Here is a 72,089-nt window from a genome sequence, read left to right as displayed (position 1 = left end):
AACTGGAGTTACAGACAGTTGTAAGCTGTCATGTGGCTATTAGAAACTGAACCAGGGTCCTCTTTCAAAAACAGTAAATGCTCTCCACCCCCAAGCCATCTCTCCAGCCCCAACATGTACTTCCTTTAAAGTTTTATTTTCTTCCATTGAGGGGCATCTAGGTTATTTCCAGGTTCTGGCTATTACAAATGCTGCTATGAACAAAGTTGAACAAATGCTTTTGTAGTATGATTGGGCATCTCTTGGATATATTCCCAAGAGTGGTATTGCTGGATCCCCAGGTAGATTGATTTCCAATTTCTTGAGAAACCGCCACACTGATTTCCAAAGTGGTTGCACAAGTTTGCATTCCCACCAGCAATGGATGAGTGTTCCCCTTACTCCACATCCTCTCCAGCATAGGCTATCATTGGTGTTTTTGATCTTAGCCATTCTGACAGGTGTAAGATGGTATCTCAAAGTTGTTTTGATTTGCATTTCCCTGATTGCTAAGGAGGTTGAACATGACCTTAAGTATCTTTTGGCCATTTGAACTTCGTCTGATGGGAATTCTCTTTTCTGTTCAGTACCCCATTTTTAATTGGGTTAATTAGCATTTTAAAGTCTAGTTTCTTGAGTTCTTTATATATTTTGGAGATCAGACCTTTGTCTGATGCGAGGTTGGTGAAGATATTCTCCCATTCAGTAGGATGCCTTTTTGTTTTAATGACCTTGTCCTTTGCTTTACAGAAGCTTCTCAGTTTCAGGAGGTCCCATTTATTCAATGTTGCTCTTGTTGTCTGTGCTACTGGGGTAAAGAATGGATAAAGAAAGTGTGGAATATATACACATAAGAGTACTACTCAGCGGTAAAAAATAATGACATCTTAAATTTTGCATGCAAATGGATGGAAATAGAAAACAGTATCCTGAGTGAGATAACCCAGACCCAAAAAAGATGAATATGGTATGTACTCACTCATTAGTGTACTCTAGCCATAAACCAAGGACATTAAGCCTATAGTTAGCAAGCCTAGAGAAGCCAAATAACAAGGTGAACCCAAAGAAAAACATATATAGATCCTCCTGGAAATTGGAAGCAAACAAGATATCCGGGCAAAAGTTGAGAGCATGGGGGTGGGGGTACGGATGGGGGTAGGGATGAGGGAAGGGGAGAGGGGGAGAGAGAAGGGAGAAAGGAAAAACTGGAGAGAGCTTGGGGGAGTGGGAGGGTGGAGATGGAGGAAGGGCAGATATAGGAGCAGGGAAGAAGATATCTACATTAAGGGAGCCATTTTAGGGTTGGCAAGAGACTTGGCTCTAGAGGGGTTCCCAGGTGTCCACGGGGATGTCCCCAGCTAGGTCCTTGGGCAGCAGAGGAGAGGGTGCCTGAACTGGCCTTGCCCCACTATCACACTGATGATTATCTCGAATATCACCATAGAATCTTCATCTGGTGACAGATGGAGATAGAGACAGAGACCCTTATCAGAGCAATGGACTGAGCTCCCAAGGTCCAGTTGAAGAGCAGAAGGAGGGAGAAGATGAGCAAGGAAGTCAGGACTGCGAGGGGTTGGTCCACCCACTGAGGCAGTGTGCCTGTTATAATGGGAGCTCACCAAATTCAGCTGGACCAGGACTGAACAAGCATGTGATCAAACCGGACTCTATTAATGTGGCTGACAATGGGAGCTGACTGAGAAGCCATTGATAAAGGCACTGGGACTTGTTTCTACTGCATGTACTGGCTTTTTGGGATCCTAGTCTATTTGGATGCAAAGCTTCCTAGGCCTGGATGTAGGGGGCAGGGCCTTGGACTTCCCACAGGGCAGGGTTCCCTGCCCTCTCTTAAGGAGGGAGGGGGAGAGAGGAGGATGAGTGGGGGTACTGGAGGGGAATGGGAGGAGGGGAGGAAGTGTAAATTTTTTAATGCAAAGAAAGAAAGAAAGAAAGAAAGAAAAGAAAGAAAGAAAAGAAAGAAAGAAAAGAAAGAAAGAAAGAAAGAAAGAAAGAAAGAAAGAAAGAAGAAGAAAGAAGAAAGAAAGAAAGTTTTATTTTCTGAAAAATATATTCTATTTTTTTCTCAGGGAGATCCACGCAGCTTCCCCTGAGCCCTTCTTGTTACTTAGCCTGTGGATTGTAGCATGGTTATTCTTTACTTTACAGCTAATATCTACTTATGAGTGAGTGCATATCATGTTTGTCTCTTTGAGTCTGGGTTAATTTAGGATGATTTTTTTTTCTAGTTCCATTCATTTTCCTGCAAATTTCATGATGTCACTGTTTTTAATGGCTGAGTAATGTTCCACTGTGTAGATGGACCACATTTTCTTTATTCATTCTTTGGTTGAGGGACATCTAGGTTGTTTCCAGTTTCTGGCTATTATGAATAAAGCTTCTATGAAAATAGTTGAGCAAGTGTCCTAGTGGTAGGATGAAACGCCCTTTGGGTATATGCCCAGGAGTGATATAGTTGGGTCTTGAGGTAGATCAATTCCCAATTTTCTGAGGAACTGCCTTATTGATTTCCAAAGTGTCTGTACAAGTTAGCACTCCCATCAGCAGTGGAGGAGTGTTACCCTTGCTCCACATTCTTACCAGCATGAGCTGTCACCTGTGCTTTTGATCTTAGCCCTTCTGATGTGTAAGATGTAATCTCTGTCATTTGGATTTGCAATACCCTGATGGCTAAGGATGCTGAACATTTCTTTTAAGTGTTTCTCAGCCATTTGAAATTCCTGGGGATGGGTAGGGATGGGAGCCAGAGGGATCAAGTGTGTGTGTGGGAGAGGGTAGAGGATGGAGGTAGAGAGTACTTGGGAGAGACTAATGGACTTGGGGGGCACTTGAGGGGCGATGGAGAAACCTAGTGTAGTGTAAACTCCCCGAAATCTATGAAGGTGACCCTAGCAAAGTCTCCTAATAACAGAGGATACAGAGCTGGCTATCTTCTGTAACCAGGCAAAGCTTCCAACTGAGGGACTGGAACATCAACCCATCCACAAAAATGTTTGATCTACTATTTGTCCTGCCTGCAGGAAGTATTGGGTAACTGTGGTGCAGAACTTGGAGTCACCAACAAATAACTGGTCCAACTTGAGGACCAAACCACAAGAGAGAGCCCATGCCTGACATTGCTTGGGTGACCAGGAATCAGAGGCTGGACAGCCTAGAGACCTAGAACAGAACCAAACACCACAACTGGAAAAAAAAATCAATGAAATAATTCCTAATGATATTCTGCTATACTCATAGGCCAGTGCCTAGCCCAATTGTCATCAGAGAGCTATCATCTGACAATTGATTGGGAGCGGATACAGAGATCCACAGTCAACACTAGGTGAAGCCAGGGGATTCCCACAGAAGAGGGGTAGGGGAAAGATTTCAGGAGCTAGAGGGGTCAAGGACACCACAAGAAAACCCACAGAATCAACTAACCAGGGCTCATAGGGTCTCGCAGAAACAGAAGCAGCAATCATGGGGTTTGTATGAGCATGAGCTAAGTCCTCTGAATATATGTTATGGTTGTGTAGCTTGGTATTCTTGTATAACCCCTAACAGTAGGAACAGGGGCTGTTTCTGACTCTTTTGCTTACACTTGGGACCCTTTTCCTCATTCAGCCTTGATATGATAGTGTAAGACTTTGTGCCTAGTCTTCTCATATATTGTTATGCTGGGTTAGGTTGATATCCCTGGGGGTCCTGCTTGCTTTTTTTTTTTTTTAAAGGGAAACAAAAGAGGAGTGGATCATGGGGGAGGGGAAGATGGGGGAAGGGACTGGGAGGAGTGGAGGGAGGGGAATCAAGGTCAGGATGTAATTTATGAGAGAAGAATAAAAAATGTATTATCTACCCAGGGATCCTGTCTTCTGACACATTTCGTTTCATTTGAAATGAACCCCAAAGGGCTAGGGCTAGCTGCCCCAGGCATCGCCATTCCTGTAGTAATGTAAAACATCTGGATAGCCCACAGGCCAGGCTGGCAGTTTTGCCTGACCTCCCAGAAACCAGTGTCATAGACTGACGCTGGAACTTGAAATGCTGAGCAGCAAGGCCAGCTGGAACATGAAACTGACTCAGGGCTGAGTAGGACAGGAAGAAAATGAAAACGCCGTGGGAGCGGGTAATAATCAGGCTAGGTTTTCTTGCTGTACTCGCCACACACGCGCTATGTGTATAACACATGTAATCAGCCTACATTTTCTTATCTGCACTCACCATGCATGCAGATCAGGTAACGCTTTTCCATTCAACCCATAAACAGCCTCAGAATTCTCGACATGGCCCTCCATGGAGCATCTTGTCAGGCCCGTTGAGCTTACTTGACATCTTCCAGGTTGTGCGTCCCTATCCGTCGCCCTCTTGTTGGAACTAACGTTTTAAAAGGAACCGTTAAAGGTTAGGTGGGGTTCATTGCGGGTGTGGGAATTTGTGAGACTTTGTGATAAAGGTACTGTACCTACCTACAGCCTCTTCTGTGCCACCTCCACTCAGGAGAGCCTGTAGTTGAGCAAGAGAGGGGAGAAAGCTTCTTGCTGTGGCGCAGACCTTGGGGATCTAAGGGGCTGGCTTGAGGAGAAAAACACCAGGTCCTCCCTGGACCCTTTGGCCTAAGAGGAAGCATTTATGCTAGTTCAGGGGGCAGAAGGGTGAGGTGGGGTGGTGGGGGGAGCCGGCAGTAAACACTAAGACTCTCAAGTCATTGTGGTTGGGGAAGTGAAGAAGAAAAAGAAGTGTTATTGCCTTAAAGACTTACAGGAAACCAGGCTGGGGAAGAGGCAGATGGAAACTTACTAATGCTGGGGTTTGGGGGAGATGTGATAACAACTTTACTCAGAGAGATCTTTCCACCTGCAGATGCCCACAAGGAGTCAGATGCAAAACATGAGCTCGGTGAGGTACTGGAGGCCGGCTACCTGTTCAAAGTGAAGACATGGCCGCTCTAAGGTAGGGTCGGTCAAGGGGAAGGCTTTAAAATTCTAGGGATGAGGGAGTCTACAGCCGGGGTGCCTGGAAGAGTCCAGAGCAGAGAAAGAAATTAGGAGACCAAATTTGGCCATGAGATAGATGAGAAAGAGTGGAGGAGAGTGAGGGAGGCAGAGGAAGAGGGGGAGACAAAAGAGAGGACCAGGGGCGAGGGGCAGGGGCGAGGGGTGGGGGGGAGGGGTGAGGGGCAGGGGCGAGGGGCAGGGGCGAGGGGTGGGGGGCAGGGGCGATGGGGTGGGGGAAAGGGCGAGGGGCAGGGGCGAGGGGCGGGGTGGGGAGGGGCGGTGAGGAAGGTTGGCAAGAGAGTGCATGCAAAACTGCCAGGGATGTGTCTGTAGGAATAAGAAGCTGGGAAGTTTAGGGGAGACAGCTAGGGAGAAGCGCTGAGAGGGTGCTGCTGAGTGTGCTTGGAGGCCAGCATGCTACTAGGCACCACAATTAACCTTTTGTCCTGAATTTCGTTTGGACACGACCCTGGAGAGATGAGAGGCTTTTATATAGATTGATATAGAAGAAGGCCAGCAAAGGAAACCTGGGTTTAGAAGGGAAAGCATACTTAACTGCAGAGCAGCTCTGGAGACCTCCTGGGTGGAAGCTTCAATGGGGACGGTGGACAACAGATGTTCTGGGTTACTGTCAAGAGAGGGATGTCTAGTGGGGGGCCTGCGGCAAGTGCCACCCATTATGGCAATTAAACTTTATAACAAGCCCATGTGACCACACCTCGGGTATATTTGCATTACTGATTTGGTGTTTGCTGACTGGAGAGAAGGGAAGATTGGAGGGGTGAGGAGTCACCATTGATGGCTCTCAGCAGATGCCAATCTTCTGATTCATGACTGCTCCTGGACACTGTTGAGGATTCTGAAGCTGATGGAACTCAACCAAAGAAGACTACTCAGGTCATTAGATGGGGGTTTTGGGGGGAACTTTCCATGCTTGAGTTCTCTGTTGTTGGCAATGATTTTCAGAATCCAGGAGAGTGTTGGGAGAGGATGAGTTTCTTCCCTTCCTGATTTAGAGAAATAAGACAGGAGGTAAACTTACTGAATTCTGAGGACTCTGACCTTATCGATGGATTAATCCTGTAATGGATTAATAAGATCCATAATATAATAGATTGCTGAGGGGTGGTGAGAGACAGGCACTGGAGCCAATCGGAGTGGGGAAGATCACTGATGATTATCATGGGTATCATGGTCTGGCCTTTTCTTGTATTCCCCTCTGTCTTCTGTTCTTGTCTGTTGTGAGATAAGTAACCTTCTCATCCACACACACTCCTGCTTCTTTGATATTCTTCCTCGCCATAAATCCAGCTGTATAAAGCCAAGCGGCTGTGGATGAGACCCAATAAAACCATGAGTTAAAATAAATCTTATTCCCTTTATTCGTGGTTGCTCTTACCACGAATTTGGTCACACTAATGGAAAAGTAATTAATAAAATCTCAAGAGAAGATTAGTAAATGGAATTAAAAAATGTATGGAACAGATAGATAACCATGACTGTATTTAGAATCCACCGTGGAAACACACCTCTACAGGAAGGTTTCCAGAAAGATTTAGCTAAAAAGGAAAGACTTGCTCAGAATGCAAGCGGTACAGTGGTCATGGGTTGGGGTCCTGGACTAACTCAAAAGGAAGAAGCAAGTTGGGCACCAGCCTTTGGTGCTCATTGTTTCCTGACAGTGGATGGAATGTGGCCAGTTGCCTCACGCTCCCGCCGTCATGCCCTCCTCACCATGATGGACTATACTCCTTCTCGACTACGAGGCCTTGTAAACCTTCCTCCCATGCATGGCTTTTGTCAGGTATGCTGTCATAGCAACACAGAAAGTAACTGGAGTGTGGCTCGTCCTAGAATCAAGTCTCGTTCAGCACTAGAAAATTAGTTGGTGAAATCGCCGTACCCCATATAACAAGCTCAGTAGATATAAAATATTCTTTGACACAATTTAATATTTCTCGTGTTAAAAGCTTGAGATATGCCAGGAATAGAAAAGAATGTTTGTAGCTTTATAAGGGAATTAAGAAAGCTCATTTTAAATGCCGCATGGACATGGGTGAAAGACTGAACCTGTTCGGCTAAGACGAGGACAAAGTCAGCAGTGTTGCTTTGGCTTCTTTTAGCCAACATCTTATTCAGAGTGTTGTCAAGAAATGAAATAAGGAGCAGATGCAGAGACCCACGGACAAACATTAGGTGGAGCTCAGGAAATCCAGCAGAAGAGAGCAAGGAAGGATTGTAGGAGCCAGGGAGGTCAAAGGCACCTCAAGAAAATTTACAGAATCAACTAACCAGGGCTCATGGGGCCTGAACTGACAATCAGGGAGCCTGTATGAGTCTGAGCTAGGTCCCCTGCATATATGATGTGGTTGTGTAACTTGGTGTTCTTATGGGGGCTATCTCTGACTCCTTTGCCTGCCTTTGGGACCGTTTCCTTCTTACTGGGTGGCCTTGTCCAGCCTTAATATGAGGGAGAGTGCTTAGTCTTATTACAACTTGCTATGTCATGTTTGGTTGCTATCCCTGGGAGGCCTGCCCATTTCTGAAGGGAAATGGAGGAGGGGTGGATCTGGGGGAAGAGGGGAGGGTTGGTGGGGGTGGCTAGGAGGAGTGGAGGGAGGGGAAACTGCAGTTGGGATGTAATGTATAAGATGCAACTAAAAGACTTAAAAAAATGAAATAAAAGACAAACTGAGGGGGAAAGAGAGACACGTGTCTCCTTTCACAGACAAGGCCACTGTTTACACACAACCCCGAGAATTCACTAAAAACAAAGAAGACAACCAAACAAAATGAAACCTAAAGCTACCAGAACTATTTACTGTCAACAAGACTAAAGTTGGTATAATGTTTTACTTCCGTGCTGCCAATCATCAGTTTAAGATTGAAGTGAAAAGTGCAGAATGACTCAGACTAGCAGCCAAAGCCAAGACCAAGGAAACATCCAAGCTCTGCATACACACACACACACACACACACACGCGCGCGCGCAAATGCTGGCTAAAGTCATCATAGGCGGCATAAGCAAACAGGACATGCTTAGGAGTGGGGAGGTTTCATGTTTGTGACAATGTTCTGCCCGGATTAACCTACAGACTCAGTAGAATTCAGTTCAAAACCCAGCAAGATGCTTTGTTACAGAAATAATAGCCTGGTTCTGAGATTCAGGTAGAAAGGCAGGGAACGTAGAAGGCCAGTTTTGAGAGAGAAGAGCAATGCCGGTAGACTCTGCAAAGGTCTCTGCCTCCAGGGTGCTGAGCCAGAAGATAGGCACTAAGCCAGACAAAGCGACTTTGTCTCCCAGACAGGCAGTGAGCCCAGGATCCGCAATGAGCCACTCTGGAAAGCTACTTGAGCCTCGTCATGAACACGCACATTCCTCTGTCTCATGACAACTGAGGGACTTCCAAAGCCCTTCACTCTGGCTTTTGTTTCTTAGCACAGGTTGGGTCATTGAGTGTAACCTGACTCCAGAAGGGACGAGGACTTACCTTGAACCATTCATACCTTTTTTCTACTTAAGATATGGTATTCTGAATGCATGTTGTTCTAGAACCGAACAGGATTTGGACAGTATGGATTGGCTAAGGCCCTTCAGGGACCCGCTTTACAGGCTCACAGTAGTTGATCTTGGGACACTCCATAGAGCTGTATTAACTGTTATGCCCAAATCCGCGAAGTCCCCACAAAAGCCAAAAAGGAAACTGAGTCCCATATGTAAATGCAAAGAGCCTTTATTTTAATCAAGTTTGCAAACTCGGTCTCTCTGCATGTGCAATGTATTGGAATAACCGGAGAGTCCCGAGTTCAATTAGAATTGGGTTTTTATAGTAATAAAGGTGGGGGTGAGGAGTCTCTGAGGTTTAGGACCCCTGATTGACATTTGTCTAGTGGTGTCCTGGTGAGGTGCTGGCTGGTGATCCTATCTACAGTGGTTGGAATGCTAGGTATTTCCTTTGAATGGTCTGCTCTTGGGCGGTGGTTAGGTAATCTCAGCTTGTGGTTCTTTCCTGCTACCAGGCACTGCTTCAGAGTAAGCTACTGAGACTCGGGCCTCTTATTAAATTTATCGAGGGCCAAGTTCTACTCTGGCAGGTGATAATGGTTGAAAATAAAGAATCCTGTCCATACTTAGCTTATCATGGCTGCCCCCCACCGTAACTAGGACAATATAAGAGAAAAGGCACAGAGACTCTGAGAAGGTTTGAATTTCTTGTGGTATAAATGGCATGAAAATAGCCTGTGCACACAGTAGTCACAGTCCAAGAGATACAAATTTTAGTTCAGTGAAAACTCTGTACATGAATGTTAACAGGACTCAAGGGCAGTTGCCTCGAAACAACGGACAATTCCAAATTCCTCCAAAGGGGGGAACACCTGGGCCACACCCCAAGGAAGAAATAATAAGTGGTAAGAATATATACAAGTAATAAACAGTAGGGATCTCAGTCAGCAGTTGCTAAGAAAAAGAACATAAACTAAAATAGAAAATAGAAAAATCAGTGAGGGGTTGCCAGGAGCTGGGGGTAAAGACAAGGGCTTGCCACATAGTGATGAGGGACGGACTGTGCCATGTCTTTAACTGTGGTGGTGGCTGCATTCTTGTCAAAAAGTCATGAAACTATAATGAAATGTCAAATTTTTGCTTCCTATAAATTGCGCCCCAATTTTTTGACTTTAAAAAATAAACCTGGACACAGTGTCACTTTCTATACCTGCTCCCTGTGAGCCTATTTGGAAAATACCGAGGACAAGGACTCAAGAAGCACAGATTCCTTAGAATGACACCCACACGACTATGTATGCTCTTCAACTCATGACATCATCTGCCATCTTTTCTTCCTGTCTGGCGAACGAGAGCTTAAACTAAGGTTCATAACAGATCCATCGAATAGCTTTGCTACTATTTTCTTAATTATCATGACATCATCTTGGAAGACAGAGAAAATGTCTATCTGTGATAAAATTTAAACTTTATCTGCACATCTCTAAAATATTCTCTTGTTCAATTATATGATGAAGAGTGTGAGCCAAGCATGGTTGATGACTGTGGTTACTTTTAACCTCAGCACTGAGGCACTGGAGGCAGGAGGATCAGGACAGCCTTTGGCACAAAGCAAGTGTGACCAGCCCGGGCTACATGAGATTCCATCTCAAAGAACGAAACGGGGCTAGGCAAATTGCTCAGTGGGAAAAGGTTCTTGCTGCCAAGCCTGACAATCTGAGTTTGATCCCTGGGACCCACATGGTGGAAGGAGAGAACCGACTCCCCTAAGTTGTCTTCTCCCCTCCACGTACACAGAATTGCACTCAGAATAAATGCACAGTTAAAGATTAAAAACCACAAGGATTGCCAGGCGGTGGTGGCGCACGCCTATAACCCCAGCACTTGGGAGGCAGAGGCAGGCGTATCTCTGTGAGTTTGAGGCCAGCCTGGTCTACAACAGATAGTTCCAGGACAGGCTCCCAAAAGCTACAGAGAAACCCTGTCTCGAAAAACCAAAACCAAAACCAAGAAAAAAAAAATCAACAAAACCCACAAGGAATGAAGTACCAGTTTCCTTGAACAGTGTCTCCAATTGTTTATCCTTAATTGGTTAACAATGTTGTATACCCAGAAATTGTCCAAAGTTCAAAATGCTTGTGGTTTCTATCCTTCCAGCAGATATGCTTGTCAAATACTGATTAAGGCAGCAATCAGAGAGCTGGAGAGATGGCACAGTGGCTAACTGTAATTATTCAGCCATAGATTAGGCTGCACTTCCCAGTTCTAATGGCAGGCACATGAGAACAGGCCCTTGGGCACAAAGGACTCTGTGTGACCAACATGCATGCGTGTGTGGTTATATCCATGTAAGACTCAGCTAAACTCTTGCGCACATGCATGAGTTGCCTGTCCGTCATCTGGGCCCGCGTGACCCATGTGCGCGCATGCGTGGTTACATCCACGTATGACTCGGCTAAACCCTTGCACACATGCGTGAGTCGCCCGTCATCTGTGTGATGTAGTCACACCAACCCCCTGTGTGCATGTGCTAGGCAGCTTTTAAAAGCAGGATGCACCATCTTGTACTCTCTCTCTCTGCACATCGATCACCATCCTGTACGCACTCCCCTCTAATAAACTCCTAAGCAGGTTTGTTGGTGTTCCATGTCTCCTTCTTACTCGCGGCAGGTAATTTCACTAACAGCACTGGCTGCTCCTCCAGAAGATTTGGGTTTAACTCTTAGCACCAAGATGGTGGCAGCTCCCAACCACCAGTAACTCTCGTTCCAGGGGATCCAATGTCCTCTCTTGGCTTCCAAAGACACCAAGCACACAAGTGGTGCATAGACATAGAAATAAATAAATGAATGAAATTTAAAAGTGAAAAACTCGGAAAAATTTGAAGATCTGACAGCCTGAGAGAGAGACGTGTACTTTCACAATGACTTCTGCAGCTTCTCTGAAGCCCACACAGGTGACATCAAGTATCAGGAGGACGGGACATGAAGAGCCAGGACCGACTGTTAGAGTCAGCGTAGGTGGGAGACAGGGTAGTAGATTAGAAGGCTTTATAACTGGAGTCACTTAGACACAGTGTGTAGGTGGCAAACATCCAGAGATGAAGGGGAGGTCAAAATCCAGGAACTCAGACAGAGAGTTGGGCCGTGGAGGATAGAAGTTCCTCACCGGAAAGGGCCCCTTCTATAACACAGGTCCTGAACTAGGTCAGACTACCATTTATTGAACCTGTACTATGTACTTTGGCCTTGGCTTGTACAAAAACATTTATGAATGTGACAAACCTGCAGACCCACACTATGACTTCTATTTTACAAGCAAGAAGACTATTCTTTCTTTATTCTTGTATTTGTCCAACACAGTTTTATTGAGCATTTATTACATGCCTGGTATTGCTCTCCTTTGCAAGTGCTTTGATGACCATATGGTCCAGTGATGTATTTAAATATCAAAAATTATTTACATAATGCTAGACTGTGTCTGACAGAGAGTGTTGGGACAGCGTTTTTTCTTTTTAGGAACCTGAAGAAATCTTTCTGAACTTTTCTAATTATTGTTACTGAAAAAAAAAACCCGCAAGAGTAACACAGTACATATAAAATGGAGCTTTATAATATGGTCATTTAAATAACTGGATACATTTCTTTGTACAATTATTTGAACTTTAATTCTGATATAGTATACTTCCAAATAACAGTTCAGTTGGAGTCATCTCTTAATTAAAACATGTTACAAAGGAACTGTTCATAATTCTCTGAACTCTACAGTTGAATGTCTCTCCTTTTGAGTATGGCATCTAACCAGTGTAATGTGATGGGGCAGAAGTGTGTGGGTTGGTCCTAGGAAGAGCCGCAGTGTCCCCTGGCTTTGATCCTGGATTGTTCACTTTGGAGGAAGCCCACTATGCTGTTGTAAAGGTGTTCACACAGCTTGGAGAGGGTCCGAATCATCCTGAACCTCTTGCTAACATACAGTTCCTGCTTTAGAGATACATATACAAGAATAGATGAACATGAGAACTGTGATGATGTAATGGAAATTGAGATAGATTCTCTGGGGGAAAAATCCCCAGCCTGAATCAGAGAGTAGAGGATTCTGGGAAATTTCTTAGAAATGACAGCCAAGGGCTGGGGAGATGGTCCAATGGGTAAAGCACATGCCGTGTAAGCATGAAGACTGAAATTTGATCCCCACAACCCCTGAAAAACCACGTAGGCATGGCAGCTGCCTGTGATCCTGGCACTCAGGGAAGGCAGCGGCCAGGGAACATCAGGGCAGGCTGGGTAGCTAGATTAATCATGCCGGTGAGCCCCCTGAGAGATTCTGCCTTAATAAATAAAGTGGAGAACAACCAAGGAAGATACTTAATGTAAACCTCAGGCCTCCATACCTATGTATACACACACATTCAAACACACATATACATGCGCACACATATTACCTACACATGCACCCCCCCCTAAAGAAATGATGATGGGGGTAGGGAATGGAGTGGGTGGGGGAGTGTAACTTGGTGATAGAATATTTTCCCAGCAAGGCTCTAAGTTCAGTCTACAGAACTGCACATATAAATAAACAAACAAACAAATCCTGAGTGAATCCAAGCGGGTAGGCAGCATCCCTATTATGAAGCTATTCCCCTTCATACCAGTTATCATCTGCCTTTGTGATCTTGGAGCAGGGACTGTGAGGACTTTATCTGTTTTGTTTTGTTTTTGTTTGTTTGTTTTCATTAGACTCTATCCCTAAGAGCATTGTAGTGAGACTTCAGGCTGAAGGAGAGGAATGAACTTCTCTTGTCAATCTCCTTACTATTCTTGCTGGTGAAAGCTAATATTCTAATGCCACTGAAGATCTTAGGGTCAAAGCCCGGGAAGGTCCAGCAACTTAAGCCTGGCCACCCATCCCAAACAGACCAATCACAGAGACAGGTAACAGTGAAATGCAGAGAAAAGACACGTGCTCAAGAATCATAATTTAATTATCTAATCACAAAAGAAAAAGAGGCATTTCAACAGAGAAAGTAGGAATACCATAGGAGTGATTAGTGGGAGCCATAACCTGTCAGCAAGTTTGACATTGTGTAAGAGATGGACGAAGTTCCGCAAAGACACCAACTACCAGAACCGATTCACAACAGGAGAAAACCTGAATAAAGCTGCACTAGGCTAGGAGCTTAAATAGCAATCAAAAACCTCCCAGCAGGGGCTGGAGAGATAGATGGTTCAGGGGTTAATAACATTGACTGCTCCTCCAGAGACCCTGGTTCGAGTCCCAGTACCCACATAGTGACTCATATCCATTTGTAACTCTGGTTCCAGGGACCTGATCTCCTCTTCTGGCCTCTGTGGTCACTGTACACGTGTGGAACATAAACATATACACAGACAAAACCCTCATATACATAAAAAACAGATTTAAAAAAATCAACAAATAAAAGGCTAGAACTCTATGGTTTCATTGCTGAAATCTGCCAAACATTAGACAAGAAATAATGCCAAACATTTGGTAAAGAGGTACGACTAACTGTTGACACCATCACAATGGCCTCTGTAAGAAAGACGAATGTAACTGTTGCAGTCAGGGAAGAAGGAGAATTCATGCAATCACCATTAAGAAAGAAGTAGGACAGTTCCACAAAAAATGAAAAGCAATTAGCTGATGGCCCAGCAATTCTGTTGCTTGCTAGATATTTGGCGACAGACAGTACACCAGGAGTGTACAGTGTTCATTGTAGCACTGTTCAAGAGAGCGAAGATGTAGAATTCATATAAGAGCCCGCCAATGCACTAACGAGTTGGCACAAACATGTGGTAGCGCATGTTTACCCTTCAAAAGGAAGCAAGTCATATCGTTTTTAATAATTTGAATGAACCTGGCCAGCCATGTGCTGAGTGGAATGGCCAAGCCCGGAAAGACAGACTACCTGCTCTTAGATGTATGTGGATTCTAAAAGCATCAGATTCACGGATGTAAAGAAGAGGATGGTGATTGCCAAGTGTTGATGTTGGTCAGAAGACACAGGATTTCAACAAGACAGGGCGAATGAGTTCTAGAGACCTACTGTATAACAGGGGACTATAGTTAATAATGATATATTGTATATTTGAGCATTACTAGCACAATAGATCTGTATGTTTTCCCTAGTATTAGGGATTGAAGCCAGGGCCCTGCGCATGCTAGCCAAGTACTGTACTATGAATACTGTGTAGCCTGAACCCATGAAAATAAATCTTAAATGCTCTTATCACATTGATGAAATGAACTACGAGAATATTTTAATTTTTGCTTAATGCTCATTTATTTATTATTAATCATGTATATATGTATCATGATATCATCTTGTACAATGTCAAATGTGCTGTAAATGTAAAATGTCTTTGTCAACTGTACTGTAGTGAAGCTGGTGAAAAGAGCCCTGAGCCCACCATCATAGAGTTATGCTCCACTTAAACATGGGGTGTTGTTCTGAGAAGTAGGAAGCTGGGTGATTCTGTCCCTGTGTGAGTATCATAGCATGTGCTTATACAGACTAAGCCAGATATGGCATTGCCAGATGACATTATCTTACAATACCATCACTAGAAGCTGGCCGTTGTTGACTGGAATGTGGTGTGTGGCTGTAGTTCTCATATTTCATACAGCGTGTGACAGTGGGTGAGTACATGGTGAGCAGCTTGTCCTCGTGGGGGCGGGGGAGGACTGGCAGGATTGATGGCTTTTCTTCATTTTCCCAAAGTATCTTCTGAACCTCTACATATTTCCTGTGTGCTGTAATCATAGCCATGATGTATATACAGGTATGTGGTCACATGCCTGGAAGAATTGGCATAAATGTGAATAAACAAATACTATATGCATTTGTATCTGTACATATAAGTTAAATATATGTATTATGTGTATATCTAAATATAACTATATATCTTTATACAAGGAGATATAGGCGTGGATTATTGATGCAGAATATTCCTTTACACTGTGTGAAGATGTGTCACTGTGATTGGTCTAATAAAGAGCTAAATGGCCAGTAGCTAGGCAGAAAGAGGTTATGTGGAACTTCTGGGGACAGAGAAGGCTAAGAGAGGAAAAGAACTGGGGTCACCAGACAGATACAGAGGTAGTAAGACATGGAGGAGGAGAGGTAAAAATCCATGAGTCACATGGCAACACATAGATGAATAGAAATGGGTTAGTTTAAATTATAAGAACTAGTGGGACAAGCCTAAGATATAGGGTGAGCTTTTATAATTCATTATAAGTCTCTGTATTATTTTTTGTGAGCTGGCAACTCAGAAAAATTTGTCTACATATGGTACCCAAGTTGGGGCTCAAATATCTAAACATAGGGCCTGAGAAAGGTAAGAAATGTTCTGAGCAAGGAGCTGGATACAGCTTCCTAGTCCTACAGTCTCTCAGGTAGCCTGGTGCTCAGCAGCATACAGAGACATGGCAACTGGTGCTGCCTATGGGTTGGAGCCAGTCGCCAGTGCCTTGTGCCAGCACCATGTACTAAGCTGAGTCACACCGCAGCTGACATGCAGTTTAAGATTTGTCTCACATGGTCAGAGATGCTGCAGGTGTTCACTAAAGACAGATCCAGATGTAACCTCCAAACAGGTTATAGTGTGTTTCAAAAAAAATGTGTGTAGGATTTTTAAAAGAAGAAAATGGGTATAGACAAATCATAAAAAGTAGTTTATAAAGTCTTTAAAGAGAGGATAAAATAATATAAAAATGATAAGTCACATAAAGATGAAAAATACACAGGGTCTCCGGATACAATATGGTGTCTTGTTGACTTTGAATATTTGTATTGCTGATGATTGAATGGCAGCTGCTAAGAGATATGGGGATTATAAGAGGAACAGCCTACATACTTTAAGAATGCCTTACATTAAAATGGAAATCAGAAGATATATTGCCTTGGGGAAGAGGCAAAATATTTTTTTTTTTGCTTTTGTTTCTACAGAAAAAAAAAGGCTGTGGGTTCCTTCAAGGTAGATAGAAATCAAGTTTGATTGGGGAGACCTTGAAAATTCTGGCTATAGACATAAAGAAATAAACCTAGAAAAAAAACTCAAGACAGGTGATATATATTTTACCTGCTTAAATGTAAAACAAAAGATCATTTTTGACAGGCTTGTGTACAATTCACAGTACATACTTGTGTTAATGCAGATGTGTATGTTACCTTTGAAAGTTTTGTGTTTTCAGAGCAAGGGGACCAGACACCAGTGAAAATGAGTGGCCCAGGTGATCGAGTCTCCCAGAGTGCCTCTTTTGCAGTTTCCTCAGAGTTATACATCCAAAACAGATTCTGGCTGAGATAGCCCAACTTCACAGACTATTCTAGCCAGAACTTCAGAAAAATCTCGTGCTTTCCCATTGCACAGAGCCTGGACAACAAATGTTACAGCTAGCTCTCCCAGGACTTGACCATTATCCTAATTTTCTCAGGGCCCCAAGATGCCACCACCAGCAGACAACAAGAAGCAGTCTAGAGAACACAGCACTCATTTCCCCTAGAGATGGGGTGGGTGGTTTTTGTTCATTTGATGGGTTATGGATATTTGTCATAAATTAGGGGCTTGGTCACAAGTTGTTATTGGTCATGGCCATGGAAAAGGCTAAACAAAGGAGATTAGGTTCAGGGATCTCTTTCTGAAAAGGGGGGATATAGTATAAAAATGATTAGATAAAAGGGTGTGTTTTTGAGTCTACTTTTGAACAACCTCTAGTATCAAATATTTACATTGGTGTGAGATTTTGTATATTGACACTAATTTATTTTTGTTATACCATACATATGTTTCTACTCTTGTTTAAGATATTGTACCAATTTAATGTAAATTTTTCAGTTTTTGAAAATTATTATTACAAACTATTTGGGATAATAAAGAAATGCAGATTAACATTTAGATACCTACAACAATCAAATGTGTAGTCAAGTTAAGTATGTTTTTAAGGTCAAATAGAGATATATTTTAGATAGACAGGTGGTCTTTAAACACTTCAAAGACTTATAGAATATGGAATTTAAAATGATTTAATAACAAAGCTTTTCATGACAGGGAGACATGTCTGCTCCTGACAGTACCAATTTATTTAAAAGAGGATGACAGGCATTAAAGGACTTTCATATAGAGTTTGCTTTCATTTGTCGAGGTTAGACACTGGGCAAAGAAATTGCCCTTGCCTCAACTACTGACAAAATGCTCTCCAAATTGGACAAACAGGACACAAAATAAGACAACTGCCAAACTTTGACAAGACAAGGTAGGGAGTCCTTTAAAAATCCCTGCCTCACTGAAAAGTCTGTCAGATATTTTAGGCCTCTAGGCCAAAGATGGACACTCTAATATTACAGATGAGCCTTGGGTGAGTGTCCAGGTAGCCAACTGTTTCTGTCATTTCTATAGTTTTGGAAGTTATTTCTTCTGCATTTCTATAGTTTCAAAAGTTGTTTCCTCTGCACTTCCTGTTTATTCAGATAATATTATATTTTTCTCAGGTCTCTGATGGGGTTGAAGACAAGATAGTTATAGTTATAATTTTCTTTGTTACCAAATTCAGAAAAGAAACTTATAAAGGAGATGTAAAATATATAAGGTTGAGAGACATAAAAGCTTAAATTAGTTAAGAGAATATTTTAAGGTCTAAAAATATTTTTGATTGTTAATACAAGCTATGATAAAAATGGTTTAGGTATAAAACTTTAGACTCACTAAGATAGGATAGATAATACAGTAGTTTCCCCAAATTTGCCAAGTGCATATGGTATTTGACTTTGTACATGTAATTCTTACTTGAAAATTGTTCTTATTGCATATAATTTTGCTTTGTTGAAGTTAAAAAACCTTCCCTTTTTATTTGGACAATGTTTCTACTGTGTATAGTTTTACTGTGTTAGAGTTAAAAATTTCCCTTTCTATTTAGACAAAAAGGGAAAAATGTTATGGATTCTTCCTTTACACTGTGTGAAGATGTGTTACTATGACTGGTTTAATAGAGAGCTAACTGGCCAATAACTAGGCTGGAAGAGGTTAGGTGGGACTTCTGGGGGACAGAAAAGACTCAGAGAGGAAAAAAACGTGGTGCCACAGAGGGAACAAGACATGTGGGAAAGGTAAAAGCCATGAGTCAAATGGCAATGTGTACATGAATAGAAATGGGTTGATTTAAATTATAAGAGCTAATGGGACAAGCTTAAGCTATAGGCTGAGCTTTGATAGTTAATAATAAATTTCTGTGTCATTTTTAATGAGTTGATGGCCCAAAGAAAAATCCACCTACAAATTACCAATCTGAAGAGCAAAGTATGCATCCATATTCAGTCCCGTGCCCTGTGGTGCTAGAATGTCCCCTGACAGGTAGCTCTCTGTAGCTGCTTAGCATCTTTGGTGGCATGCCACTTAAGCCCCTCACCTCTTTTGCCCCATGCAGGTTACAGTAGGATTGAGATCTGTAGCTGCTCTAGTTATGGTCCCAGGTTTTATTGAAATCTTTGGAATGTTTGATATTAACAGTAGTTTAGAATTAAGGAGAGAAATTTACAGACTCCTGAAATACTGCCAAGAACCAGCCCTTTAAACTTAGGCAGACCTGTGGCCCTGGATTGCTTTTCCGTCTTCCCAAAGTTTCAGATACCTTTGCTACGGGGAGTTGGGGGACTATAGAAAGCCGGGACAGCCGAACGAAGCCTGAGGTGAGGCAAGCTCAGCCTGCTGTAAACATGCAAAGCCCGGTTGGAAAGGAAGAAAAAGTGACAGCCAGTGATACCCTGTTATCATGACCTCTCTTTAAGAGCAAACCTCAGAGTGTCCTCCCCATCTGTAGTGAAGAAGTTGCTGCGATTGGCAGTTATGGCACTGTGCCTACAAATCTGAGGTCAGCTTTTGATCACTGAAGCTTTATATAGAAACTCCAACGCTGAAAGAAATGTAAAGAGCCCGTGCACCGAGAAGTCTCTGGGTAGCTCTAAACGGCGTAGGAGAATATGAGACCATGAAGAGGGTGCTCAGCCATAGGTGTGTATTTTCCAGTCTTTCTGTTTGGCTTGACGAAGGGGGGGGCAAATGGAAGGACTGAAGACTAGCCGGGGCTTCACTGCGAGGGACTGTGAAATCATGTGTTACGGGTATGCACAAGCCTTAAAGTGGGAAAGAATGGAGCAGAGCCAGGTAGAAGAGTTAGGATATATCACTGCTTCGTGTAGCGTAAGGATAAATGTTGATTCGTGTCAACTCTATGCGGCTAGCATGTGTACATATATGGAGATGTGCTGAGTTGAGGTCCTTCGCCCACCGTGATGTTAATAAAAATGTTTGAGGACCACTGTCAGAATTTAGCCCTTTGCCTCACACGTTCAGAATTCTGGATTTTTATTTTACTTATTTATTTATTACAAAAAAAAGTAAAATGAAAACTTTGACAACTCAACACTGAGTTTTTCAGAAATGTTTATTCTTGGGGGAAAATTGTTGATTAACTATTGTGATATAAAAACCTTGCCAGGCTCTGATGGCACACGCCTTTAATCTCAGCACTAGAGAGGTAGAGGCATACGAATCTCTGTAAGTTCAAGTCCAGCCTGGTCTACAGAGTGAGTTCCAGGACAACCAGAGCTACACAGAGAAGCCTTGTCTTGAAAAACCAACAAATAAATAAATAAGCTAGAAAATAAAAAAAATAAAATAAAATCTGAGGTAGAAGGAAGCTGCCTTAAAAAGTTGGATAACTAAATAAGAGATCTATTTCTTGCTGGACTTGGGAGAAAGACCCTCATCCGATCAGCATAAGTACTAAAGAACTTTAGGGGAAGAGGTTCTAGGCGCAAATGTTGCAGACTTAACTTGGAAATGAGAAAAGTTTCCAGACCAGTTCTCACACACACACAGCACCAAGACCTCTCCAGAGTCAGAAACTTCCAGTCTCTACCTGTTTTGTTCCCTGCCCCAGGGAAAACTCCCTATCTGATTTCCTGTGGTGACTTAGCAAAATCCCCACTCTGGAAATAACTGAGGAGCAAGCGGAAGTCTCAGCAGATTCCCTTCTGGCTTTCGTTTAACGCGTGATGACTTTTCCCATCTTCCTCACTCCTAGGACCCTGCTCCCTCTGTTTCCAAATGCTTCAGCCCGGAAGCTGCTCCTGCTGGTGCTTTTTATCTTTGTTTTCTGGGTGGTCTTCATGGCTTCAAAGGACCACACAAAGGTAAGAATGGTTTCCTATTACATAATCTCCCAGGGAGGGTCAGAGTGTCTTCGCTCCAATGCTACTCTGAAAACGCAAGAAGTAAACGTGAAAAGCATGTCACTCCGGCAAGGCTAGGCAGTGTAAGAAGTGTCTCTGCTCTCTGTTCCCTTGTACAATGTGTGTACATAGGTGAGTGCTGCTTCTTCAGTGGCAGGCGGATCTGTGCCTCTCTTCACTGCTTGGCTTTGCCACCTGCCTCAAGATTATCTCTTCCTATGCCTGTAGAGGCTGAAATCCAACCATCCCTGTTTCAGTACTTTCCCTCCGTTACGGAGGTATTTTTTTTTTAGAGCCCACTTAGTGCTGCTCAGATTTCCCCTCTCTGCAGTTTATTTCATTCGATTCCCCACGTCTCCTCTCCCTAATCATCTTTATCTGCCTGATCTTCTCGGCCCAAACGCGGCATGTTTGGTGTACATGGTTGCTGACTCGACTCCACCTCTTTGCATTTCTCTTGCTCTGCTTGACTCCTTTCTGCTGTACTTTCCTCTTGCTGCTCTACTGTAGAACTGATCAAAAATTCATTTCACCCATTGATTGCTGTCTCTCTTCACTCCCCATACGATAGCCTTTAGTACAACAAGGATTTTGGTGTGTACTTATTTGTTGCCACAATCCCAAGCCAGACACATATCAGATGCTAATAAATAACTTGTCAGTAACAAAGTAAAGATAGGTTTTTCAGTGGTCTGACACAGGAGAGAATTAACAGTGACTTGAGAGAAGGCACTAGTAATGAGGAGGGAGGAAAGTCACCCAGTTTAAGACAGAATTTGTAATCAAATGCCAGAGGTTCACATCTTGGCAATTAAAGAGTCCAAAAGTACAACCCAACCATAAAGAGTAGAGAAAGGTATACCTGCTGCAAGCGAGGAGGATGCTGACATCATTTGCAAAGCAATGTTCTCTCTGAATGAAGGGCATGTGAGAATTTTATTCAGGAAATGTATACTTAGTTAAACAGAAAAGTCTGTGCAGAAGCAGGCATATTCTTGGATTGCTCGGTTTTAAGATGGAAACTCCTGAGCATGCTCAGTGTACTGTCCTAGATCGTGTGTTCAAAGAGGAAAGATGGTGGACACAAACTCTTCTGGGCTTTCCCAGTTTAACATTGCAATAAGCCACATTTACTCCACATTGCCTTTAAGAAAGGGTTAGATTGACTTGGTGACCCTGGTTGGTTCCTCACAAGCATCTACAAGGTGTTCTAGCTGACATGGAAATAAACAACTCTGCAGGTACATACAGCCTTTTTTTAAAAAAAGAAAGATTTGTCCATTTATTATATATACAGTGTTGTGCCTGCATGTATGCCTACAGGCCAGAAGAAAGTACCAAATCTCATTATAGATGGATGTGAGCCACCATGTGGTTGCAAGGAATTGAACTCAGTCCCATACAGCCCCTTTTATTTTTTTATTTTTTTTAGGTAGGACTTTTTCTCCTCTGTAAGCAGAGGAGTCCTAGTGGTGCCTCCTCCTACTGAATGATGTGGAACAAACTTGTGATCCCAACACTCAGGAGGCCAAGGCAAGATCATGCCCTTGAGACTAGTCTGAGCTACATAATAAATCTGAGACCAGCCTTGGCTACTGTCTTAGTTAGGGTTTCTATTTTTGTGACGAGACACCATTACCATGGCAACTCTTATAAACAGTTAACTGAGGTGGTGGTTTACCATCATCATCATGGTGGAGAGCACGATGATTTGCAGGTAGACGTGGTGCTGGAAATATCTTGATCGGAAGGCAACAGGAACTGAACTGTAACACTGGAAGTAGCTTGAGTATAGACTAACTCAAAGCCTGCCCCCACAGTGACACACTTCCTACAATGAGGCCATACCCACTCTGTTGGCTGAGGTTTCTGTCCTGCCCAGTCCTGCAGCTATTCAGTCCTAAAGAAACACACAGAGGTCTATGTTAATTATAAACTGGTTGGCCTATTATCTCAGGCTTCTTATTATCTCTTACATCTTAAATTAGCCCATAATTCTTGTCTATGTTAGCCACGTGGCTTGGTACCTTTTATCAGTGAAGCATTTTCATCTTGTGTCCTCTGCATTTTGGGTGACAACTGCAGACTGACTCTTTCCTCTTTCCAGAATTCTCCTGTTCTTGTCATCCTGCCTCTACTTCTTGCCTGGTTACCCCACCTATACTTCCTGCCTGGCTACTACCCAATCAGCATTTTATTAAATCAATACAATATTAGTGACAAGGATCTTGTACCCTGTAAAGATTTATCATTTGGACTGCTTTAATAAAATGCTGATTGGCCAGTAGCCTGGCAGAAAGTAGAGGCCGGGCCATGAGAACAGGAGAATTCTGGGAAGAGGAAAAAGTCAGTCTACAGTCAACACAGAGGAAGCAAGAGAGCGAGCACAGGCTTTATAGGTCCATGTATAGTATAAGAGACCATGCCCAAGAGGGCTAATATCTTAAAGGCTGTTGGCTGAAGGAGCTCCCACAGCACCACTCCAACAAAGCCCTACCTCCCAATAGTTTCACTCCCTTTGGGGGCCATTTTCTTTCAAACCACCACATTCCACTCCCTGGACCCCAAAGATTTGTAGCCATATTATAATGCAAAAGTATATTCAGTTCAACTTTAAAGTCCCTATAGTCTATAACAGCCTCAAACTTGTTTCAAAGTCCAAAGTCTCTTGGGAGACAAATGACAATCTCTTAACTGTAATCCCTTATAAAATTAAAATCAAAAAGCAGATCACATACTTCCAACATATAATGGCACAGTATATATTACGATTCCAAAACATAGGGAAGGTAGCATAATAAGGAAATACTGGACAAAAAAAGGACTGAAAACCAACTGGGCAAACTCCAAACTCAACATTTCCATCTTATGGCAAAACTCTTTTCAGATCTCCAACTCTGTTAAGCTTTGTTGACTGCAACCCACTTCTTTCTCTTGGGCTGGTTCCACTCTCTGTTAGCAGCTGTCAATGGAATTAATCCAAATCTCTTCTCTTTAGCCTCAGGTAGACTCTTCAGACAAAGGCAAAAAGCAGTCACATTCCTCACAAAAAATGATCTCTAGGCAACATACTAAAATTCTTCTCTGATAAAACCTCTTGAGCCAGTCCCTGGCAGTTCAAATAACTTAGCACCACTGTCTTCCTTGCTCTTACTAATAGGCCATTTAAGTAGTACTTAAAGCATTCCATTGTTTTCCTAACCCAAAGTCCCAAAGTCCCAAAGTCCCAGTTCCTCCAAACAAAAACATGGTTAGACCTATCACGTCAGTACTCCAGTTTCTGATACCAACTTTTGTCTTAGGGTTTATATTGCTGTGAAGAGACACCATAACCATGGAAATTCTTATAAAGAAAAACAGTTCATTGAGGTGGTAACTTACAGTTCAGAGGTTCAGTCCATTACCATCATGGTAGGGAGCATGGCAGTATGCAGGCAGACATGGTTCTGGAAGCATCTTGATCAGAAGGCAACAGGAAGTAAACTGTGACATTGGGAGTAGCTTGAGCACAGGAGAACTCAAAGCCTGCCCCCACAGTGACACACTTCCTCCAATAAGAACATACCTACTACAACAAAGTCACACCTCATAATTGTGCCACTCCCTTTGGACCATTTTCTTTCAAATCACACAGCTTCATAGTGAATTTGGAATCAGATTGGGGTATATAGCAAAACCTTATCTCAAAACAAAAGAACAAAATGATCCCTTGAAGCATTAGTCAGGGTTCTCTAGAGAAACAGAACTTAGATAGAATCTATCTGTCTATCTATCTATCTATCTATCTATCTATCTATCTATCTATCTATCTATCTATCTATCACCTATCTATCATCTGTCTGTCTGTCTATCTATCTATCTGATTTATTAGAATGGCTTATAGGTTTATAGAATGTGGTCCAGCTAGTCCAACAATGGCTGCTTACCAATGAAAGCTCCAAGAATTTGGTAGTTGTCAGTTAATCAGGCTGGATGTCTTAGCTGGTCTTCAGTGTATGCTAGAATCAAGTCCCCCCTCTCCTACTTCACAGAGGATGGTTATTTTCTACATCTCTCATTTCCCCACCTAGTTCTTACCCGAGTGTGCTCCTCCCCAGGGCCAAGCCTGTCAGCTGGTGTTCTTCTCTTGCCTGTAATCATTTGCTGTGGGCTGTTTGGACTGTCTTTATTTTAATTATATGTTGAAAATGGAAAAAGCCAAAATGAAAAGTCAACTACCTGAATGTATCTGTTTGCTTTTGTATCTTTTTCTCAATGTCAGGGTGGTCTGAGTGATGATATGTATTAAGTATTGGTAAAATCCAACCCTCAACTTTTAAAAATAACGTTTATTTATAGCAACTTAATTATGCGCACAATTATACTTTAAATCTTAGTTTTCATGTATCTTTTTTTGGCAACTTTTTGGGACCTTCTGCAGTATGCTTGAGATTTCTGGTTTTGTTCTTAATTCCTTCTGTTTCCTTTTGGAACAATCCTTTATTCTAGAACAAAACTAGTTTGCTATCTCAAACTCTTTAATCTAAATGCAATTATACAGGAAAATATATTTCATACCTATAACTTTTTATATATCTTTCTTATAGTCTATAGTCCCTTTTTGTCTTTCTAAACTTTTTTGTGACAGAACTGAGAAAACGGTTTTAATAAAATTTAACTTTGTATTCTGATGAAAACACAGGAAGCTGAAACACAGAAGGCATGAGTATTATGTCTTAAATATCTAAGGGTTGGTAAAATACAATAGAGGTTTGGAGAAAGTTCTGTTCTCTTTTGAGAACAGATTTTGATGAATTATTTGCTAGGGATTTGAGTTCACTTGAAACAGGCGTTAGAAACCAACCGCCTTTAGGAAAGGGTATTGACCCTTCACTTGGGTCCACAAGGCAACCAAAAGTGGGGTAAAAACCTGGAATCCAGGAAGAGGACAAACTTGAAAAGCAAGGAAACGTGTTGAAGGCTAAGAGAGAGGCTGGAGAACGTCCAACACAAAGTAGCTGTTCCCAAAGTGTTTCAATTCCAGACCGTGCTGCCTGGTTAGGTTTGCTCACCTGGGTATCACCGCAGAGCTAAACACCTTGACAAATTCTTGGGGAGCAATCACTCATGCATGCAAGAGAACTGCTTAGAATGTTAGGGATAAGTTCTTGCCACATTCCATGTGCCATGGGTCCTGGGACGTTGGCTAGGGTATGGGAATGAAGAAAGGACAGACATACAGACACCATACAAAGGAGATGGGCTCAGGTGGGCCTCTCTAGCTGCTTGCATTACCAGACTCTTACTGCTATTCCTACCACCGCAGGGCACCCTAGAACCTCAGCATGTTTAGTAGGCAAAGCATGGGGGAGGGGTAGCTCGTCTTTGTAGGAGTCTCTGTGGGCCAGTTCTGCAAGCATCCAGGCAGAGGAAGCTGTGGTTGTTAGTCTTTGTACACACTCCTCAGTCATTCATAAACACTCAGACTCAGCCTCCCAAGGAAACCTTTGTCATCCCTCTTGAGCTTGGCCCATCTAGGTGATGACTTTACCAATTACCATAGGCCAATTAGTTTTAGAGTCCTCTGCAGGCCATGTCAAAATACCCATTTTATCAGGACTTCACTCACCCTGGGTTTTCTTCACCCCCCTACAGGTTCTTGGGGATAGCTCTCAAGGGAGTCCTAGCTTCAGAAAGCAGAAGTAAAAGAAGCAAGATAAGATGCAAACCCAAAATGTGATGCAGAGCAGAGCATAGAGGGAGAGCAGAGCATAGAGGGAGTCGAAGGACCTCACTAGCATGCTTTAAGAGTTCGAGCTTGTGTGAGTCACTCAGAAAGATGCTGGGAGCAGGAGCCACAGCCTCAACCTGCTGTCTTTTACAGACTGCTGATTTTTTCCCCCCAGAGACCTCTATTCAGAGAAAGTCAGAATTCTCGACTTTACAGCAGAAATGAGTTTTGGGATGAGCCAGTATGAAGCAGAATGGTGCTTCAGCCCAGAAATGACTAGAAAGAGGGGAATAGCACACACCGCAGTGTGGGCATTGGCTTCTCAAGAGGGAGTCCTCCCATATTTGGGCTGAAAATTTGCTTGTCAAAATATAAGTTTTACAGTTCTTTTCTTGGGTATCAAGTTTAGATTTGATCCATTGCTAGAGGATTTCAGAATATTTAAACTGTCAAATGATGCCATTGCCTTTGGCATAATTAAAAAAAAACAAACTTGAAAAATACACAAAAATCACCATAATCTCCTTGGTGTACCCTTTACCTTGGTCAGGTCTTAAGGATGGAAATGTCTTTCTGTCACCCCAAAACTTCAATGGTCAGCAACCAAGACAGATCTTTCTGATTTCCCAGATCTGCTCCGAGGCTTCCTGTGCCAGGTGACCCTGAGACTGGGACAGAGTATTCTCATGGTCCCCCCAGTTCCCTATATGTTGTTGCAATTTGCTAGACCTGCTGATAACCTTCACACACATTTTTACCCACCTAGTCCTTCTCCAGTTATCATGGCTCCACTGATAGATTACTGGTTCCAACACTACTTGGTGGTTCAAAGAAACTCCTGAGCAAGTTTCAGAGTAACTAAAGGATTTTCCAGAACCCTAGGAGTTGTAAAGCTAGTGAATTAGTCTCAAAGACAAAGAACCCTTATAGGTTCAGCATCTGTTTCCAGCAAGGAGGAAAGCATACCTAGGATAAAGTGTCATTGCTCACAGCCCCTCCTAACAGGAACCCAGTAGCAAAAGTCCAAGGGCCTTCAAGCAAATCATCCTATCTGGGTCATTAATTTTGTAGTCAAAGGCAGTGGATTTGCATGTTGGTGAGTACAAAGCCATAAAGAAATAAGAGAGTAAATAAAGATTCATTTGCAGCAGACAAGGACAGCACTGGGCTTTTTGCAAAGCAATTGCTCTCTCGCTCTCAAAAAAAAAAGCTTGAAAATTTTATATGGGAACCCTATACACATTCCTGTAGGAATGCACAGGCGAGGCTGGCATATTTCGGAGCACGTTCACTGTAAAGTCAGAGATCATGTGTGCAGAAAGGATAGGGAGTGAATGAGTATGTGTTGCTATACTTAGTTTAAGGCTCCCTTGAAGGTCAGAGAGCGAGGGAGATGATGTGGTTAGTAAAGTGCTTGTCACACAAACACGAGGACCTGGGTTTGGTTCCTCAAAACTCATTAAAAAAAAAAAGAAGCAGGGTGTGGCAACATGCTCTTGTAACCCCAGAGCTGGAGAAGACAGCAGGATGCCTGGGGCTTTCTGGCCAACCAGTTTAGCTGAATCTGTGTGTCAGGCAGACAGAAAGACTCTTTCAAAGAATACGGTGAAGAGCAATTGAGGAAGATGTTTGGCATTGCCTTCTGCTCTTCACTTGCACCTGCTTCTACATATGTAAGCATACATGAACATATGCAGAATATTCACACACACACACACACACACACACGAGTCGAGAGTGACTTAGTGACTTTAGCTAGTGCACTGTCTTTTCCTGATATGGTTTAGTTGGGGGGAATAAAGGAAAGAAAGAATAGCTTGGAAGGCATAGGCATTCATTATCTTTTAATGGGACTGTAGCTTCAAAAAGGGCCAGCTCATTGAGCAATTAATGAATTGAGAGAAAATTTTATTGACTGTGGGAAGTGAAGATTTGGGGCTAGTCAGGCACTATATACGAGGTTTGTAGAGCTTCATGGATGGTGATATCATTTACTGCAGTAAAGTAGGAGGAATAATATTGGAGGACAAAGGATAAATTTAGATATGAATGTTTACCTTTAGGGCCTTTTAAAGTCACCTAAGTAGAGATGTTCCTTTGATACACAACTGAGTATACAAGTCTGCAGTTGAGAAATGCATGATTTTTACAAAAATGATTTATTAATGATTAGGCTTTAATGACAGTTTGGGGACATCTGAGACATGGTCGTGGGGGGGTGCTGTAGAGTGACAATGAAGTGTCATTAAGAATGAGGTAAAAAGTGAGCACGAAGTCAGATAATGGGTGGTGACAGAGAAGCTGCCACCAGGGAGGGGAGAGAACTCTCAAGACACCCGACTTGTGTGGAGAGTGGAGCAAGCAGAAGAACAGAATAGCCATTAAGGGAGAAGAAGGTGTTTACGTACTGGTGATACTTGGAGCCAGTGGGATGGTTCAGGCAGTGTAAAGGGGCTTGCTGCCAAACCCGACGATGTGAGCTCCATCCCTAGGACCCATATGGAAGGAGGAGAGAACGGATTCCCGAAAGTTGTCTTCTGACCTCCGAGTCCTCCCAAATAAACAAATGTAATAGAGATACTTGGAGAGATTTAAATACCAAGGAAGTGATACACTAGAAGGAAGTATAAGTAGAAAAGAAAATGTACAGTTGTATGTGCATTAAATGTACAGTTAGGGTAGAGAATAGAAGTGGATTTCCAATAGGAGTATTGCTATAGATCTGAAAGGGAAGACACAAAGACATTTAGCCGTGGCTACTATCTACCTGGAGAATATCCGAACCTTTACTGATGAAGATTAGAAGCCAAGTTCTTCAAAACTGATTTACTAATATAAAACAGAGTGAGAAAATAAAAGAAAGGGGGAGGATTACATAGTGATTGGTCTTATTAAGTCAGATGTATTGAGGAACATGAAACAATTTCGGATCTTTGAAACAAAAGGCACACATCAACATACATGAACCAGCAACGTTGCTATGTATGGACCACAAACTCTTCAGTAAAGAAATCAGGACAGCAATCTCATGAGTAGAAGTGTAGGTGGGATCGGCGGGCTGTATCCCGCCACCCGGCCGCCGGCTAGCTTTACACCCGAAATAATTACACGGAAACTGTATTCTTTTAAAACACTGCCTGGCCCATAGTTTCAGCCTCTTATTGGCTAATTCTCACATCTTCCTTTAACCCATATTTAGTAATCTGTGTAGCACCACGAGGTGTGGCTTACCAGGAGAGATCTTAACCTGCATCCATCTCGGAGAGGAGAAGCATGGAGACTCACTATGGCGACTGCCTGAAGACTCTCCCCGCTCCTGCTACCCAGCATTCTGTTCTGTCTACTCCGCCTACCTAATTTTCTGTTCTCTTAAAGGGCCAAGGCAGTTTTCTTTATTAATTAACCAATGAAAGTAACATAGACAGATAACTCTCCTCCATCATAGAAGTATCAAAACAATAACATATTTAGGGATGTATGAAGCTATACAAATAAAAGACCAGTACACCGAGAATTCTAAAACATTAATGAAAGAAACTGAAGGGAGTAGAAAGATAGAGTTTCTCATAGGTCAGAATGGATGCTGAAGTTTCCATATGACCTGAGACTATGGACAGACCCAATAATCCAAAGATACTTTAATAGACATATGAAAATCTATAAAAATTTGAAAGTATCATTAAAATCCTAAAACCATCCAAAATAACAAATTGGAAACATTTAAGCATCTGTTCTCAAAATGTACATCAGAATATTGTCATCAAAATAGAATAGGGACCCAGGAACAAATCCATGCATTTATTGCCAATTGTTTTTTTTTATCAAGATGCCAAGAACACGCAGCTGAAGAAGGACAGCCTAATAAATTGTGTTGGGAAACTGGGAGCCTTTGCATAAGAATTTAAGTGGCCCCTTTCAGCATCGTGTGCAAAATTCATGCAAAATGAAGCAAAGACTTAAAGGCAAGATTTGAGCTATAGAACACTAGAAGCAAGCAGGGGTAGTTTCTTGATATTGTTATTGGCAAATATTTTTGAATAGAACTCCAAAGGAATATGAAATAAAAGCAAAGCTAAGACAAATGGGATTGAAGCCTAAATCTATGCAGCCATGGAAACAATCCACAGAATACAGAGTTGTGTACAAAGTAGAGAAGATATTTGTAAGCTGTACATTGGATAAAAAGGTTCATAACTACATGTGTGAGGAACTCAAAACTCAAAGGCAACAAAATAAGCCATGCTATAGAAAATGAAGAGGGCTGGAATAGATACCTTTCAAAGGAAAAAAATAATAAACCCTCAACACAAGTAATCGATCAGAGAGACATCAATTAGAACTATGAGATACAGCCTTGTGTCTGTTAAACTGGCCATTACAGAAAGTCTAAAGGTAGGGGATGGCGAGGATGAGGCACAAAAGGACCTTGTGTACTGTTAGTGAGACTATAAGTTAGCTCATGCATTATGGGAGACAATAGAAAGATTCCTTAAAAACTTAAAATTGGGGGTGGAGAGGTGGCACAATGGTTAAGGGTATTTGCTGCTTTTGAAGAGGACCTGAACTAGACTCCTGTCACTCACAGTAGGCAACACAATCAGTTGTAACTCAAGCTCCAAGGGATTCAACACTTCTGGAATTCAGGGGCACCTGTACTCATGTGTACATACACATAATTAAAAATAAAAATAAACCTTTCAAAATTAAAAATAGGATTACTATGTGATTCAGCAATTATACTTTAGGTAATTTCATAACAGCCAAGGTCAACATAAACATCCATCAGCCTACATATCCCTTAAGGAATGAATGAACAAAAACTATATATATTACACACACACACACACACACACACACACACACACACACACACACACACACAGTTAAAAATAAGAGACATACTAAGTGAAACAAGCCAGGTCCGGAAAGACAAGTGCTGCCTTATCTCACTTGTAAGCGAAACCCTGAACTTAGATGTAGAAAGCAGAATGGCTGTGAGCAGGGACGACAGCCAGGATGCGAATGTTTAGGAGGTGTTGGCCAGAGGGCACCACGAATACATTCCACAGAGTCAGTTGTCTAGCAGGTGACTGATAACAATACCATATTGTGTAACTGGAATTGTTAAGAAAGATTTTAAATGTTCTCACAAAAAAGATAAACGTGAGATGATGGATATGCTAGTTAGCTTGATTTATTATCTCTCAACATACACACATGTCAAAGCATCACCTTATACATTATCAACATACACATGCCTCTCGTCAATTAAAAACAATTATTTTTGAAATATTTTTGCTATCTTAGTAAACTTAAAGCAATCAATTTTCATCTTTCTTTCTCTATGAAATTATGAAATTCTTACTGTGGCAGGTGGATTTGTTTCAATCTTTTTTCTGTACCCATGGGTCTTTGTATATTTGCTAACTTGTGTCCGAAAAGGTAAGCTCACATGTTACTTATTTTCTATACATTTGGTTTCCTGTGAAATTGTTGTAAACAACGTGTTGGTATCTTCCTTTTGTAATATATTGGCAATAATTAGTTGCATTATTATTGAGGTAAATTGAAATAGTACATTATCTTTATCATAAAAGCCAGTTTAGTAAACCTATTTTGGTAAACATTTTAAAAATTGCTTTTTGCCTTTTAAAATTTAGTGCATTTGTGCATGCCACAGAACGCATGTGGAGGTCAGAGTCTAGTTTGTGAGAGGCAGTTCTCCCTTCCACATTAGGTTGTGGGGATTGAACTCAGCCATCAGGCTTGGGAGCAAATGCCTTTATCTGCTGAGCCATCTTGTTAGCCCCAAGATATACCTTTTAATATGCAGGAGTGAATCTAAGTGGTCAAAAGAATAAAGTATTTTAAAATAGAATTTAGTATTTAGAAAATGAAACGATGAAGGAACTGTCAAAGATTAGAAACAAATCACAAAAGAATTGTTCAAGGCTTCAAATATTAATACTAAATTTTTCTAAAAGTGTCAAGCAACTTTAGACAAGAATAATATTTTCTGTAAAACTGAGAGACTGAGAGACTGCCATTGGCAAGAGAGTGGGAAAAGGTGCTAGCTCACAAACTGGACCACCCGAGTTCAGTCTCTGAAATCTGCTTGAAAGAGGAATGAGAGGACGGACCCCACAGAGTTGTCTTCTGACCACCACATCCCTGTGCCTCAATCACTTCTCGTACACACACGATTATACTATCTTCAAAATGACAACCCCACCCGAACCCAAACCCTGAAGGGACTGCATGTTAAAATGGCTATAATATGACAATATTAAGATTAAAATTTAAATGAAAACATTAGATGAAGAAAATAGACAATTTAAAAGAGAAAATAGATCAGCAAAACAGTATTTAAATAAAAGTGAATTTGAAACACGCTGATATTAGTTAGAAGTATCATTTTGTACAGTAGCAAAATTCCAACTTACTTCATCTGTTAAATCTTCAAGTAGTTGTGTTGACAACACTCCACAATTAACCAAAAATATTTAAACTGATGGATTTGGGGAGGGAGGTTTAGTCTTCTGAGACATGTGAGGATAAGTCCCCTTCGCTGCCTGAGCATGCAGCCATCCAAAGTCATCAAAGATGGAGGCTGCATGGTTCTTTCAACTGGGCAGCTATCTAATTCAGTGATATACGTGATGCCATACAATTATTTTTTTACACAATTACTTTCTACCAGAACTATTTGAAAACAGATTAACTAACACGCTGAGACTACTAAAAAGCAAAACTCAAATGATCCAGTGGACAAAAACAGTAGCTTTCTGACCGTGGCCCCTCTGTGCCATTTTAACATGCTATCTCGAGACCCTCTGTAAGCAGGGGAGTCTCCCAAGACCTGAAAGGATCAGAAGTTGGGGGTCGTGTTTTCTTTCCACTACTTCATCATTCAGATGCTTACAGCAGCATTTATTGACCGGTAAGTAAATGTTTCATTCAACTAAATCTTTCTCTTGGCCTTCTAGAAAGGGTCATTCACTATAACCATTCTAATTTGTTTGCTATGATGACCAATGAGACAGGTATAGCATGAAAGTTAGCCTTATATGTTGCTGGTGACAATTTAAAATTTTACCATAGGACATACTTGACAACTGGGCGTGGTGACTCACACCTTTATCCTGGAGACAGAGGCAGGTAGATCTCTGTGAGTTAGAGGCCAGTCTAATCTACAAAGTGAGTACCAGGACAGCCAGAGCTACACAGAATAACCCTGCCGCAGAAAAAGAAGGAACATATTCAGCAGTCAAAAATGTCACCTTCTTTGACTGGTTGGTACTTAACTTCAGTGACATGTGATTGTGCAGTTTCATTCCCAGGAACCTACCATAAAAGATGTAATACTGTACATGAAAAACTGGGGAATGTCCAAGTGTTGTATAAAATCATAATAAGTAAATATATTCCGACTGTTTAATGTCATAGGGCCCATGGCCCAAGGTGCTTTCTTGATGGGGTACAACAAACTCAATAAAAATAAAGATCACAAAAATTATTTAGCAAGCTTTAAAAGTTATAGTATATAGTATAGTTGCAAAAGCAGCTAGAACTATATTTGGTAAAATTGCAACTTGGTAAAAATGCAAACGAGTGGTAAGAGATGCAGTACTATAAAATAAAATTGAGGCGAGAATATAATTTTAAATATTTGCTTTGTTTTCCAGACTTTGTATAATACGGTGAGATGATTTTCATAACGAAGAGATAGATGAAGGGATGGCAAGGTGAAAAATCCTAGGTCCAACAGTGAAACCCATATTTATCATACCTACTTAGTTTTATGCCAATGAATGATTCCGAAGGAAAGCCTCTGCCAGCAGCAGCAGACATACTATGTGGAAATCAATTCCTCTCGTTCCCTAACTGAAAGCGAATTAGAATTGATTTCTAGCTGGTAATCTCATCATTACTGAAAGGCATAAAACGGGTCATACTAATTTATATTGAAAGCACGCTGTCTTAACTGCGGTTAGTAAATGTGTCCCTTTTCAATACTCCAGTTTTTGTTTCACTTTAACAACCCCATCACTCTGAGACGATGGCACATCTTCAAGGGGTTCTTGCACCCGGAAGGGCTTCAGAACGCATCAACCTCATCGGCAGAGGCGGAGCTGATGGTCCTGGAGATCCTGGAGAAGTTCAACCGACAGATCCCACCCAGACCCTTCACCGACCTCAGCACCACCACCAGCGCCCAAGAGAGCACCGTCACCATCTTCAACCCCCGAGACACATACTGTGTAGGCGACCAACTGGATGTCCTGCTGGTAGCCAAGGACTACTCTGGTCGCAAGAAGGAGTATGGTGGGGACTTCCTGAGGGCCAGGATATCCTCCCCAGCCCTGAAGGCAGGAGCCTCTGGAAAGGTGACAGACTTCAACAATGGCACCTACCTGGTCAGCTTCACTCTGTTCTGGGAGGGCCCCGTCTCCCTGTCTGTTCTTCTCATGCATCCCAGTGAAGGGGTGTCAGCTCTCTGGAGGGCACGGAACCAAGGCTATGATAGGATAATCTTCACTGGCCAGTTTCTTAATGGCACCGCCCCTGTCTTCACTAAATGCGGCCTGACCTTAAACACAAATGCCGAGCAGTGTCAGTACCTGGATGCACGGGATCATGAAGCCTTCTACTGCTTGAAGCCTCCACACGTTCCCTGTGAGGCCCTGACCCATATGAAAACCAATAATAATAATGTCTCCTACCTCAGCCTTCAGGAACAGTTCCTTTTCCGGAGGTAAACAGGGCTTCAAATTCATTAAGGGCTACCAAAAGGTAGACTTTGAATCTGACCAAACCATTGAGTACATTAACTTTGACTAATCAAATTGTCATGTCTGTGTTGCCTAAGTTACAATTAGGTCCATCCTCCAGAGGTAGCTCAGTTGCCATTCTGGGTTACCTGTGGTACCCTTGCTGAAAGGGACACAGCCATAACGTGCTTTCCACAGTGTGTGCATCTTCTTTCCCATGGTGCATGATAATTCCAAATTCAGTAATTCTTTCTGATGCACCAGTATTGTCTATAATGTATTCATAAAATATTGTCCCATGTACTGTTAATTAAATGAGTAGGATCATTACTCGGTTTACTCTGCCTTTTGATCCAACCAACCATCAGATCCTATAAATTGTACCTGTGAACTGTCTCCTGAAGCCTACTCATGTCTGTCCATTCCTGTTGCCTCTCTCTCGGATGAGCTCTCCTCAGATTTCAGTCCGACTGTGTCAGTGATCTCGGGGGCTGCTCTCTGGATTCTCACTCGTGTTTCTAAAATGCACATATATGTGTATGTATTACATATATTATTATGTTAATGATATATATTACATATATAATATACTAATATTTATGAACTCTTCTTTGCCCAAGACCACTGCGAGGCTGCACAGCTCTAGAGATGAGCTCAGACTCTAAGCTATTTCCAGGCTACTTCTTTCACTTCCATGCTGGTTTCCTCTCTGCCAACCAAGGTGAACATTTATTTCACCATTGCATTTCCAAGCCTTGGGTCAGCTGCTGCTGTCTTCAGAAAGTGCTTCGTGTTACAGGGAGAAGGACTAGGCCTGTGTTCCTGTTGCATGCTGTTCTTTCCCAACATGACATTATTCCGTTCACGTTCTGAGAAGCAAGGATTGTGAGCATATGCTTGCCATGTCTGAGCATCATTCGTTCAGCCACTCTATAAGTAGCACTTTCTATGTCCCACGCCGAGTTCTAGGGAATGGTCATGCTCGCAAGACAGGAACATGTAGGTGAATCTGTAGCAGGACCCCCACAGGTGACACTGACACTATTTTAAATACTGATTGAATCAGACACTACCCCCACCCACTTTCTCTCTGTGATCATGTTTTCCCTTCAATCATTTCTTCAAACCTCTGCTTCACCTTCAACTTGTTTTTCTCATCAAGGTTTTAAAAAACAAATCCCTTTGTCTAATTATTTTGGTCAAAGAGGTTGGTCTTTTCCAAATAAAAATTTTACTAGTAAGTAATAAAATAAGGCCGGTCTAGAGCAGCAACCCAAAGGAAGTAAAGGGTTGAGCCATGTGGGCATGGGGGAAATACAATTTTCAAGGGGGGCGGTCTGGGGCAAGAGCATGCTGAGGGCTTCAGGAACTGTCGACAGGGCAGGCCGAGCCTCAGAAGTCATCTGTGGGCCACAGGCCTAGTTCCGTGGCATTAAGAGGGCCCCAGTGACTGTGCTGACCGAATGAAAGAACAAGTCATATGCGACCTGAAAATGACAGAATAGATCTTCCACCCCCCCCCCCCCCCCCAGGAACGTGAATGTTTGTCCCTTAAGCCAGGTCCAAATAGTTCCCAGGCTGAACTGGTGACTCATTTTCGGAACCTGCAGGTCCACATTCTGGGGACTACTGCTGTTGGAAGGCCTGGTTTTCATATGTGTCCAGCAGAGCGAACTGGACAGGCTAGAGCTCTGGAAATTCACGTTCACATGTGACAATGAACTCTTCCTCTCTCCAAGACTCCTTTCTCTCCTCCCTCACCTTCACTTGCTTTCTCCACCCCAAATGCATGGGGAAACCCACACCTTTATCTTCTGAGTGACTGGGCCTTTTCAAGTTTTTGTTTGTTTGGTTGGTTTGGTTTTTTTGAGATAGGGTTTCTCTGTAGCTTTGGCGCCTGTCCTGGAATTCGCTCTATAGACCAGGTTGGCCTTGAACCTCCCTCCTGAGTTCTGGGATTAAAGGCTCTCAAACATTTTTTTAATTTGAAAAGAAAAGATCATTGATGGTACTGGAAAGATGGCTTAGTGGTTAAGAGCGCTTCATGCTCCTCAGAGGATCTGGGTTCATATCTCAGCACCCACACGGTGGCTCACTGCCATCTAGAACTCCAGATCCAGAGATCCAATGTTATCTTCTGGCCTCCGTGGGCACAGATATACATGTAAGCAAAACACCCACACACATTAAATTAAATAAAAATTAAAAGTTATAAACAGAAAATAAAAAAAGAAAAAACATAGGACTAGATCTTTTTTGTTGTTTTGACTGTCTCAGAACCATCTCTTATTCTCAGAGTCAGGAGTCATTTGTATATAATTCCTGTCTTCCTCATTGGCTTCATTTCCACTTCTCTTAAGGCAGACTTCATTAGACCTGGATAGGAATACCCATCCTGGCACAGCCTCCTGGTTATGTCTCAGAATATCCAAAGTCCCCAAGTGACTGCAAACCTGTATGCAACATTAGAGGCATTTTTCTAAAATGTAATGCTTTCACAGATAATTATTTAAAAAGACATACTGAAATGAATACATTTATACAAACAACATATTTTAATGCTAATTTTAAGACTCGATCAAATTTGGCCTTTGGAACCAAATTGACAAAGTGTCCAGGTCTTGTTCTCTTACTTTTCCTTATTATATTTGACCTTACTTGGGCCAGATGAAAGATAATACATGCTAGATTGTAATACGCATTATTCTCACTTGACCCAAAAACCCCTTTCTTGGGATCTGAGCAATCCTCTCTCAGTGTTGGACAAAGTCCCCTTTGTCTTCCTTGGAGGTTTCTGCAGAGCAGCTTCTGCAATTCCTACCTTCCCTGTGCTCTGGCTCTGGACAGTGCCACCCTCCCCCAGCTAGAATTCATCCTTTATCAAATGAATTTAATTCATGAGATACAGTCATCAGCTGAAGTTTTAGAATTGATACTTGGAGGCGGTGCTTACTAGGCTAGACATCTGGAATATTGGGGCAAAGCAGAGTGACCTCATTCCTACACTCAAGGAGCTATCAGACCATGGAAAGCAGATTCCCAGTGGAGTTGAGAAGGTGAAGAGGAGGTGAGAGTGAAGCCAGAAAGGTAGATATGTTTAGGAGGCTGGATGTGGCCTGGTCTTTATTCTATAGACCATTGAGGGAAAGTCATAGAGAGGTTTTGTATTGGGTAATGAAATAGGCTGGACTCAACCAAAGGACAAATACAGTGATATAACAACCTAGGTTAGTGTTGTCAAAGTGATGTCCTTGGACCAGTAGCTTCAGCTTCACCCAAGAAATGAAAAAAAAAGTTTGTGAACTGAATTAGAAATTCTAGAAATTAGGCTCTTCAGTTGGAGAAACACTATCCCAGAAAAAGTTTGGTGAGGCCCTTGATTACTAGAGGCGGCAAAGGGAAAGAAGATAGCTGGCATTAGGTGATCATACAGGAGTGCCCAACCCTGGGACAGTGTGGCACGGTGTTGTGGTCTACAAATATGTCGGGCTACGTTTCTATCTTGGGATTCACGAAGCATCAGGTGGGTCATGCCTGAGGGCTAAAATTAGAGGCTGAGTAGACAGACAGACAGGGAGATAGACAGACAGATACATGGATAAATTTGGTTGATTGCAAACACATAACTGACACCATGGATTTGCAGATTCCCCCACCATTAGCAGAGAAACCATTTTCTAAAATATTGGCCCACTGATTTCATCAGAACACCTTACGTGTATCAAAATAACAACAACAACCTCTCACTGAGAATTAAGAATGCTTTAAGACTGACTCTTAAAGATCTGGACAGATGTTAGGCTAACTTTTTCTCCCATTTCTTGAAGGGTCAACATGGCGGTCGAAATGGTGAAGAGTTTGACCATCACAGTCTTGCCGGGTAACAGTAAGTCCCGTGTGCTCTTGGCACTGTATTCACAACTTGCTAATGGAAACAACTGTCTTACTTTGCGACACCTTTGTTGTCCCTTAAACACTTTGAGCTCTGATTTTCTGGGACAAATGAGCTACCCTGGATTCTAAAGACCAGGATTTTATGCTTGAAATATATTTTTTTTAAATTTCTAAATAGATTTGTTTTACTGTATGTGTTTTATTAGTTGAGATTTATTGTTGTGTTATGTGCATTGGTGTCTCACCTGCATGTGTGTCTGTGTGAGTAGTGTTCAGACAGTTGTGAACTGCCATGTGGATGCTAGGAGTTGAATCCATGTCCTCTGGAAGAGCTGGCAGTGCTCTTGACCACTGAGCCATTTCTCCAGCCTTATTTTGTGTATTTTTTCCTGCATATATGCATGTGTATCAAGTGTGTGCAACACCAGAAGAAATCAGAAGAGGACATCGGGATCTCTTGGAGCTAGAAGATGGACTTGCGCTGTCGTGTAGTTATTGGAATTGAACCCATGTGTTCTGCAAAAGAATCAAATGTCCTCAACCACTTAACATATTTTCATAGCAGTTTTCATCATGAATAAGATATATAAATCTAGGGTATTGTAGCTGCCCCACTCAAATTGTCCAGACTCTATGTATTTGCAATGAGGGCTATCCTCCAAAGTCAACAGTTGGGTTCTGGTACTGTGCTAAAATACTTCCAAAGAACTGGAAAACTTCAGGCCATTTCTCCCTTGGATTCTAATTTTCCTTTCAGTCAAATCACGCCCCTTAAGATTCTATGAGCTAGCAATTTCTATGGCTCACCTGTCTAACATGTGGACTTCTGTGGCTCGTACAAAGTTAACTTATAAAGTGTTGCTGTTGCCCTGGAATTTAAGTGAATTTCAGTAAAGCTAATGACTTCCATACCAGTCAACAGTTAGACTTTGACCCATTACCCCCTTTTCATGTGTTCAGCAAAGGTCCAACAAGGAAGGACTTACAGTTTAGAATTAATTGTGCTAAACCCAGGGGAGAGCATAGACGGAAATAAACCATGGGTCTGGATCTGCTACCATGGTCTCTACTTGGGCAACCACTAGCCCTGGCCAATTTTTGTATGAAAGAAAGTCCTAAGGCTCTTTTGAGGCAACTCCAGTTGTCGCCGCAGAGGAGATCACATCACATTTCTTGCCTAGACTGCGATTCTACTAGAATCAGCAAGTTTCTCACAAAATAACGCCAGGCTATGTTTGTTGGCATTATTATCATCATCATCGCATTAATGACAATTAGAGTCACTAACATATCTGCTCTATGTAATCCACTGTGAATAAACATAAGTCCCTAACTTATTCCCTCTGCCCCAAAGATGGAAGCAGATGATGAAAATGTGCTTTTCGGGTGCGAGTATAAAGCTGCCTATTCTAGTTTCACCTGCTGCTGTGACAGATGCTATTACAAAAGCAACTTAGGGGAGGAAGTTCATCTGGCTTAGACCTCTAGGTTCCAGCCCATCTTTGAGCGAGGGTAGGAACTCAAGCAGAAACCGGAAATCAGGCCTGCTTAATATTTCACAAAGAATTACCCCCCGGCTAAAGAACCAAGCAAAAAGGTACAGCAAGAACTATGGAGAAATCTGCTTGCTTGCTTGCTTGGACACAGACTTCTGCTCAGCTAGCTTTCTTCTACAGCCCAGGGCCATCTGTCCAGGGAATGGTGGCACCCACGCACTGGTCCCTCCTACATACTTAATAATCAAGGCAGTCCTAGACAGACATGCCCACAGGCCAAGATGATCCTGGTGACTCTTTAGCTGAGACTCCCCTTCTCAGGCGATTTTATTCTGTGTCAAGTTGGCAGTCAAAGCTAAGTAGTGCACCTACCTGGGTGGAACATTTAGTAAAGTTGAAGAGGACGGCTTCAGATATGTCAGTAGTAGAGTGTGAAGAACAAGGAGACCATGGCCCTGTTTGTCTGCAGAAGACAGACCTCAGTGAGAATATTATGTTTAGTCTTATACACAATGAAATATTTAAAGTGTTATTACTTTTAACCAGAGAACATAATTTGGGCACAGACAGTGTAGATATCTCATTTCCCAAGTGTGTCTAAACTCTTTCATAAGCTAACAGCTTGAGATTAAGAAGACTTGAAGTTTCACCAAGGCCAGTGTTATTGTTAAAATATATGTCTGGACCATTGAGCCCCGCTTACACTTTCTTCCCAACTTCGGTTTGCTGTCTCACCTCCGAAAGGATCTGGGGACAAGGTAGATCCCAAGGAAACACCCCAAAGACTCAGGAGAAACAGATCCCTGCTTTAAGAGCAAGTACCTAGTGAGAACTTTTTATTCATCCCTTGAAGATAATTTCATTAAATAAATATTTGTGGACGCAAGGGAGGCAGACATAGAGTATAGAGCAAAGATAGAAGAGAAAAAGGATAAGGGGCATATTTTAAATATCTGAAATATTTTGTGGTAATAAAAATGACTGAGTTTGGGATTTTTGTTTTTTATTGCTAGGGAATGAAACGAAGAAGAAGAAATGCCAAGTCGGGATGAAGACTCCTTTCCCCAGTGGCTATACTTTCAAAGGGAGGTGGATCTCGACATTTTGTGAACAGAAGGAGTTCAGTAACATAAACGACATAACTAACTGCTTGACCAGAAAACTGATTTACCTCATGGGTGATTCCACACTGCGCCAATGGGTGTACTACTTAAGCAAAGTTGTGAAAAGTATGTCTCATTTTTAGTTTGAAACTGGTCAACTATTAAGGAGTTTTTTTAAAAAAATCATAATCAGAATTCTTTGTTTTCCTCTGATCTTTATTTCATTATTGCTTTCAATTTGGCAAACTTCTGGCTTTAAGTTGGTTTCATTTTTACAAAGGGTTTATTAATCCTTTTTCTGTATGTTTATGGATGTTTTGCCTGTGTGTGTGTGTATATATATATACATATATGTATGTATGTGTATACAAACACACACACACACACACACACACACACACACACACACACACACACATATATATAGCCTGTGTATCATATGCATGCAGTACCCATGGAGGCCAGAAGAGGTCATCAGATCCGATCCCCCAGAACTGGAGTTCCAGATGGTTATGAATGACCATGTGGGTGCTGGGAATCTAACCTGGGTCCTCTGGAAAAACAGCCAGTGCTCTTCATTGCTGAGCCATCTCTCTAGTCCGAGGCTTTAAGTTTTAATAAAAGTTATATTTTAGCTATTTAATCACAGATACTAGCACCATCTTTTCTATTGATGTATTTTGATACGAACTTCAAAATTTTGTAAACATTTTAAGGTATCTGACAAAAATTCTCTGCCTTGTTAAAAGTAGCAGTTGTTTGGTTCAGAAGTCCCCATGGTCAGAGTTTGACAGATTCTGTACATTTTGAAATTATGTTACTTCTTTTTGTTAAGAGATTTGTTGATTTGTTTCCCATCAGCCCTAACATTGTTTGATCATCATGGAACCGGGATGTTTCAAACTCATGTCCTCCTGGATGTTAAACGACATATTTTGGTACAGTGGAAAAAACACGGCCATCCCTTTGTTACTAAAAAGCTGTTCTCTGTGAAAGACGACAACTATATCCCACGGGAAATCGACCAGGTGGCGGGAGACAGCCGGACAGCAATTGTCATTACCTTTGGCCAACACTTCAGACCCTTTCCCATCAACCTTTTCATCCGTAGGGCCATCAACATCAGGAAGGCCATAGAGAGACTGTTCTTACGAAGCCCGGAGACCAAGGTGATAATTAAGACTGAAAATATCAGAGAAGTAAATGAGAATGCAGAGATATTCAGTGACTTCCATGGCAACATTCAGAATCTTATTTTAAGGAACATTTTCAGGGACCTTAATGTGGGCATTATTGATGCTTGGGACATGACCATCGCATATCGCTGTGAGGATGTCCATCCATCCACCAGCGTGGTTGAAAGTCAGGTTGCCATGTTCTTAAACTACATTTGCTAGATGGTCTTACGGTGCAGAAAACATCTCTGGTCCTTCCTATGCCTCTCTCTCCAGTCTCATATGTACTGCATAGATAATGCAATCTAACTTATGAAGAAATGAATATCGAAGATTGTAGTTAAAGGTACGTGACAGAAAATTTACCATTCAAAACATTTTTAATCCTACAATTCAATGGTGCTAAATGAAGTCCTGTGTCACACCATCATCATCGTAATCCATTTTTGAACAGTTTTCTTTATCCCAAATAGAAATAGCAAAACCAGTTTATTAAATGACCACTCACCACTTGCCTTGGACCACAGCACTGGGCATCTACAACTGTACTTTCTGCTTCTATAAATTTACTGTTTTAGACATATCATGTAAATGAAATAATAAAGTTCATGTGAATTTGTGTCTGGCTTTATTACTTAGCACAATGTCTGTAAGTCTTACCCATGTCAAATTTACGAGAATGCCCTCCTTTTTAAAGAGTGAATATCATGTCTTTCTAAGTATGCACTGCACTTTGCTTTCCTGTTTATTTCTTGATGAACATTTAGTTTCTTTTTGTCTTTTGAGCACTGCATATCGCAAGGCTGTGAAGAGGGGATGCACACTTGAAGGCTTGCTTTCACTTCTAAGCTTGCTGTCTAAGTAGTAAATCATCATTATTCATTCCTTATTTTTTGAATGCTCTTTTATTATTTATGTGTACTTGTGAGTGAGTCTGTTAGTGAATGTCAGATGGGGATGCCTGCAGAGGTCAGAGAGGGCTTCCAATCCTCTGGAACTGGAGTTACAGGTTGTGACTTGCTGGATGCGGGTGCTGGAAATCAAACTCTGGTCCTCTGAAAGAAGTGCTTTCAACTACTGAGTCACCCCTCCAGCCACTGTTATCCTTGATTTACAGAAATGTGCAGCCCAGAAACACAGAGCTTAACTGATCTGTTCAGAGAGAATGTAACACATAGAAGGAAAATTTCAGGACCACAATAGCAGTTGTCTTGCTTAGAAAAATTCCTTAAGGTTTGATAACCAGGTGTTGCTTGGATTCCACGGCGATTTAGCAGCCACACTCCAAAGCCTGCATTCAGACTCCCTGAGTAAATTAAACCAACAATTCTGATTGTAGCTTCCCCAGGAAGTGTGTGTGGGAGTCCCTCCAGGGACCTCAGAAGACTTCAGAAAACACAACTATCTACTTCTCAAGACTTGGTGTATTTTTTTTTATCAAGAATAATTCCCAATTTGGCTTGTGTTTGTGAGTGAAAAGAAGTGAAACTATAATATTGCAGCGTTATTATAACTGTGGGGTCATATACTTGTGGACCTGCCTCTAAGCAACTCACAATAAAAACATGAAAATCCAATCTTCTTTCTTTCAGGTTGATTTTATTTTTAATTGTGTGTGTGTGGGGGGGGGGGTGGGTATGGGTGTGTGCATATGAATGCAAGAGCCAAGGAAATCAGAAGAGGGTGTTAGATCCTCTGGATCTGAAATTACTTAAAGGCAGGTGTGAGCTGCCTGATGTGAGGCTAGAAACTAAACTGAGGTCCTCTGGGTCTTGTCCCTTCCCTTCCCTTCCCTTCCCTTCCCTTCCCTTCCCTTCCCTTCCCTTCCCTTCCCTTCCCTTCCCTTCTTCCCTTCCCTTCCCTTCTTCCCTTCCCTTTCTCTCCTTTCCTTTTCTTTCCTTGTTTTGTGTGTATATGTATGTGTGTGTGTGTGTGTGTGTGTGTGTGTGTGTGTGTGAAAGGGCAACCTTAGGTGTTTGTCAGGAGCCCTCCGTTTTCTGCTTTTGATATAGTTGAACTCCCAGTCTCTGCTTTACCGCTGCCTCATCACTGGAATTGTAGACATATACCAACTGCTACACCGCTAAAACAAAAAGGTTCTGGGGAATCGAACTCAGGTCCTCACACTTGCAAAGCATGCACTTTCCTAACCAAGCATCTCCCAAATCCCTCAAAAGTTACTCTTGTATTGTGCTCCTGACTGGTTCTCAATCTCTTATCAGAAGCTTCAGTATAAACCTCATGGCTCTTCCAAACATTGTGTCATTAGTTGTTTAAGTTTTCATCTACACACCAAGATCCCCTCAGATTTTTATCACTGGAGTTTTGATGTGATTTGATTTCTATTTTCTTTGCCCCGTTTCTTCAAATGCACTGGAGCTTCCTTAAACCAGTCACAACCGGCCTTCCACAGACCTCATTCCTCACCTAACAACCTGCATGCTCTAACTGAAGCCATCCCAGAATAACTATTACTTGTCTCCCTGTACAGTTGTGCTGGATCACATGACAGACAATGTCACTTGTCATTGTAAAATTAAAACTCATCTGAATCTTTCTTCAGGAGCCCTGGTCCCATTCTGAGGGGATCACAGCGGTGGGAGACCCAGCACCACAGCAGAGTTTCCTTACGCATTTCTTTAGACAGTATTTTTCATGTTTTTTTAAGAGTATTTGGGCATTTTTCAAATACAAATCTAGTGTCACCTGAGGAAATGGATCAGCTGGGAGGCATGAGGTCCTGGTCTGATGGTAAGCACCACAGAAGCTGGCCATGGAGGCACATGTGTGTATCCCAGCATTCAGGCCATGGTGGCACATGCATGTAACCCCAGCATTCAGGAGATGGAAGCAGAAAGGTCAGGAGTCTCTAAAGGTCATCCTTGGCTACAGAGCAAGTTTGAGGCCAGCCTGGGCTATAAGAGACCCTGTATCAATCAATCAATTAGTACAGTGATAGTTTAAATATTTTATGCTGAATTTTTTTTAAAAAACTACAAGATGTTGGTGGAAAACTCCTGACTTTAAAGTCATTTGCTTCTTACTTATCTTTTAAAAGAAATCCTGAGATCTAAATAGCTCCTAGTGTTCTGTCCTGGAAGCGGTAGCTTTAGGTTACAGCAGATATTGACTATGCTGTTAACATATAACGACTTGAGCAAGTCGTTTCAATTCATAGAAATATTCTTTACTGTTATTATCAAGTCTTTTTGGAAAACCCATTTCTGCACAATGGAGTGAAACGAAATCAATAGCAGGAGGAACAAACATCTCATGATTTGTAGACGTTAAACAGTGTGCCCTTAAACAACCAGTGGGTCAAAGAGGAAAACACAAGGGAATTCTAAAACTGTCTGGGGACAAAGGGAGATGAAGCCACACACTGTCAAAGCATATGGGGCAGAAGGAAAGTGATTGTAAAAGGGAGGCTTCTAGCAGGAGATGTGACAGTCAACCACTTGACTTCACATTTCGAAGACCTATACAAAGAATAAACTAAACCCAGAGGCAGAGGAAGGGAACATAGTTTAGGAGAGAGAATGGCGAGGTAGACTATAGGATAAACAGAATAAGTTGCTTTTGTTGAAAGTGTAAAATAACAACAACAAAAACCTTTTAAAGGAGAAAGGAAAGAAAAAGAGAAGGGAGGGAGAGAGAGAAGGAGGCAGAGAGAGCACTAAAATTAGAAATGGAAAAGAGTACATTAGAACTGATGTCACAGAAGTAAGGCCTATGAAGGATGACTACAGACAGTTATGTTCTGGGGCTCAGTGAGAAAGAGTACTGGCTGCTCCTACAGAGGACCCAGGTTCAATTCCAAGCACCCACACGGAGGCCCACAACTATCTGTAACTCCAGTTCAGGGGATCTGATTCTTTCTTCTGGTCTCTGGAGGCATCAGGCACATCCATGGTGCACATACATACAGACAGGCAAAATACTCATACACATGAAATAAATAAAATCTTTGAAAAATGATTATTTAAAATCAATTATGTATTTAAAACCAAAGTTCTACAGCTCTGAGAAAGTTGAGAAATTTCTGAAAGTACACAGTTATTAAGGTTAAATCATGAAGAAATAAAAAACTCCAAAGCATACTTGTAACCAGAAGGACAGTGAGACTTCCCAATAAACAAATGTTAGGAGTGGCTAGTTTCGCAGGAAACACCACCAGACATTGGAAGAAAAGACACCAATCCTCCTTGAATTTTTCCAATGAACAGAAGAGGAGGAAGTACCCCCAAACTCACTGCAGGAGGCTAGCTTTACCCAGATACAAAGCTGGACAGGGGCTCGATGGGAGGATGAAACCAGCAGCCATTTCCCTGATGCACAGACATTCAAAACCCTTCAGGTGTTTCCTAAAATACTGAATTCAGCAACTCAGTTAAAGGACCACACGCGAAAAGCAGGAGAGTGGAGAGGGGATTATACTTGGAATAGGAGGATGAATCAATAGATGAGCATCAGTCAGTATGGGGACCATGTTGACAGAATAGAGGACAAAGAGACGTGTTACATTTCAAGGGACGGGGAGCAAACATTTGACAAAGGCAACACCCCTTTGCAAGAAAAACACCCCGATTCTGAATAGGAGGAAGATGCCTCAACAAGGCATGATGGAAAAGATCGCAGCAAACATGACACTTGGTGGGGTACAACTCTGAGTCTCTAAAACCAGGAACATGACAGAAAGTTTTGAGCTTCACAGACACTATTATATTAACACAGTGATGCCAAGTTTAGTAGGAGAAATTAGAGAGAAAAAAGAAAAGATCAGACTGCGGAAAAACAAAACAACAATAACGAAAAAAGCAAGGCTACCACTGGTCAGAGCACACACTGTTTCATGTTTAGAAAACCTTGAACGTGTGGGGTAAAGGGGACACTTCTGCATTGCTAGTGGGAATGCAAGCTGGTACAAACCCCTTGGATGTCAGTGTGGTGATTTCTCAGAAAATTAGGAAACAACCTTCCTCAAGACCCAGTGATACCACTTTTCGGTATATACCCAAAGGATGCTCAATTGTGCCACAAGGACATGTGCTCACCTATGTTCATAGCAGCTTTGTTTGTCATAGCCAGAACCTGGAAACAACCTATATGTTCTTCAACTGAAGAATGGATAAGGAAAATGTAGTACATTTACACAATGGAGTACTACACAACAGAAAAAAATAACGACATCCATTTTGCAGGAAAATGGATGGAGCTAGAAAACATTATCTTGAGTGAGGTAACCCAGACACAGAAAGACAATTATCACATGTACTCACTCATAAGTGATTTTTAAACATAAAGTAAAGAAATCCAGCCTACAAATCACAATCCCAGAGAACTTAGACAACAATGAGGACTCTAAGAGAGACTTACATAGATCTAATTTACATGAGAAGTAGAAAAAGACAAGATCTCCTGAGTAAATTTGGAGCATGGGGACCTTGAGGGAGGGTTGAAATGGGAAGGGGAAAGGCAGGGAGGGGAGCAGAGAAAAATGTAGAGTCAATAAAAATAATAAAAAAAGAAAACCTTGAACATTCTGAAAAACACTGATAAGAACTAATACAGCTAAACAAAATCTATTTTAAGGGTGGGACCCTGTTAATGTTCCTTTTCTTGTTAGCATGCTTATTAATATTGCCACTGGTGGGTCTTGTTTAGGTATCATGGCTGTAACTTCCCTGCCATTTCTAGGAGACACAATCTCATATTAGACTTCCCGGTCCTCTGACTCTTACAATCTTCCTGCCCGCCTCTTCTGTGGTGCTCCCTGAGCCTCAGGTATAGGAGCTATGTTGGGACTGGGTACTACGTGGTCACTTGTCTCATCTGAGACACGACAGACATCTTCAAATTCCTCAGGTGGCAGTTTGCCATCATCTGACTTTTAACGGTGTGATCATCCTACCTGCCCCGAGGCGTTTCTCATACAGAGTGATGACTCTGATTTCCTTTGGTGGAAGAATAGAGATCCTCAGAGACTGCTTGGGCCCATTGCTTTCTGAGCCTTTGGTGAGGTAGAATCATGATGGGGGAAGAGTATGTGGTGGAGGAAGCCACTACCCCTCTGGTGGGGCTCCAGAGGTCTCCTTCAAGATACTCCCAGTTACCTAATTTTCTTCCACTGGGACCCAACTCCTGAAAGAAGTTTCACCACCTCCCAGGGGAGCCACAGGCTGGGGACTGCATTTTAAAGATGGAGATAAACAGGCTTTTAGGGGACATTCTAGATACAACTGGATTTTACAAAAAAAGACCAAGGAAATTGAATAGATTGTTCTTCAAAGAAGACATATAAATGGACTATAAACACATGAAAAGATGCTCAAAATCACTAATCACTAGGACAATGTACGTCAGTACCACAGTGAGATGTCCTCTCTCACCCATCAAGATGGTTGCTATAAAAGGAGCAGATGTTTATGAGAGTGTGATGTAGAGGCCCTTGGGCATTGTTGATAGGAACGGAAAACAGTGCAGCCATTGGGGAAAATGGAGATTCCTTAAAAAAATAAACACAAAATTTCTTTATGATATAGCAAAGTCTGCATTTCTATTCAGAAGAATCCAAGGCAAGTTCTCAAAGAGGTACTTGTGGGACAGTGATGTAGGAGGGTTTCTATCTATCTGTTGTTTCATTGGTTAATTAATAAAGAAACTGCTTGGCCTGATAGGTCAGAACATAGGTGAGTGGAGTAGACAGAACAGAATGCTGGGAAGAAGGGAAGTGAGGCAATCGCCATGCCTCTCCTCTCTGGGTCAGATGCCATGGAGCCAGCCACCAGGTCAGACATGCTGAATCTTTCCCGGTAAGCCACCACTTTGTGGTGCTACACAGATTATTAGAAATGGGTTAATCAAGATATGAGAATTAGCCAGTAAGAGGCAAGAGCTAATGGGCCAAGCAGTGTTTAAAAGAATACAGTTTCCATGTAATTATTTCGGGACATAAGCTAGCCAGTGGCCAGGAGCCATGTGGCAGGAACGCAGTCCGCAGCTCCTGCTACAGGACAGTATGGGGAACTTACCTTTCCCTGGTACTGATTGGGCTGTGGTAAACACTGCTAAAGGTATTGTTAGTGTCTGTGGTAAATTATTTATGCATTACAAACTCTTCTATTGATGTTCATTTTCCTGTAATAACAAGAACATTAGAGGATGGGCAATTTGACCCTTCTATCTTGACTTTGATGTCTTGAGCAAACGAGTTGTCAGACAGCACCAGAGATCTGGAACTCTATGGATACCCCGAGAAAACTACCTGACAATCACAGTTTTTACCCCAGCTCCAGAAATCACAGCCTCAGTCAGGGCCATCAGGAACCACTTATGTCAGGTTTTTAATATCATTAACCTTTGAAATTATGATGATCTATAGTCATTTCCGAAATCAGAAGGGAGCACTTTCCCTAGTGGCCTCAAAGGGAATGGGAATAAGTGTCGGAGACTGGCTTCAACAAGGATCCAGCTTACTTGGGTAGGGACATGGGGATTAGAAAAACAAGGAGAATGAAGACTGAGTGAAAATAATAAAAAGAAGCATAGGATAATACCAGGAGGGAGTTCCAGTGAGTACTGAAAATTGCCCGCATTTAATTTCCATTTGCTTAAATACCCCGACCCCTAAAGGTAGGAGTAAGATAAAAAACTGCATTTACATGATACAAGGAATGAACAAATCAATTGAAGGTTTACTGTCTACATTCTCAGTTAAACATTCTGTTGCCAAAACAAGACAAACAATGCTCACACCCTAGACCAAAACATTATGTGGACAAACCACTCCCTGGGTAGAATCTGTTGTTATTTCTCTGAAGGAATAAGAACCTAGTTGAATGCTTAGAGTTTTCTTTGAGGTAGAAACAGACCTACTTCATAATACCTGAAATACCAGGTCTGGATATTAGCCGTACCTGTTGTCTGAACTGTTGACAATAACCACGAAAGAACTGAAGTAATTTCCAGATCTCTGACCTTTAGTCAAGGTAGAACAGACCAATATTTATGGTCCCTGTCACATAAATAGTATTAAAAAGGCAAAGTATGATTGGTCAAAATATTAATCTTGGTGACTGTGACAGATTCTAAGAGACAAGGTTATGATTGGTCTAAAGCAAGTGGCAGGGAGGGAGAGGGGGTTGGCTGTGATATAAGCAGGCTGCTTGGGCTCTAACAGAGTCAGCCAAGAGACACTCTCTAGTGTTACCCCTTCCCTGGTGTTGTAGCATCAAGCTCAATAAAAGATCTCAAGTAATCTTTTCTTGCTCGCTTTCAGTAGTGTGGGCACAATGAGAAAGAAGACAGTAGAGTGACAGAGTCTAGCAGAGAGACTTGAGGGAAGGACAAAGCAGACAGCTCTACTGGACAGCCAGCTGAAGAGGAAGTAGTTGAACCATCTCTGAGTGGCCAGAGTAGGAAGAGGGACCATGGAGAGTACTTGGTAAACTGAGGTTGAAGATGGGTAAAAGGCTGCAAGGAGCTAGAGAGGAGAAACTGCAGGCCATGGCCACTTGAAGGTATTAGAAAGCCATCAGGTCTTTAGAGCCAAGGGTTTCAGACTTTAGGCTAAAAGCAGTAGCACTGGCCAGTGTTATGGGCTGAGGAATCCCTGTGTTCTACACTGGCACAAGGCCTGTCACACTGGCTGCCACCAAGGGCAGAGGAATCCTGATACCTAGAGCTACTTGGAAGCTGTGATACTGGCTGAAGACTCTCAATGTCCTACACCAACACTGAAGTGGGGTTAGCAGGCAGAGAGATTAAGTAGGAGGAGAAATCTAGAAAGAGAGAAGAAGAAGAATGAGGGAAAAGAGAGAGACACACTCAGATCCAGAAGTCAGGCAGTCAGACATGAGAAGCAAGAACATAAGGCATACAGAAAGAAAGAAAAAAAAGAAAGGAAGAAAGGAAGAAAGGAAGAAAGAAATGTAAAAAACCCTGAGGCAAAATGTAGATTAAGAGAAACAGGATAATTTGTTATAAGAGCTAGCAAGACATAAGAGTTAAGCATTCAGAACTAATAAGTCTCATGTCATGATTTGGCAGCTGATTGGTGGCTATATATGGCTATGTATGTGTGTGTGTATATACATATATATGTATGTATATTTGCAGAACATTACATAGTCCTTAAAAAGGACAATGTGCTAGGTGGTGGTAGCACATGCCTTTAACCTCGGCACTCAGGAGGCAGAGGTAGGTAGATTTTTGTGAGTTTGAGGCCAGCCTGCCTGATCTACAGAGCAAGTTCCAAAACAGCTATGGCTACACTGAGAAACTCAAAAAACTTAAATAAAAAAGAAAGAAAGAAAGAAAAGAAAAGAAAAGAGAGAAAGGACAATGCATATATGGATGAACACTGGTCATATTAAGCTCAGCAAATACATACAAGAATATGTAGTGTATGATTTCACACTTATGAAGTAAATATAGTAACCAAAAATTATAGGAACAGGAAGTAGGAAGAAGGCATTACTGGGGGGATACAGGAAGTAGGAAGAAGGTATTACTGGGGGAATACAGGAAGTAGGAAGAAGGTATTACTGGGGGAAACACAGGAAATAGGGAGAAGGCATTACTGGGGGAAATACAGGAAATAGGAAGAAGGCATTACTGGTGGATACAGGAAATAGGAAGAAGGTATTACTGGGGGAATACAGGAAGTAGGAAGAAGGCATTACTGGGGGGCATGAATACTCTCTGGGCATAGAACTTCAGCATTGTAAGAGGAGAAAGTTCTAGAGATCGCTGCAACAATGCAGACATAGTTAACTCCACTGGACAGCAGGTAGAAATGATTAAACTGGTACATTTAATGTTGTATTTCGTACTATAATAGAATTCGTTTTTGCTTTGTAGCAGAAATCGAGTGTGTCTAGCCCCCTGAAATAAAGCGGCTTTAGTTGCTCAGTGACTGGTGATGACCTGACCCTTCCATTCCCATTAGCTTTGGGTAATTTAACCTGAGGAGTTCCCTGACGATAAAGGATCACAGGCATTGGCATCCAGGTACACATCTCTGCTGGACACGCAGCTGCTGTAGAAGTAGGAACAATCCCAGTGTCCCTTTCCAGTCAACCCATGAACCACAAAATGACTTACATGAAAATTCTTGTACAGTAGAAGTTTTCAATGACAGCCGAAAGAAAGAAAAAAAAAAACAGTAAGTGCTTCAACCTCTTACATGCTGCACAGAAATCAGGAATTTCTTCATGCATTGGATATCAATCATTTTCACCATATGAAGCGAATATGTTACAGTCCACACACTCCCATTCACTTTATATGCTATGGACGTTATGTTTGTATAACAGTATCATTTGATAGCAGAATTTTACGAGAGTTCCTTCTGATGTAACATTAAGAATATGTGTTATTGCCAATCTGTGGACCAGTGGTTTGAGTTGTATCCTTCCCCTATTGTCACGAATACAAGGTCAAATAGTACTTCGGTAATTGCAGCCTTTTTCGTTTTACCTGATTGATACATAAAATTCATCGTTCTTTTACAGGCAGACAATATCTTGTCCTTGCTCTGGAGAAAGGCAAATTGCTTTTGCAGAGCAGGGGCTGTGGTTTGTCTAACGATGATATAAAATCCGTTGATAGCTTTAGTCCTCTGTAGATGATAAGACTTTTATACAGTGATAGAGATCTGCCTCCCGCCAGCCTAAAAGGGATGGCAAGCCCTGAATTAGCTCATCAGCAAGGATACGGAGAAGTTTAGGGATGCTGTGTTGCTGTGTGCTGCTGTGTGCTGCTGTGTGCTTCTGTGTGCTGCTGTGTGCTGCTGTGTGCTGCTGTGTGCTGCTGTATGCTGCTGTGTGCTGCTGTATGCTGAGCTTAGCAGACATGGCCAGGCTTCTTGCCTGTTGCATATCTTAGCAATGGAGTTTTCCTCGGTTTCCCTTTTCATCAAGATTTGTTGTTTGTGGCAGAAGAAGGGTTGCATGAACTCCATGACTTGGGATTCCAGAGTGACAGAACTCTCTTGTCATGCCTAAATATAGAAAGAAGTCACAGGGAAAAACTGACTTTCCCAGTCTGGGTCATGTCCATGTTGGAAGCAATGACCACTGGCTAGGGGTTGGATTATTTTGATTATCAAGCCTAGACCATGCACACCCTGTGGCTAGATTTAACTGCCAAAAGGCAAGGGGGGAATGTAGTTGCAAAATATTTTTCTTTTTCTGTCCAAATTACTGGGTAAAGTTTTACAAAAGCAATACCCAAGGGGCACGTAGATTAAGTGTCCAAGAAGATTTATTTATCAGGGATTTGTGGTTGTTTTCAGACTTTTTTCATTTTTCTTAGTTGCCCAAAACCACCACACTTAACAGTTGATTTTAAAAGATACTCTTTGAATTTAAACGTTAGAGTTGAATTAATGTTGCCAGCTGCTTTTACATTCAATAGCCCCCTCTTAATCTTTTTATTTGTTTACTACTGAGATATAATAGTCACTAATACAATGTAAATTTACACAAAAAATTGTATGAAAATGCTGATGGAGACAAAATAGTTCAGTACAACAGTTGTCGAGATTAATAACAGGAACAGACTTTGTGATTTATGTACTGTCTTTAAAAGTGATTTTATGGAGACTATAGAGAAACCAAGGAATATTATAATTAAACTTACAGAGAACGTTGAAGTGTTTTTGTCTGAGAACTACAGGATGCCTCCAGTAAGATCAACAACCGCAGGCCATACTTTTATACTTTGAGAACTTTGTCTTTTTCCCAGAGGGGCATTTTCAGAGTTAGTCTCCCTCATGTGCTTGAATACTCAATGATCTGACAAGCTAGCATTATTTTAGTTAATTTTAAAGTTAGTGTGCAAGACAGAGACAAAAATAAATTTTAAACCCCTTTTAAAGTTTCATAAAAATGAAAGGAAGGAAAGGATATTACTGGTAAGTCCCAGACATTACTGCTGCCCGCTCATACGCAACACTTCTGACTGTTGGTTCGAGCTCTTTGAGGCTGGGGAATGTAGGTGCTACCAGCCTGGTTCTCCTCTTTTTGGAGGGGACTCCTCTCTAACTCCTTTTGACTTCACCATGACGATCAGCTACCAAGTTACTTCTAACCCGACTTATATAGCTCCCCTCCACCTCCCAGGTTAATGTCCCACAGCCGACTTTTCAAAGGCCTATTTTGGCTTGTGCCAATTTCTGTAGAAATTCTCTTTATGGATGATTCTACATGAAATCCTGAATGTGGACTCAGGAGGCCATACATGTGATCAGACCTGATGCCAGGCAGCTCCTGCACACCATTGTTGCAGCTAATAGTTTTGAGGCATCTGGCTGGGGGTGGGACGGATATCATTATCAACTAGTTAAGCCTTCCTCAATTGAAATTCAATATGCACTGCTCAATGAGTTTGGGGACTGCCAGTCACTTGACTTTCATAAATTTGTATTCTCATTTGTGACTCTAAAGATAATGCCGCATGCCTTTGAGGTACAAAGGTTTGGAAACAATAAACCTAGGTATAAGTTTATAATAAAGGCCCCAGCGGGCACTTTCCTGCTTTCCCTGTTCCAGCATGGTAGCAGTGTGTGTGGAGGAAATTTTATTTTAAAGTTTTATTTTTACTTTAATTAATTAAACGCTTATGCATGTTTTGCTTGCATGTTTATTGGGGCATCACATGTGTGTCTGGTGGCCCAGGAGGCCATAGGAGGGAATTAGATTTACTGAAAGTTGAGTTATATGCAATTGTTAATGGCCATATGAGTGCTGAGAATTGAACTTGAGTCTTCTGGGGGGGGGGGGGTTAAGTGCTCTTAACCACTGAGCCATATCTCCAGCTGCAAAATTTTATCTTTTGAAATGTTTTACGTATTCTAGGCTAGATTTAAACTTACTTAGATATGTTGGGGATGACCTTAAAGGTTAAAAAAATTCTCCCACCTCTTTCTCCTGAGTGTTGTCATTACAGGTGTGTGTCCCCACATCTGGTTCACAGTGTGCTTGGGGTCAAACCCAGGCCTAATGCAGTGCTAGACAAGAACTCCACCCCCCCCCCCATCTACATCCCGGCCTCGGGAGGAGGTGTCTGATTCTCTTCCTCTGTCTTCTAGTCAGCTTGCTCTGCATTCCTTGGGGCTGCAGGTTTCTTCTGTGACCCTCTCCTGGATCTGTGGTAGAGCGTGGGGCTCAACAGAAGAACTGGGTGGCAGGAATAATTTCAGATGGGAGCAAGGTGGTGAGAAGATGAAACTGGGTAAGTTGATCTGAAGATAAAAGACTGTCCACGGAGAACGTGTTCATTGAATACACTTTCAGGGATACATTTTATGGTTATTTTTCTCTGTGTATAAAATCCTGGCTCAGGGCCAGTGAGATAGTTCAGTGGTTAAGTGAGCCTACCCCTAAACCTGGCAACCTCAGTTTGATTCCCCAGGATTCATATGGTAGAAGGAATGAAGTGATTCCCCAAAGTTGTCCTCTGACCTACATATATACATGTGTGCAAGCGCACGCGCGCGCGCACACACACACACACACACTTGCAAGTGCGAAGTAAATATATGTGATTTTTTTCTTTAATTGGTAAAATACCTAGCTCAATTGTTTTGACTATCAGAGCTATTTGGTAAGTAATGCCTGGATGAATGAGTGGATAACAGATATATCAGTCAATAAATTAATACAATCATGGGCATCATAGTATTAGGAGACTGGATTCTGAACATCATGGGATGAATCCCAGTTTGCCTCTTAACAGTTTTGTATCCTTGAGCAATTTTGTAACTTTTTGTTTTTGTTTTTGTGACAGGGTTCCTCTGTGCTGGCCTGGCTGGCCTGGAACTCTTTCTGTAGACCAGGCTGTCCTTGAACTCACAGAGATCCAGCCTGCCTCTGCCTCCTGACTGTTGGAATTAAAGGTACGTACCACCACTGCTAGGCTTGTGCTGGCAAACTTTGTAACTTGTATGCCATCTAAAGAATGGCTAGTATCTGCCTCTTAAGATAAAGTTACCTACCCAGTCAAAGAAGCTGGCAAAAGACAAGCCCTCTGTAATATGTGCTATCACTGTTTTTTATCCCCAAAATCAACATTAATATCAAATATGCATTGATGTCTAGCACATGTCACGTTCTTAATGCAATCTAGTAATCCAACCATCATTTCAAGAAATCTTGCAACAACATAAAAGTATCATTTTAACATCTAAGAATGCCTAGCTTAGCATATCAGATGCAGCACAATGAACTATTTCTGTCCTTTAGTTAATTAAAGTTAGAGATTAGCATTGTGGTTGTTTGAGTGAGAATCCCCTGTAATGAATCTTCTTTCTGTCCCTCTAACCAGCTCCCAAATTATGCCATGGAGACTTAGTATTAATTATAAAAGCTCTGTGTATAGCTTAGGCTTGTTTCTAACTACCTCTTATAACTTAACCCGTTTCTATAAATCCATATTTTACCATGTGACTTTTAAATCTTTCTTTTAGTCTGTATATATGACTCCTTCTGTTTCTCCTATACCTCTTGCCTGGCTACTGGTCATTCAACTCTTTATTAAAACAATCACAGCACTGTATCTTCACACTGTGTACAAATATCCCACAACATACTCCCCTAGGCTGATGTATTGGAATACTTGGTCCTCAGTTGATGAAAATATTTAGGAAGGATTAGGAGGTGCCACTTTGCTGGAGGAGGTATGTCACTGGGTTTGGCTTTGAGGTTTCAAAAGCCCAAGCCATTCCCCCTTAACTTTCTAGATATCTGCTTCATTCTTGTAGATCAGGTGTTAGGGCTCAGCTACTGCTCCAGTGCCATGTCTACCTGCATGCTACCCTGCTCTCCATCATGATGATCATGAACTCCAATCTTCTGGAATGGTAAAGCCTCCAAGTTAAATGCTTTCTATTTTAAGTTGCCTTGGTCATGGTGTTTGTTTTGTCATGGCAATAGAAAAGTACCAGAACAAGTATATATAGAGTATCAGATTCATTATAACATTTTCATTTTCATACACACACACACACACACACACACACACACCACACACACACCCCTATATAGCTGTCATTCTTATTTGGTTTCCCTTCACATTGTTGTCCCAGGATCCACTGTCACCTCTGGCTTACTCTCTGACTTCCCCAAGATGCCCCTGAAACTTCTGCTTTCTCACTATGTACTGCATTTTCCTCCCCTTTCCCATACTTCCAAGTTCTTTCTCTCTTATGACCTCTTTTCTAATTTCATGACCTCAGATAATAAGTAAATAGACGCACATGCAATTTTTAAACGTAGCCTTTTGTTTTGGAGAGAAACAGGATGCATTAGTGTTTCTGACTCTGGCTTATTTTGCTTTACACAAGCTTCCCTTTTCTATATACCAAAAATAAACTTGCTGAGAACGAAACTGCTGTGCTGGGGGGAAACCCGTTCCCAATAGCAAAATAATACCTTGGAATAAATCTAACCAAGGAGACAAAAGACTTCCACAGTGAAAACTTCAGGATGCTGAAGGAAGAATGAAGATTTGCTAGAAGACTGAAAGGCTTCCCATGCTTCTGAATTGGTAGAATTAATGTTGGAAAAAAATACTATAGTACCAAACGATATCTAACTACATGAGTTTGCGCTCGTCTTGAATGGCCTTGTGTTCCCAGCAGATTCCAAAGACAGCCTTGCTGAATGTAATTGTCTCAGTTCATAGCTGTTTTCTTTATTTATTTCTTTATATCATTGAGATAGAGCATTTCATGCTTTGTTTGGTTTTTAGGGTTAATGACAGGTGAGCTGGTGCAGTTCTGATGGTTTGCCTGTGCAGGTAGGTCGATGGTTCTCTCCCTTCAGTGTTTAATATTGTTCCACAGCTTCAGGTTTTGACATCTGTATTGTGTCACATGGATATTCTTTATCAGTGAGGTTCATTTGGATCTCTAAATGTTTCTTGTGTTTGCCTTCTACATTTAGGACTTTTTCTGCTATAATTTCATTGAACAGATTCTCTCTATGCCTTTAGTACATATCTTTTATACACATAATACATATATATGTATGTACATATATATGCACACACACATATATATGTATAAATATACACAACCTTTTCCTTCTATCCCATGAATTCTTCTTTTGTTAAATTTATTAGATTTTTTTAAAAAAATACCAATCCAAGTTTCCACTCCCTCTCCCCCTCCCATTTCCTCCACACACCCTCCCACCCCACCCCCATCTAATCTTGAAAGAGGGTAAGGCACATTGCCTTGTGGAAGGTCCAAGGCCCTCTCTACTGTATCTAGGCCGAGCAAGGTATACATTCCAAGAGACTAGGATTCCCAAAAGCCAGTACATGCAGTAGGATAAATCCCAGTGCCACTGCCAGTGGCCCCTCAGTCTGCCCCAGCCATACAACTGTCAACCACACTCAGAGGGACTAGTTTGGTCCTATGTTTGTTCCTTTCTAGTCTGGCTTGAGTTGGTGAGCTCCCATTAGCTCAGGCAAACTGTTATAGCAGGTGAACCCATCATGGTCTTGACCTCCTTGCTCATATTCTCATTCCTTCTACTCTTCAACTGGACTTTGGGAGCTCAGTTCAGTGCTTCGATGTGGGTCTCTGCCTCTGCCTCCATCAGTTGCTGGATGAAGGCACTATGGTGATATTTAAGATAATCATCAGTCTGACTACAGGACAAGTCAAGATCGGGCTCCCTCTCCTCTATTGCCCAGGGTCCTAGGTGGAGTCATCCTTTTGTATTCCTTGGAATTTCTCTAGAGCCAGGTTTCTAATAACCATATTATGGCTCCCTCAATCAAGATATATCTCTCCTTGTTCTCATCTCTGTCCTTCCTCCATCTCAACTATCCCATTCCCTCAAGTTTTCTTCTCCTTTCCTCTTCTCCCCTACTTTTTTCCTCCTACCTTCTCCTCTCCCCCCACCACCATGCTCCCAACCCTGCCAGTCAATCCTGTTCATTTCCAATTTCCAGGTGGGTTTATAATTTTTTCCTTTGGATTCACCTTATTACTTAGCTTCTCTAGGATCATGAACTATAGGCATAATGTCTTTTGTTTATAGCTAGTATCCACTTATGAGTGAGTACATACCATATTCATCTTTTTGGGTTTGGGTTACCTCACTCAGGATAGTGTTTTTCTAATTCCATCCATTTGCATGAGAAATTCAAATTGTCATTGTTTTCTTACTGCTGAGTAGTACTCTAATGTGTAAATGTGCCACATTTTTTTTTATCTATTTTTCGGTTGAGGGGCATCTAGGTTGTTTTCGGATTCTGATTATTTCAAATAATACCAGTATAAACACAGTTGAACAAATGCTTTTGTAGTATGATTGAGCATCTTTTGGGTATATGCCCAAAAGTGGTATTACTGGATCCTGAGGTAAGTTGATTCTGAATTTTCTGAGAAACCGCCATACTGATTTCCAAAGTGGTTGTACAAGTTTGCATTCCCACCAGGAATGGATGAGTGTTCCCCTTACTCCACATCCTCTCCAGCATAAGCTATCTTTAATGTTTTTTATCTTAGCCATTCTAAGATGGTATAAGATGTAAGATGGTATCTAAGAGTTGTTTTGATTTGCATTTCCCTGATAGCTAAGGATGTTGAACATTTCCTTAAGTATCTTTTGGCCATTTGAGATTCTTCTGTTGAGAATTCTCTGTTTAGTTCAGTACCCCATTTTAAATTGGGTTATTTAGAATTTTAATGTCTAATTTCTTGAGTTCTTTATATATTTTGGAGATCAGTCCTTTGATGTGGGGTTGGTGAAGATCTTTTCCCATTCAGTAGGCTGCCTTTTTGTCTGCGTCTTTTGCTTTACAGAAGCATCTCAGTTTAAAGAGGTTCCATTTATTTATTGTTGCTCTCAGTGTCTGTGCTACTGGGATTATATTTAAGAAGTTGTCTCCTGTGCCCATGCATTGAAGACTACTTCCCACTTTCCCTTCTATTAGGTTCTGTGTGATTGGATTTATATTGAGGTCTTTAATCCATTCTCTTAGCCTGCGTCTTTTTAAAAAAAAATTATTGATTTTTATTGAATTTTACATTTTCTCTGCTCCCCTCCCTGCCTCTCCTCTTCCTTTCAACCCTCTCATAAGGTCCCCATGCTCCCAATTTACTCAAAAGATCTTGTCTTTTTCTATTTCCCATGTAGATTATATCTATGAATGGCTCTCTTAGGGTCCTTGTTGTTGTCTAGGTTCTCTGGGATTGTGATTTGTAGGCTGGGTTTCTTTGCTTTATATTTAAAAACCACTTATGAGTGAGTACATATGATAATTATTTTTCTGGGTCTGTGTTACTTCACTCAGAATGATGTTTTCTAGCTCCATTCATTTGACAACAAAATTCAAGATGTTATTTTTTTTCTACAGTGTAGTCCTCTTTTGTGTAAATGTACCACATTTTCTTTATCCATTCTGGGGTCGAGGAGCATTTAGGTTGTTTCCAGGTTCTGGCTATGACAAACAATGCTGCTATGAACATAGCTGAACATGTGTCCTTGTGGCATGATTGAGCATTTTTTGGATATATACCCAAAAGTAGTATTACTGGGTCTTGAGGAAGGTTGTTTCCTAATTTTCTGAGAAATCACCACACTGACATCCAAAAGGGCTGTACCAGCTTGCACTCCCACCAGCAATGCAGGAGTGTTCCCTTTACCCCACAACCTCTTCAGCATAAGTTGTCATCAGTGTTTTTGATCTTGGCCATTCTTTCAGGTGTAAGAAGGAATCTCAGAGTTGTTTTGATTTGCATTTCTCTGATGACTAAGGATGTTGAGCATTTCCTTAATTGTCTTTCAGCTATTTTAGATTCCTCTGTTGAGAGTTCTCTGTTTAGGTCTGTACTCCATTTTTTATTGGATTATTTGTTCTTTTGATGACCAATTTCTTGAGTTCTTTGTATATTTTGGAGATCAGACCTCTGTCTGATGTGGGGTTGTTGAAGACCTTTTCCCATTCTGTAGGCTGTTGTTTTGTTTTGTTGACCGTGTCCTTTGCTTTACAGAGCTTTTCAGTTTCGGGAGGTTCCATTTATTAATTGTTTCTCTCAGTGTCTGTGCTACTGGGGTTATATTTAGGAAGTGGTCTCCTGTGCCAATGTGTTCAGTGTACTTTCCACTTTCTCTTCTATGAGGTTCAGTATGGCTGGCTTTATGTTTAGGTCTTTGATCCATTTGAATTTGAGTTTTGTGCATGGTGATAGATATGGGTTTATTTTCATTCTTCTACATGTTGATATCCAGTTATGCCAGCAGCATTTTTTAAATGTTTTCTTTTTTACAGGTGTTCAAAGGTTTATGGATTAATATCCACATCTTCAATTCAGTTCCACTTGTCCTCCTGTCTATTTTTATGCCAATACTGGGCTGTTTTCAGTACTGTAGTTCTGTAGTAGAGTTTGAAGTCAGGGATTGTGATGCTTCCAGAAGTTCTTTTATTGTACAGGATTGTTTTGACTATCCTGGGTTTTTTGCTTTTCCATATGAATGAAGTTGAGTACCACTCTTTAAAGGTCTGTGGAGAATTTTGCTGGGATTTTGATTGACAGCCTATGTCTTTTTTTTTTTTTTTTGGTTTTTTTTCGAGACAGGGTTTCTCTGCAGCTTTAGAGCCTGTCCTGGAGCTAGCTCTTGTAGACCAGGCTGGTCTCAAATTCACAGAGATCTGCCTGCCTCTGCCTCCCGAGTGCTGGGATTAAAGGCGTGCGCCACCGCTGCCCGGCTAGCCTATGTCTTTTTATAGGTGAATTGAGTTAATTGATATTAATGGCCAGTAGCTGTTAATTCCAATTAATTTTTGGTAGTAGTGTTTGTATGTTTCCCTTCTTTGGGTTATGCTGGTGGGGGGTTATCAGGTGCCTGTGTTTTTGTAGGTGTAGTTAGCATCCTTTTGTTGGGGTTTTCTTTCTAGTACTTTCTGTAAGGCTAGGTTTGTGGATATGTATTGTTTAAATCTGTTTTTGTCATGAAATATCTTATTTTCTCCATCGATGGTGAATTAAAGCTTTGCTGGGTACAGTAGTCTGGGCTTGCTGTTGTGGTCTCTTAGTGTCTGCAGCACATCTATCAAAGACCTTCTGGCTTTCATTGTTTCCATTGAGAAGTCAGGTGTGATTCTGATAGGTTTACCTTTATATGTTACTTGACCTTTTTCCTTTGCAGCTCTTAATATTCTTTTTTTATTCTGTATGTTTTGTGTTTTGATTATTATATGGTGAGAAAATTTTTTTTTGATCCAGTCTATTTGGTGTTCTTGTAAGCTTTATAGGATATCCTTCTTTAGGTTGGGAAAGTTTTCTTCTATGATTTTGATGAGTATATTTTCTATGCTTTTGAGCTGGAGTTCTTCTCCCTCTTCTACCCCTATTATTTTTAGGTTTGGTCTTTTTATGCTGTCCAAGATTTCTTGGATGTTTGTGTTAAGAGTTTGTTGGATTTAATGTTTTCTTTGACCAATGAGTATATTTCCTCTATAGTATCTTCAGTGCCTGAGATTCTTTCTTTCATCTTTTGTATTTTGTTGGTTATACTTCTCTCTGTAGTTTCTGTTCATTTGCCCAGATTTTCCATACCCAGAATTCCCTCAGTTTGTGTTTTCTTTATCACCTCTATTTCAGTCTTCAAGTCTTGAACTGTTTCCTTTACCTGTTTGATTGTTTTTTCTTGGTTCTCTTGTATTTCTTTGAGGGATTTATTAATTTCTTCCATTTTTGTTTGTTTTATCCTCCATTTCTTTAAGGGAGGTTTTCATTTCCTCTTTAAAGGTCTCCATCATTTTCATAAAGTAACATTTAAAGTTGTTTTCTTCTACTTCTTTTGGGTTAAGATGATCAAGTCTTCCTGTTGTGTAACCTCTAGGTTCTGGTGTTACCTTGTTGCTTTTTTGGTTGTTGGAGGAACTCTTGCATTAGCACCTACCCATCTCTTCCTTCAAATGAGGCCGATAGTGTCTTCGTGTCTTGGTACAATCCTTACTGTGGCTGTCTGAGTGTTTGGGATTGTTTTCTTGGTCTGCTCTGTACTGTCAATGTCTGTCTCAGAAGGTCTCTGAGGTCTCAATAAGCCTGCTCTCTTGGTGCTCTCTCTTAATCCCCTCAGTGTTGTAGCAAGTTCTTGATCCCTCTTAAGTTTGAGCAAGATGTGTTTCAGAGTTCCACTGAGGTTGTAGGAGGATAGGCAGGTTTGGGGGTTGGGTGTGGATAGTAGTTTCGATGGCGGCTGGATGGGTTTGGGTTTAGAGGGATCCTAGTTGCCTATCCCATGAATTCTTAGATTTGGTCCCTTGATTGTATCCTAGAATTCCTGAAAATTACAATCATGTTGGTTTTTTTTTTTCTTTTTGGTGTTCAAATTTAGTATTTCCTTAGCTGTTTTCTCTATCCCCAGTATTCTTTCTTCTGCTTGGTCAGTTCTTTGGGTGATACTTGATGTGGTTTTTAAATTTATTTTCATTTCAGTATTTCTGTTTTCTGTCCAAAAAAAAAATCTCAATTTCATTTCTGATTTTTTTCTTTCATTGCTGACTTTTTCATCAATATTGCCGATTGTCTCATCTATTTTTCTGACTTTTTTCTTTATAGTAATAACTTTCCCCTTGGGCCTGAGTTGAATCTATCCACATATTTGTATGCTGTTTGGGACCACTGAGGATATTTATCAGAAAACTTTAAAAATCTCCATCTGGCATTTTACCTTCTTTGGCATCTATGAGCTCAGTAGTTGGGGAGTGGCGACCTCTTAGAGAAGTTTTCTATAGCCTCTCATTGTCACGCTTCTTATGTGTCTATGTTGTGATCTGCTCATCTGCTGATTTGACCGTCTCTTCCAAGTGTGTGTGTGTGTGTGTGTGTGTGTGTGTGTGTGTGTGTATTATTGAGTAACCCAGAAGGCTCAGTTCTCAATCCCATTCTAGAAGAAAACAAATCCCTACAACAGCAACAATGCCAGAAATATACTCAAAATCATTTACAGCTCCCTAACCCATTACCAGTGACATAGACCCCACGCGGCAGGGGTACTATAGAAGGTACTCTGAGGTTAAACAATATTGCAGGTGAATAGTGGTGAAAGGGGAGACACAGAGGAGAAGTGGGGTTAAATAAAGAAGGGAGAGAGAAGAGTGGGGAAGACTGCTGTGGAGAGGAAAAGGAAAGAGCAAAATAGTAGAAAACAAGGGCTCCCCAATAATTAAAAAAGTTCAAATATAAACTCAGAGAAATAAAAGAACGTGGGTGAAAAAGAAAATCACAAGTATTTAAAAGTAAGGTAAAGTCAAAGCACTACTTTTTTTGTGAGTGAAGGAGAGGAACAGGGAGGCAAAAGCAAGCCAAGGAAGGGGAAAATATAGTATTACCAATAATGAAAAAAGTGTATGCATAATTATATGAATGCATAAAAAGAATAACCACAAAAATCATAGAAATTACAAAGTAGAAAAGCACGAAAGTGTAAAAAATGAAGACTCTAAATGCCCATGCCTTGCCCCTGGGGTGTTCCCTGCCTCGTAGCCATGCAGAGCCAGCTCATCTGTGCAACTGAATCTCCTGCTTCGATTTCTCTATCTTACAAAGGAAGAATAATGGGTAATAGCAATGGAACTGTATGTATTGTGGTTGGGGTCTTTTTGACTCCTTCTGGAGATGGTGATGAGAAGTAGTGCTGGCCTTCAGCCTTTGTTTTCTTTAGTGATTGGAGTGAGAGCAAACACTCTCACAGAGACACCAGCCTTCGTCCCACCCTTAAACATTAGCTTATTCTAACACTCCTATACGTTCATTGGCCAGTCTCAATTTTATGATGGAAAATTTGACATAAAACCCTGCAGTTAAGCTTTGCTTTTTACAGTTAAATAACAAGGTTTCAATATGGCTTTGGTTCAGTGCCTTACTGTTTCTGGATTAGTCCACAGCAATGAGCAGCCATCATAATCTACCTGATGTTGGCTAACTGTGGCTCTTGTCTTGGAGGAATATTGGGTTGCTTTTTCTGGGACAGGAACAAATGCTTATTCACTCCAGATAGATAGGGCACCAATGATATAGCAAACAAATGTTCCACCCAAGTTTAGCTTGGGAAGCTAATGAATTTATTGGATTTACTTAAGGGATCCTGGTTAAAGGGTTACCTACATAAGCCAGAGTGAGGGGTTACCTATAGAAGCCTGGGCTGGGGGGTTACTTACAGGAGCCTGGGTGAAGGGTTACAGGAGCCTTTGTGAACCTCCTAAAGCTGCATCATCAAAAAGTCCCATTTCACAATGGTAACTGTCTCCTGAAAGGCATATAAATGCACCTCCCTTCAGTTAACCTTCATTTGTTTATATTCAAACAGCTCCTGAGCTGAGGTGGGGGTGCTGCAAGAGGGAAGGAGTGGTTGGGATCTCTGGTGAAGTTCTAATGACTTTGCCCCTGTCCTCATTGTGAGAGAACATCTACAGGCCTGATCTTGTGAAGGGCTCCTGGCTGTAGACCACAGGTGCCCCTTAGGATAGTTACAGCCACGTTCTGCCTGGAGGACAGTGGCCCACAACAGGAGAATTGCTTTTTCAATTAGCAAAACATTGGAGAATATAAATTTTCACTAGAAGCAGAATAATTCTTTTTCAAAGAATTAATTAAAAAATACAAATGAAGCCAAAGACTGCTGTCAGAAATTCAGTGAATTTAGAATTCCTTCTCTTCCTCCCTCCCTCCCTTCTTCCTTCCTTTCTTCTTTCTTCCTTCCTTCCCTTCCTCTTTCCCTCCTTTCCTTTCCTCCCTCCCTTCTTTCTTCCTTCCCCCTTCCTTCTTTCCTTCATTCCCCGCTCTTTTCTTTATCCTCCTCCTTCTTCCTCTCCCTCCATTCTCCCCCTCAGTTTGTCTGTATTTTTCTTCCTTTTCTTTTAAAGAGTATACAGAACGGTTCTAAGTGTCAGAACGCAGCACACACCCCTCTCCTAAGTTGTGTGCACATTGTAAAATGGTCTTGAGGCTGTTTTATGCTTGCTTTGGATTTCCTTATTCTCTCCCCATCCCTACAGTGTCTAGCTGACATTTATTGCAGTCTTTCCCTCCTTTCCTGTCCATAATATCATAAACATTTCTCTTTTCCCCTACAAGGCATCTCTTAGTTTACCTCCGTTCTGATTGCTTTCAGGCTTTCAGTAGGCTGTGGGTGCTTTTCTGTGCAATGTTTAGTCCTCTTTTATGAAGGGAGGTAATGGGTTAAAAACCAAGAGACTCTCTTAAAACCGAGAATCCCAAAACCACTGTTTAGCAGCAACAGCTGTTAAGCACCGTCACTGCCTTATTTACCATTGCAGACAGCTAGTATTGACATTTTATAGTCTGAATGTTTGTGGGCTCCCAGCTCGGCCAGTTGACCCCTAATCGAAAGGCAACAGTATTATGATGTGTTGCCTTTTGGAACATGGTTGGTCATGACATCAGGACTCAGGAACAGGATCTATATTCTTATGAAAGGAGTGGTCCTCAGCCCCATCTCACCACTGTGCACCTGCATTCAAAATGTTGAAGCAGAGTCTGATGGCCTTGTAAGGACCAGGGGAGGACGGCCATAGATGAGTCAGAAAGAAGGCTCTCAGCTGGCCCCAAGCCTGACCTTGACTCTGGAGTGCCCAGTCTCTGGACTTGTGAGCGAGCAGTCCATTTGCATTTCCTGTGAATCACCTCACCTAAGTTCTCTGCTAGGAGCCTGACTGGACAGAGAGACACGTATGTGGCTGTAAATACTATCGGTGTGAACCACCTTTTTCTCTTTAGTTACTTCTCAGGAATATGAAACTTTGCTAATGGAGCTAAGCTCTTCTAACAGCAATGTTTCAATCAACAAATATGAAAAGAATGAGAAAAAGCACAGTATATTTCTTAACTCCTTAACTCAAAATTGTTAATCCAACATAATCGACATTAATAGATGCTAAAGTAATTACATGTGCCACAGGGTGCTATTAACTACAGATTACTTCCTGGCTGTGGGAGGAGAGGGTATCTACGTAACAAGGGAGTCAGGCAGGCTGCCATAACCTATTGATAGATCCACTTGACATCTTTGAAATGGGTCCATCTTGCCACTGTGTACCTTCTAGAGTGAAATGCTCTCTCTCTCTCTCTCTCTCTCTCTCTCTCTCTCTCTCTCTCTCTCTCTCTCTCTCTCTCTCTCTCTCTTTGTTTTTTTTTCAAGACAAGGTTTCTCTGTGTATCTCTGGCTGTCCAAGAACTCACTCTTTAGACCAGGCTGGTCTCGAACTCACAGAGATCTGCCTGTCTTTGCTTCCCTGAGTGCTGGGATTAAAGGTGTGTGCCACCATAGCCCGATTGAGTGAAGTACTTCTATCCAAACTTTTGAACTGGAATTTGACAGCTTTCAGACTAAATTTCTATTTTACAGGAAATTTTGGAGGTAAAGAAAAATGTTACATAATACCACAATAAATGAATAAGAAAACCTTAGGATGTGGGCTATTCTGAAGCACAAGGAAAGCTCTGGAGGTGAGGGATATACTTATAATCGTAACTGTGGTGATAGGTTATTCTTAGTGTTGACTTATATCCAAACTCATCAACTTGTACACCTTAAGCATGGGCAGGTTTGTATATATAAGTTATAACTCAATAAAGCTGTTAAAATAGATACTTGAGGGATATCCAGTTACTGGAATAAGACCTGCTTTGAGCTTGAAAAACATGTTTTGGAGAAAGTTGGAAAAAGCTGAATATTATAAATAAATAAGTATGTGTGTATGGTATTATACAAAATTCTTTCATGATATATTTTAATCATGTTTTTCCCTTCTTCATTTTCTCCTAGATCCTCCCCACCTCCCTGCCCACCTAATTTTATGTTCTCACTCTCAAATCAAATAAACAATAGCAAAACTCAAGAAACAAACAACACTCCCCTAAAAGACAAGGAAAATCACAACAAACAAGCAAAAGACCAATAAGACAAAAATGTCCACCCAAAAGAGAAATGAAACAATCAGTCCCACAGAAATATCACTGGGTTTGTTAGTGTTGGCCAGCTATTCTTGGGCGCGGGTCCCTGCCCTGAAGTGTGGTTGATAGACCTAGTGAGACTCCACTGAAGAAAACTATTTTCTCTTTGCCAATGGGTATCAATTTCAGATGGTTTCTTGGCTAGGGATGGGAGTCTGAGTCTACTCCCCATCTCAATGCTGGGACCCTGTCTAGTTTAGACCTATGCAGTCTTGTGTGTGAAGCTACACATAGTCTCTGTGTGTTCACGTGTGCATCAGTCCTGCTGCTTCTGGAAGGTACTCTTTCCTTGGAGGCTTCCATCATCTCTGACTCCTACAGTCTTTCTGCCCCTTCTCCTGCATAGATTGCTGAGGGGAGGGGTTTGATGGAAACATCCCATTTAGGACTGGGTGCCCGAAGTCTCTCGCTCTCTGTACATTATTCAGTTGTTGGTCTCTATGTTAATTCCCATCTACTGCAAGAAGCTTTTCTGGCTTTTAAGAACAGCAGCAAATGGTGGTTAATGCGGAGGCTCATGCTGGTCAAGGTGCTGAGAGCACGTGAACTGAGAACAGTTCACCAGCAAACGGGACACTGCAATCACCCTCACCTTGACCTTGGAAACAGTGTGGAAGAGGGGGTGAAAGGACACAAGAGCGGAGCGGAAGAGAAGGGGGCTGTCTGGGCTCTCATGGCCGTGGCCCTCATGAACTCACAACAGATGTTGTTTCTTACCTAAGAGCTACACAAGATGAAGCCAGTAAACATTTGGTCGTGGATGGGGATGAGCTCATGAAGCCCCACCCTCTGTGAGAGAGGAAGCCATTGTTTTCAGTGATGTAGCCACTGGTGTGTGCTAACGCTCTGGTGGATAGCTGTGAGTTTGAAAATAAAAGAAAAATAAAAGAAAGACAGGAAGAAAGGAGGGAAGGAAGGAGGGAGGGAGGGAGGGAAGGAGGAAGTGGGCAAAGTCACTTCCCACCTTTGCTGCTTTCCTATAGGTCAGAAATGCATGTGCATGTGTGCAGGGGAGCTGAAGGACTTCCCAATGGACTGTGACCACAGGAGGGGATAGTTAGCAGTGTGGTCACTTGTGTTCACGAATCCATGGCTAGAAAAATTGTCAAAAATAATTTCTATTTTACAATAAAGTAAATGATATATCCTCAACACAAAAATAAGTTCAAATGCAGGAGAACGGTACTGTGCAGGGAATACCTTGCCTGTCCAGGCCTTCTGAAGAGCTAATCAATCCTGTTCTATCTTTACTTTTGATGTTTTTGAGCCAGGGTCTCACTGTAGAGCCCAAGATGGCCTTGAACTCACTGGCCCAGGCTGGCTTTGAACTTTGTCTGATTCTCCTTCCTCAGTCTCCTGGATTACAGGCATCAGCTACCACCCCAGACTTTGTCTCTGATTTAGTCCATTATAAATTCAATTCCATGCCTCCGTCTACTTATTGAGCATAGTGACACTGGAGGGAGTCGCTGAGTGGCTGTTGGGAAAGAGGAGGAGTCTCCATCCTACAACTCCCCCGTATGGTGAAGTTCACCCTTGTATTATGATCCTTAGATGGTGTGGTGGTCTAAAAGAAAATGGCCCCCAAAGGGAGTAACATTCTTAAGGGGTATGAGTTTGATGGAGTAGGCGTGGCCTCGTTGGAGGGGGTATCACTGTGGAGGCAGGCTTTGAGGTCTCATACATGCTTAAGATACTGCCAAGTGTCTTAGACCACTTCCTGTAGCCTACACGTCAAGAAGTAGGATACCTGGCTACTTCTCCAGCACCGTGTCTACTTGCATGCCACCATGTCAATCATTTGTGTTGATCCTCCTTCCACCATGCAGAGTTTGGGATTGAGCTTGGGTTCTAGGTTACAGGCTTGGAAGCAAGCACCTGCACCCACTGAGCCATGCCCTGGGGCCCATGTTATCTGTATTTGTTTTTGAACACAACATTGCCAGATTTTCATCATTTTTCATTACCCTTTGTCCCCTCCACTTGAGCAATGCTTTGTCATAATCAGAGGTCCAGCTCTCAGAGGACCATACCAAATGAAGATATGGAGTGTGTGTGTGTGTGTGTGTGTGTGTGTGTGTGTGTTCTTTTTCTTTTCCTGCCATTGCCATATTTTAAACAACCTTAAGTGTGTTAGTCGGGAACTTTTCATCTAATATTACACCTGATCTTAAACAAAAGTTGCTTGTGATTGTCCTCTGTGGGCGCTCGTGAATGCAGCTGTCTGCCTTCTGTCCCTCTGCCTCACCCACCCTTGTCTTTTGGTTAATGATTACTGACAAGTGATGCTTACAGAGCAGCTTGGAGAGGTACTGCTGTGGCCTCCACAGCTTTATTGTATCCTCTGACTAATATTGTCTTCTGAAATTCTTCCTTCCTGGTGTTCTCAAAGCTAATGGATCCCCCTGGTGCCTGTGATGGTGTTAGGTTTTGTGGAGAAGCAGGGAGTATAATGTCTCTACAGCTCTCTGCCATTTTATTGTATTTTAACAGAGGGGCAGGCTTCTTGAACCCATTATTCACAGAAATATATTGTATGCACTAGCTATATTGGAGATCTAGCTCAGACAGCTAGACTTCCTTACTGAATTCAATGCTGTCATGCAATCATAAAATTTACAGTTAGAATGGGAAGCAAAGAATCATCTATTTTAACCTTGGATATGATACCATGTTCCCTTTGGGAGTCATGATTTTCAAACTTTATAATCATATAGAGAGTTTTCCAACAAGTGAGTCACAGGGTATCATCCATTTTAGACCTGACGTGAGATGTTGAAATCCCCAATCATATCCTATCACCTCCAGCAGGGCTATGAGTTCCCTATTTGTTCCTCATCTTGCTAATCCCAAACCAAGCACTAGCACAGCACACAGCTGTTGGCCATGATGAAACAAAGCTCAACATCATGGTCACGTTAGTAGGCTCTCCAGGCACAAAAGTTTTAAAACAAACTCACACCCTTAGCAGGAGACCCAAAGGATAACATGTGTGGACCTTAAAGCCATGGTCCTACACACTCTTCCTCCTTTCCCACGTCATTTCCTATTGTCTGGTGGAGCTGTTGCCTCTGTGCCTTCTGGCAGTCTCTTACCAGCACCCGGACCCTCTCTGTGATGTGTCACTAAGTCAGTTGTGTGAATTCAATGCCTCCTTGGTTCTCACCTGATGCTCATTGGCACCTCTTCCTGCCCCCAACAGGCTCTCCAAAC

The 72,089-nt window shown here is 41.7% G+C and overlaps 1 protein-coding gene across 1 annotated transcript; it reads left to right on the top strand.

The window, feature by feature from the left end:
* Positions 1 to 20,548: 20,548 nt before the first annotated feature.
* Nxpe2 (neurexophilin and PC-esterase domain family member 2) lies at positions 20,549 to 43,096 on the top strand. The gene is made up of 5 exons (XM_038322205.1): positions 20,549 to 20,686; positions 34,457 to 35,190; positions 39,034 to 39,092; positions 41,610 to 41,825; positions 42,561 to 43,096. Exons 1-5 carry the CDS (start codon positions 20,549 to 20,551, stop codon positions 43,094 to 43,096), a joined length of 1,683 nt encoding a protein of 560 aa, XP_038178133.1.
* Positions 43,097 to 72,089: the final 28,993 nt, after the last annotated feature.

Source organism: Arvicola amphibius, chromosome 3 (assembly GCF_903992535.2).
Source record: "Arvicola amphibius chromosome 3, mArvAmp1.2, whole genome shotgun sequence".
Classification (NCBI taxonomy): Eukaryota; Metazoa; Chordata; class Mammalia; order Rodentia; family Cricetidae; genus Arvicola; species Arvicola amphibius.
The sequence above is the reverse complement of the archived record's forward strand: the minus strand, read 5'-3'. Positions and strand labels throughout refer to the sequence as shown.

Bases quoted from the DNA above. Each gene is read 5' to 3' on its own strand.
- Nxpe2 (XM_038322205.1), top strand. From the start codon at position 20,549: ATGACTTTTCCCATCTTCCTCACTCCTAGGACCCTGCTCCCTCTGTTT. The intron at 39,093-41,609 runs GTAAGTCCCGTG...TTTTATTGCTAG, and splicing joins CACAGTCTTGCCGGGTAACA to GGAATGAAACGAAGAAGAAG. The intron at 41,826-42,560 runs GTATGTCTCATT...GTTTCCCATCAG, and splicing joins CTTAAGCAAAGTTGTGAAAA to CCCTAACATTGTTTGATCAT.